Source organism: Homalodisca vitripennis, chromosome 4, assembly GCF_021130785.1.
Source record: "Homalodisca vitripennis isolate AUS2020 chromosome 4, UT_GWSS_2.1, whole genome shotgun sequence".
NCBI classification, from domain to species: Eukaryota; Metazoa; Arthropoda; class Insecta; order Hemiptera; family Cicadellidae; genus Homalodisca; species Homalodisca vitripennis.
In genome coordinates, this window is record NC_060210.1 from 66833751 (window position 1) to 66905839 (window position 72089).

Below are 72089 nucleotides of genomic sequence, written 5' to 3' on the forward strand. Positions count from 1 at the left end.
ACAGAATGCCATATTTTTCCACATACGGTTGTTATCTCATAGCTTCTCAGAAAGTACCTGTTTCACTCACCGACTAATATCTCCTGTTTCCGGATGCGAGAGCCGGTTCTTTCATGTTATAAGTACATGTATAGTAAATCGTGAAATTAATATAGGGTGTTCTCGTAGAAAGTGGTGCATTTTTGATGGGTGTCGCAATGTGCGGGCAATGAATGAATTAAAAATGTCAAATGATTTTTACATATAACATACGCGTATCATTACCACACTGTCATTATTTATTTATACGCCTGAAACAAACATGCATACTACTAAATAATAGTTATATCATACCGTCAGTATCAACCAACGTGACCAAGACATTAAAAGTATACAATTACATTTGTGTTTACGTCTCGTTGACTGGCCTTAATATAGCTATTTACCTGTCATATGTTTCTAGGTAGATTTATAGTATACTAACTGCTGTATAAAAATGTAAATTGTATATATGTATCATGACGATTATGGCTGAAATTATTTAATGCATATTTACAAAACTTGGTAGAGACGTTTGTTGCTGACGCCGATTGAATCGTTGTGAGAGTATCCCTAGTATCAAAACCTTTTCTTTGCAACTACTATTGACATCTCACAGTTGCATAGATTTTAACCAAAATTGAAATAGTCATACCATGTGATAAATGATAACCCAGTATGGGGTTTCAATGTACTTTTTATGCAGTCCTACAGTAACAAAAACTAAATGGTTATAAATATAGGCTATATTCTATTTGGATGAATTTGAACCTCAAATGGCATGAATATTTTACAGGAAAAATAATAACTAAGGATAGCTAATAACCGGCTTCGAAACTCTTAGGCCAAAACCGTTTCAAACACAAATACAATAGACGTCGTGTGGGTGGATGTATTTTACCTGTAATTGGCACGATCGCTCTGTATAATAAATTAGAAACAAAGATGGTATTTCTATAAGAGATTGGATTGCTAGGATCAAATCAATTTTATATCTAATAACTCTGAAAATCTTATGGTTAGAAGGATTTAAATCAAACGACATTGAGAGCCAAGGAGGCAGAGCGCCTGATCCAAAACCATAATATGCACAACTACTATAGACAGTTTTCGGATTGATGTATCAACCGGAATTGGGTATATGATACTCAGGCATGGTTTTACAGTGTCATTTGGCACAACGTAATGGAACGCCTAGAATCAAAACCATTATATATGTATATATATATATACAATTTTACTTTAAATGCTTAGTAAACATATTATGCCAGGTCATTTCTGTATTCGGGCTTTCCCGATGATCGGCCTTACCGGAGACCCGTAGCTCCCAAAGGCAAAAACTGCGAGATGTGGGTACGTCTCATAGTCCGGGTGGGTCCTGAAGGCGAGCAGGTCCATCCAGAGGCTGGGATCTACCAGAGACCAGAAACTGCCAAAGACCGGTACCTCCTAGTGGTTGAGAAGTGCCTCAGTTTAATACATTCCTAAGATCGGGGAATGCCAAAGGCCGAACTTGGCAGAGGTTGGTTTGCTTCTGAAGGCTTAGGGGACCTGTCAGAGACTGGTATCTGCTAGACGTCATAACCTGCAAAAGGTCGGAAAGTGTCAGTAGCCGGGTCTTATTGAATACGGGCACCTTCCAGACGCTCGGAAATATTAGAAGCCGGAAGCTTATGGAGGTCGGGAATTTCCAGACGTAGGGAGGCCTTAGAGACTGAGAACTCTCAGAGGCTTGGTACTATCAGAAGCTCTTACCAGAGGTTTAAAGCTGCCAGAGATCAAGAGATGCCAGAGATAAAAGAAGCTGCTAGAAACCACGAGTTCCCTTCCAGAAACAGCTCGCTGCCAGAGGCTAGGATAAGCCTAATGCAGGGATCTATCAGACCTGATCCGGTACCAGCCAGAAGCTGGGATCTTTTGAAACTGAGAGCTCCTGGAAATTAATCCGAGAGGCTCGAATCTGCGTGAGACCATGCACTGCTAGAGACCAAGAGGAAAGGTTGCAGAAAAACTTAAAAGGGTCAGGAAATGGGACAAGATAAGAGCTTCTAGAGGTTGAAAGCTCCCAAAGGCCTTGAGCTGGCATAACCCGATGTTGTTGGCAAAATCAGATAACTGCCGGGATATGTTAAAACAAGGATAATCGAAAGCGTCCCATGGCGAGAGGTTACAGAAGCGGGAAAATACCAAATCCTTCAGTTATCACATGGAAGAAACCCATAGAGACTGGGAGCTATCAGGACCCTAGAGCTTCCTAATGCCAAACTATCAAAAAAAGAGCTCTTTAAGATCGGGAGCTCCAATAGTTTGAATAACGTTAGAGGACGCTTTCCGCCAGAGGCCTGGAGCTCATAATGGCGAAAAGCTCGCAGGGTTTTGGGACTCCCAAGACAAGGAGCCCCAAAGCTCCAAAACCCCTTCTGAGGAGGCCGAAAGCTCTCAGAATCTAGGAGATCCTAGAGTTTTGCAGCTCCTAAGGGCGTGAATTCTCATAGTTTCGAATCCTTTTGGAGGAGATTGGTAGCTACCAGTGATCAAAGGCCAAGATTTCTTTGAACCTATTGTTTTCAAACTAACTCGTTTACTACACATTCTTTCTGGTTTTAAAAAACCAGTGCAAGGTTCGAGAGTCAATTTGCATTGTGTAAGCACACGACCTAGGTTTTCGTGAAATCGATAGAGGAACCAATCGCACTAGTTTTATGGATTTCGAAATGGGAGGGTATCAAAATTGTCATGAAAGTGAAATGGTAATTTTTCTCAGATCACACTGTAGAAGAAAATTTGAAAGCAACCGTCAGATACGTAAATAAATGTTAACTCAGTATCATGTAACCAAATACAAATCAGATTATGTGCTTATAAAGTGCCAATGGGTTATCGGCTCCTAAATTATAAACTTCGCCACAAGATATTTATCTCACAACCTCTATTGCTCATATATACACAACATTAGAACAAAGACGGATCATTACTTTCCTTTTCTGGGTGCAACAGGAGTTTAATAAGATTTTATTTCATATAATTATATGAAAATAGTAGTATTTTTATTTTTTCTACGCAACCGATACAGAATATTTACGTTAATTTTTTTTGCATTTTCTCTATCGTTATAAAAGCTTGTAAGGAAAATATTTTTACATGCAGAATAAAACAATGAAGATACGTGGCTGGAGTTATCTATCTGGAATTCTATTTGAGATTGTCCTTATTCGCCGTCAAGAGGAATGCAGTGCATGCATGTTCTACTCGAGTGGAATGTATCCTACTATACGAATAAGAATATGAGGAATGAATTTACAAGTAGGTTTAGTAAACAGAATATTTTTTTATTTTAAAATTTGTACATATAGTTCACAACACTCCTCGTACTTTCCTTATTACAGGACCACATACAAAATTACAATAAACAGTAATAAAATAATATTACACTATTGCATTCATCATATTAATGTTTTTCTGAAATACCTTAAGTGCAAATATTTTATTACGAAAATATTCACTCAGATTGTGTAAAACCAGTGTGAAATCCATTGTATACTAACAGTTTTATACGATTCATACATCGATATTTTAATGGATATGGTATTTTGTTGTATGTCCCATTTGAATGATCCGTAAGATAGAGTATTAAAGATACAATACAGATAGTGGCATTATAGAAACAAATAACATCATGTTAAAAATAAATTATTTATAACTATCAGATAAGTTTTTCCATTCGTCTTATATAACAATAAGTTTATAATTTTCTTTATTACGTTAATGGAAATAAATTATCACAAATCACAGCCTTTTTCTCCAAACAAACGAACGATATCTCAAATAAAATTATTGCATTAAACTACCATATTGCTTCCTTGCTGACTAAGTCCAAGACTAGATAATACCAATTACTCATATATATCAACAATTATTAGTATCTTAAAGTGATTTGTAATTAAAAATTAAGATAAAAATATTATTAGTTTTGGTACATAGATTTGTTAATGTTGATAAAAAAAAACGATAACACATATTTTCTTTCTTTATTTTACATCATTAATGAAAGGATTCATAGTATTGTGTAATATCTATAAATACCATAACGTATAAGAACACCCATAACATTATTACGGCAAGCACAGGAAACTGCAATTTTGAACGATGTATAAATAATATTTCGTGCATATTTTACAAAATCATTATTTTTAAATCTCAAAACTCATAGTATTTTGAAATAATATGTACATAGGTAAGTAGGCTATTTCAAAAGTTGTATACACTTATATCAGTTAGTTTTAAAACTACCACAGTTATTTAGGTAATAATTTTAGGGAAGCAACCAAAAAACTACTATAACATTTCACGCATATCCAAGATTGACCTAAAAATGCATAACTTATAATTTATACGTTTTTTGCACCCTCTTAATGAGATCCCTGCAGAATGAGATCTGTGAATATCAATGAGAATGATCATTTTTTAAATTAAGAATGATAAGATATTCATTTTAATAAGAATAGCAATTTCAACAAAAACAAGAGTAGTTAGTTTCTTTATGAAAGCCTTTATATTAGGTATAGACATACTTGGTAAAAAATTTAAAGTTTTGAAAAACATTAAATGGAAATATTAATTAATATTTCCCACTAACCAATTGTTTAACTAATTTTTTAACCGTTTAAAAGCTATAAATTTTAAACTTAATATATGTTAGGTATCTTCAAATCTATTTAATAAATTCATCTCCAATAAATAAACGTTCTAAATATTTATATATATATTTATATATAAATATATATATACATATATATATATATATATATATATATATATATATATATTTATTTATTTATTTATTATCTCTATTTTTGAAGAGAGTTTCTCTAATAATCTTTACGCATTATTCTGTTATAAACGACATACTTACTCACAACTACAAAAGTATATTAATGTTAAATTAAAGTTAAGTTATAATGTCTTTACTAATTTTGAAAACGTATTTGTTGTTTCTGAAACATATGACTATATATAGATTTTAAAATATTGAAAACCCGATTTTAATTGCAGTTAAGCTTCAGTGATTATAACAGTTTTTATTGGAGCTTACTGTTATTTAAGAGTAACAACTTTGGTTTGTTTAGAATAAAGCAATATTTTAGTTACGATTAGCTGATTCTTTTGAAAGAACAGATTTGTATTTGATTAGAATTAAATAAGCATTAGTGTAATACGTAGAAAACAAAGTTTGGTTGTTGATAATAACACCACTTTATCCTATGTGGCTTGAGGACCGAAGTATATCAACAAAGTTCTGTGGATAGATGACCACTAAATGATGCCCATTAGATAATTCATGAGGGTGGTGGTTTTAGAGCTGTGTTTAAAGTTTTTTTATAGCTCATATTTTGTTTCTATCTCAGGCCATATTACATATAAAACATTTTGCAGGTGTCTGTCTAAATTTGTCACGTAAAGTTTTGCTTTATATAATATTTAATTCAAAATTATCATTAGGTTTTCTCCAACGTTTTGAAAATAAATTGACATTGCAATAATAAAACACATATTTAACTCCTGTATGTATTAATATATTTTAAAATGATTTCAATTGTATATAAACTGTTATTTAAATCACCGCAAACACGTTCATTTTCCATTATGACTAACTATATACACTTAACGTACACAGACAGTATTCCTAAAATAAACTATATCACAGAAACACGTTTCTACATTGCATCATACTTTCTCACAACTTTTCTCTCCTTCGATAACACAACAAGTATTAATGTACAAAATAATTTGCTTGCAAAACTAAATATTATTAAACTTAAAACACATTTTCAAGCTTAACAATTACTGTGCATTGCTTGAAAGTTGGTGCAAGCAATGTAACTATTTACACAACAAAAACGTATGTATAGTTCATATACGGCGACTTCAATTCTGGCTTTATTCGAGGTTTGTTTGAGCCCCCTAACTGGTCGGCTGAAAACAACGTAAATAATGGAATAAGTGTACTTTTATTTTCTATATATTGTATAACCACCTTTACTTCCGATGAATTAGTTTAAAATAAGCAATTACAAAAGCTAAACGACATTTGATAACAATATCTCTATCTTATTTACTCTTTTTAGGAAGATGATTCATGATAATAATAAAACGAGGAGCCATTTCGACTTAATGAAAAGGGGGGTTGATGCAATAAAACAATTTTATAGCCGTTATGCTTCAACAAACTATAAGACACAGCCCGACGTGAATTATCAGTTAATTAATGTTTAATTTAAATAATCAACTATAGCATGTTCTCGTTGATTTTTGTAAGGAAATCCTAATTTAAATTTTCATGGGAAAATCAACAGTAGTGGTTATTGTTTCGCATTGATGAGCACTTAATACTTGTACAAGGTTCAAATTGAAGCATAGAGTTACTATGTAACATATACGATAATAAAGAGGGAGGTAGGATATCTTTCAATGAAACAGCATTAAACCTAATTCTTTGTTTAGTAGTTTAGGAAACATTGCGTTAATAATACACCATTCCAAACTGACTGACCATTTACTTTGTACTCATACAAATACAAGAGGTACAAATACAAGAGGTGGTGTACCTGATCAGGTAAAGTGTACCGTGTAATAAGACGACCTGTATAGATCGAATACATATTGAGAGTGTAAGTTATCAGATACCAAAAAAATATAGGCACTACAGCAACAATCTTAAGTCAAAATCTAATTAAATATCGCTTTTATAGTACATTCCAGCAAGGATTTGTACACATAAAATTCCCTTAACTGTCACGTTGTGAAAACCATTGATGGCTGCAATTGGGATGCTAAGTTGTGTGACTAAATTTATTTGTGTGAAAAAATACGTTAAGAAATGTAATATAAATTCATAAAACCTTTAACTAACTTTGTTAGTTGTAAAATAGTTTGTAGTTTAAAATACTACACAAGAATTACACAAAGCCTCAATATTTTAAATTTAATCAGCGAATAGAGTGCATCAGCCGTTACGTTTACAAATCATCATTATTTTTCTGTTATTTGTTGAGATAATTTTGACCAACACAAATAAATATGGACGGAATGTGCCGTCTATGTATTTTAAAATGATATTATCAGTTTTGAAATCATCAAAGTCTCTAAATGGGTATATTCTTGTACTTAATTGTGTTGTAAACAATACTATTTTATGGTAGGAATAGTTGACATAATATCCACTGAAATACATCCGCCTATCTTTGAGATGATACTTAGTGAGAACTCCCCAGTTTTGATAGTGAAAAAACAAAGTAAGTTAATAACGAAAAATGTTAGTACGATGTTGGGAACTGTATGTTTCCTTATCATTTTTTCATTGCATGGCTTTGAATGATTGCCGAATAGTTCATTCTAAATTTAATAACAGAGCCAGAACTAGTTGTGAGGTGAGACAAACCCCGATACGGTAATATTGCTTAGACCAGCTCCTCCTTAGTGAACATAGGCGGCGGCAGCCTTAGTTCCACTGCGGGGCCAGGTCAGATTGCGCAAGTCTCCTCCTCCAGAATCACTTTATCTGTGGAGTTTACCCTCGTCTGTCGCAGCGAGCCAATACTGCTGCGAGGGCTCGAACTGTTGAACTCCTTCCTACCGTTCTGTTTTGCCTGAAATGCAGAATATTTCTAAGTTAAGTTACCGTAATAATAAAAATTCTATAAATGTATTTTACAATTGAATTCAGCGATGACAGAGAAATATTATATTTATTTCATTATTACGTTATTATACGAGAAAAACATTACAAACACATTTTCATGAGTATATTCCTTACAATCTTTTCAACTAATTTGAATTTACGGTGTATTAATCTAGATATCAAATTGTTCAAAAAATCCACGTTGCATTCGTAAACATGTGTTACCCGATATTTGAAACGTATGCATTTTATAACAGCTTAGTAAATAAACATTCAGACTTCACTCAAAATAAATTATTTACAGGGTTCGTAAAATGCAATATATTTTAAATATACAGTTATTTGGTCAGTGTGGGGCCAGTAGTGTGGGACTTTCAGCATAGTATAATTTAAAGACTTTCGGATGCTTATTGATAAGATCTTTAAATAAGGGTTCTCCCAAAAGCGTTAAAGATTTAAAGGGTAGGAGAGTTTAAGGGTTTAAACTCAGGTTTGTTTGACAAAAGGTGGTCCCTAACTTTTGTGTGTGCTGATTGTGATGATCCTTGTACCTTGGTGTCGTGACTCTTAGTGCCGAGCGACACAGCGACGTTGCCATAGCGACGGCAGCAGCAGGGCGGCGAGTGAGCTGTCAGGATGCGCCGGAAGGCGTCCCGGAACTCAGTGTTGAAGATTGAGTATATAATCGGGTTGAAGGCGGAGTTTGAGTACCCCAGCCAAGTCAGCACCTTCAAGTCATACAGTGCAAGCATTAAACGTTAGTAACAATAATCATTTTATAGTGTATCATACCACCAAAACTGACTTTCTGCCATAACTATTAATCACTCCTAGTCTACAAGAAATCTTGAAGTGGCATTTACTCTTCAGGAAAATTTTTCAGAACTCTAAATCTATTTTATAAACCACATAAAACTATAATCACTAAGCCCTCCCCCCCTCCAGCTAAACAATATTCTTTCACATCCAAAAATTATTTGTTCTAACCAAAATCTCAAAAGTAAGTTATGGCCCTTACAAATGCTAACCGTACAAAACCCCAAAACTCGTAAACTTATTGGAGAATCTAAATCACTTTTTAGCAAATCAACTATAAGTATAAGTAGAATATATATCTGAAAGAAATACATAAAAAATAATAAAAGTCAATATCAAAATATTTTATGAAAATTTTGGTAATAAAAGAATCCTTTTTGAGATAAAGTAAACATCCAAAACAATGACAGTAGTTGTACAGCTAAACCGACGTATAATTATTTAAAGAATGACACTTTATTGTGGAATATCGCTTACTGTAACAGATCATTAATAAAATATTCTGAGCTAGTTGCAGAAGATACTTAGCAACATTTGGTCTGAATTCCTTAATTTCCTTTCTTGAATTGGTAATGTCAGTCTCATTTGAGGCCTGAGAGATGATTTAATATTCATGTAATCAATATTCTTGGCACTCGCAATTAGGAGCGTATAAATCAATCTTATACCAATTCGTTTCAACCAAATTTAAATAGTCAATTAATTATTCATCAAGATTTATTTTATTAAAATACAGATAATTTAAAAAATCGTAATAACACATTTCTGTAACAATACAAACATAATATTTTACCTTATTTGTTTCGTAAATAATGTAATGGTTTAACTCTTACATATTTTAAAACATATATTTTGAAATTATTATAACATGTAAAACGTGGCAATTTTAGCTTGGTTGGCATCATTTGAAATTAAATTAAACTGGTAATTCGTGAAAATAATCTGGCACATAATTCAAGAATTTTTAAACACTATAACATTATATGGTTGTTCATAGAAAGCCGAAAGTGAGCAAAAATATATTCACCTTGAAGGCCATGCCAGGAATGCAGGTCTTGCAGAAAGCGGCGATGATGTTGACGCAGAAAAAGGGAACCCAGCAGAGGAGGAAAGTTCCCATGATGATCCCTACAGTAATAGCCGCCTTGTGGTCGCTGACATGGTAGGGCGAGGAGGCGTGGTGTGTGACGGGTGCGAGGCCCTGGGATGCGGTCAAGGGCCGGGTGACCGCGCGGATGTTCTTGACGTGTTTCTGGGCGTAGCAGTACAGTCGACAGTAGATGCCCAGCATGACGACACAGGGGAAGTAGAAGCTGACGCAGGAGCTGACCACAGCGTACGTGGGAGTGAGATCTAGCGCGCAGGTCGGGTACTCGGTGTCACCAGAGGTGAAGACCAGCGGTTGTGGCGGCCTGTGGAGCCCCAGTGAGATGGGTACGAAAGAGATGAGACCCGCCAACAGCCAGACACAGGCGATGGACGCTACCGCTACTCTCCGTGTCACCCACCGGCTATACCTGCAATAATCCCCTTCTGAGTCTCAGCTTAAGTTTTAAAACAATTTACAGAAGGTAGATACATCATCCTGACTGTGGGTACTCTCAAATGAATGTGGCTCTCTGTGGCATATATATGTGACTATATAGGTGACTACATTTTATATTATTTAACGATATTTAAAGGGTGTTTATCAGAGGTTTTTGCTTAAATGGATATTTTTAAATATTTTCCTTAAACAACAAAAACTGACTTTGGAACTACTTAAATGGCTTAAATGTAAACTTGGAGTTGAAAATTATAATAAAATTACGACCGATAACTCTGTTTTTAGTTTTTAAACCTAAGTCTAATTATTTTCTATATATTTTTTATTTATATTTACCTATATGTACCTGATGATGGATTCATTAAAATGCACATAGTATAAATAAAAAATTACAAATGGATTAAGTTTATTTCTTTCTAACTTCAATTAATTTAGTGGTTAAAAAAAGATAAAGCAATCTAATAATATTATTATTTACAAAATACGCTTTTAAAATGTAATGTTATTAGTAATAAGTTATTAGGCTATGCAAAATAATAGGTATTTCTCACGATCCAACCTTACAATCATTGAGAGTATAAAACACTGGAACAACTTTTTACAACACGACCCGGCGTTTAGACCTAGTTCTACCATCAATAGTGCAAAGATCAACACATAAAATTAGGTTGACAAGTCCTACTTGTTAACATCGGAAAGACTCCTGTGTTTGGATTTTCTTTCCTCACTACGCATTATTAGTTGCAATAGTTTTTTCTAATTATTCTAAAAATTTTACAATTTCATGTTACTTGAAATTCGTTGATGCATTATTTAAAAGACTTACAGCTTTGAATTTGCAAATAATGCATTGTGTGGATTTCCATTTTAATACTTTAAAAAATGTAAGAGAAAGTAAGCATGACCCAATGATTCCAATAATCTATGATAAGCATCTAATTCCCTTAATTGTCCTTTCGCCAATACATAATCTATTTAACATCATAAAAACTTATATGAAAAGCCATATTTGAAATATTTTGTGTAGGATGAATTATTTTTTTCATATATATTTAAACATACATATTTATATATGGTATACTGGTAGCTCAGTAAATATAAAAAACTATAAATAACAGATTTTGGCTACATTTGAACCAACTTTCTTCACAATTTCTACAGTAAAGCAAGTATAAAAACGGCGCAGGATTATTTCGACGGGCCCAACCATTCAGAGTAAAACGTAATATATCTGAAGAAGTCTTGCCTTTATTCACCTGCACAATAGCTAGATGCCTCACAATCTTATTGCGTCTCACAAAAGCTTGTTTCTGATGTGCACTGAAATAGCTCGGCCATTGGCTAAGATCATTATCTTTTCAATGTATTACAAACTATATAAATACACAGGGTACCTATAAACTACTAACTAGTATATTTGATATTTTGTTATATTAAGTAAAACATTTGTTGGTTTGAATGGATACACTGATTTTCTTGATTTTCATGATGGACCAGAGTTGCTTACATTGTAGTACTAAGACACTCAACACTAACCTTTAAATCAATTAAAATCTGCGTTTAAATTATCCTATTCTATAAGATATACATAATACATACATATACATAAAGTTCCATTATAAAATCAAGAGGTCTAGATTTACTTAAAAACATGAAAAATGACGTTAATTTTTAAATCTTTGGTAATTGTTTCTGTCTCATTGTGACCTTCAAAATTACACAAACACACACACACACACACACACAAACACAGTTCAGCTTTATGTTAATTGAGGTTTTAACTGGATTTTTACTGTGTTGTCGACGACTCACATCAGCATTCATTAAGATGCCCATACTTCACTGTCAATAGTTTTGGCCCACAAATTAATTTTAAATTATTTCAAGCTTGGCAAACTACCTCAAAGAACTTTTACAAATTTGTGTTTGAGTCATATAATAAATATTGAAGAATTACACGTCAAGCAATTTTCTTGTACCATTTACTGAACTGATGATTTGGAATTGTTATTCACTTCCGTTGATGTATTTGTCTGAACATTAAACCCACACTGAATAAACATAGGGATACGTAATTATACCTCCAGATTTTTAGGTCAATAATCCATAATTTTAAATTTATGACAAGGTTTTTGGAGTTGGATGGGCTGAGGTATTCTTTTAATTCTTGTATTAACAAATGGGACGACTATCTGGACTAAATGATTACTCAAAGATTGCTGCGTAATCCTTTTTATCCAAAAAAAGGGTGAAAGGTGATTCCCCTTTACAACCGTTATGTGGCACCTAAGCATACAGGTATATATTGTATTCCATGACAATTAATAATTTATGACGAAAAGCTGTTTTTATTCACGTCTAAAATGTATGGTTTCTGAACAGAGTCAATCCCAACATCTGGTTATCACGATAATTAGCCACCTACTAACTGATCAGTGCAGGAACTCTAAATAGACAATAACACACGGATCTACCTCTTTTGCAGAACACATTGAGTTAACAATGGCGGGTGTTTCGCTTGTGATACCAGCTATCGTCGAACAACTGATCACTCGCTCAGTTCAACCAACACCATAAAGCCATTGTTTTGCATACAGTGTCACTTGGTACGTTGCAGCTTTGCAATAAATGGCAACCAGCATGGCTTAAGCTATAACCCCTTTTAGTAGAACTACAATTGGAAATATATATAGATATATACTAAATAAATATGGAGTTATCTGAGGCGTTAACATTCTCTTTATTAAAACCAACAATGAGATGAGACACTGCAGTAACACATACAAGTACAACCAAATGTAAGTTACGCCTTGTAATCTTATCAAAGTAAATTTAAATTTATTAATTATGTGTATTTCTAGTGTACGATAAGTATAGTCTATTTATTTTACTAATTATGATTCAGTTAAGTTTAAAACTAAATTTTACTTCCCTAATGCTAAACGTAAGAACATGCACTATTTTGTAGATCATAAATTAATGAATTAATCTCCATCGTCCCTGTTTTAGTACGATGTATTTGATTACAATGAAACTTGATTCTACAGTCATTTACTTTATTTTAATTGCTTGGACTAATACTATAGAAGTGAGTTATTAATAGTAGTCAATATTAAAATACTTAAATTCTAAATCTACTCTCTATATTTTTGTACACCCTTACACGCTTATATTTATGTATGCTTAAACATTTAGCATATCTATTATAAATTATGTATTTAATTTCCATATAAAAGTATTCACTATAGTATTGAGTATTGAGGTGACGATTTAAACATGAAAACGTCACCCGACACGTAGGTAGTAACGGTTTTCCGGTCACGTATTGAAGTGAGATCCAGAAAGCAACTCCCCACTCTACCCGTCATATTGTGGTTTATGTGCTAGATACCTCACGTAACCATTAATAACAGCCATTCCACTATCTGTCATTATGGAAAAATCAAACTCTTAAAATTTTATATTGCATAAAAAATAAATAATAAAATTACATAAATAAACACGTTGTGTTTGGTGATAGGTATGTGATTGCGCCTTTATACATTATACATTATATTATACGTTATATTCCAAGTATTTAGAGAAATTTTAAGAAATATTTCATCAACAGTTTTTAAAATTTGCGTGAAACTGCACTGCTTCATAAAAACTTGATAGATGATAGCGCTTGTCTATCCATAGACTTTGACAGTGAGCGTCGTTGCTTGCAGGTTGCACGTTTCTCTTCTGTCCGCCTGGAGACTGTAAAAATCTCTGTATTACCTAAAATCTCTCTGTAAAATATATCTAAACTGCATGACCTATAGATTGAGTGAAGCCTGTTACGCGACCCGTGGTGCCGCCTACATAATTACTTCACGCAACTATACTACCCTGTATATAAATAATTAATGGTTAGCGTGCTAATCCCTCGGCTCTCGATTTCGGTTTGAGATAAACTCAGAAATGCTGTAATCGGTACAGCACTGATGTAAATTTGCGAGAAGTGTAATATGGGCTGCTGCATCTAAGGTTTTAAAATAGTATATCTACTATCAGATGGTTAAAGAAAATGTATGACACTCCTTCACAAAAAACGCCGTTTACACATATCAGTTGGTTATTATATTTCACGCAACGATACTACCCTGTATATAAATAATTAATAGTATAGCTACTATCAGATGGTTAAAGAAAATGTATGACACTCCTTCACAAAAAACGCCGTTTACACATATCAGTTGGTTATTATATTTCACGCAACGATACTACCCTGTATATAAATAATTAATAGTATATCTACTATCAGATGGTTAAAGAAAATGTATGACACTCCTTCACAAAAAACGCCGTTTACACATATCAGTTGGTTATTATATTTCACGCAACTATACTACCCTGTATATAAATAATTAATAGTATAGCTACTATCAGATGGTTAAAGAAAATGTATGACACTCCTTCACAAAAAACGCCGTTTACACATATCAGTTGGTTATTATATTTCACGCAACTATACTACCCTGTATATAAATAATTAATAGTATAGCTACTATCAGATGGTTAAAGAAAATGTATGACACTCCTTCACAAAAAAACGCCGTTTACACATATCAGTTGGTTATTATATTTCACGCAACTATACTACCCTGTATATAAATAATTAATAGGCCTATACGAGAACATTTCTTTTAATTATTAATTTACATGAGGAATGAGAATAGTGATCAAAAACAAATTTAGGCTATTATACACATTGGTTAATACTACCTCTAGCGATAATGAAGAAATTTCGTAACTGAAAACGAATCGCTAAATGTGTACCTGAGAGCTAATCTACTTAACTAATTAGTTTTTATTTATATTCGTTTAAATCCGAAGGTTTATATGAAAAGAAAGATCTAAATATTACCTATATTATTGAGAAAATTGAAAGAATTGTAGAAAAAAATTGTAACATTTAAATATTAGAGTTAAAATTTAAGAGAGGCTAAACAGCTATTGACACTTTCAGTTGGAGTTTGTCAATTAGGTAAACATTTTACAGTTTAAAATGTAGTAACTGTGATTGATCAGTAGTGTTGCAAATAGCAAAGGCAAAGTTAATGTTCGTATTTACATTTCAATCCATATTGTGCCAGTTATGAATTTAAAACCATTTAATTGATTAGACATTTTTTAAGCGCCGTTATGAATTAAGTCCAATTTTCCGCATCGGTACACAAAGGCAAACACAACTAAGTGAATGTAATTATCGCAAACGGAAAGTAAATTATAAGACCAGGACGTAGACTTTAAAGAGCTATACACGTTTATAGCTTTTGATCGGGGCTATAAGCCAAACTCAACTGAAGCACTAAGGAAATTTAAACGACCGGAAATCCACACCTATATATATATAATATATATATATATATATATATATATATATATATATATATATATATATATATTATATATGTGTATAATATATATATATATATATATATATATATATATTATATATATTATATATATATATATATATATATTATATATGTGTCTATATATTCTTCATCGGGACTTCAGGACAAACCCATATATGGCATCAATATATTAGGCTTTTTACACTTAAATTAGTTATCCGAGACCTTTAGATTTGTATTAGTTTTATCGGGGCAACAAGTAAAACTCAGAAGTGGCGTCGGACATATAATTCGCTCAAACCATAAATGCTTAAATACGTACAAAACATGACATTGGGTTTAGGTTATACTCTGATTCTCTAAACCATGAACACTGCAATAATATGAACCCAATGTACGTCAGTATACATTTGAAAAATGTTATATAACCCTTTATTGAGCTTTTAATAAATAGTGTAAAGATCTTGTTTTGAAACTTGCACGTGAAGCCTCGTGTAACAGCTAGCCATATCATACAATTATGTTATTACGTCACACATTTACATATTTGATATTATATATGTTACGAGTCAAGTTACAAACAACTACAAACATGCTTGTGGGCGACATTTAGTTCTATACATACATGCGCACAAGCCCTAATTTAATTAATGGAAAAAGTTGTCTCAGTTATATTATTACCATACCAGTATATCAATAAGTAAATTTCCAATATCAACTAACATGTGAGTGGAATAAGGGACATGTGGTATCTAGCATGTTCTCTATTTTACTCGATATATTAACCTTTGATATCCGATCAAAATATAAATAACTGCGTGATACCTGAGAGGGTCCTTGATGTGGATGTATCGGTCAAGACTGATGGCACACAAGTTGAGGATGGAGGCGGTCGAGCACATAACATCGAAGGCGATCCAGGTGTCACAAAACTGGGCTCCAAAAATCCAGTATCCCAGGAGATCGTTGACGACCGCGAAGGTCATGACAAGAGCAGCTACGAAGAGATCGGCTATGGCGAGGGATGCCAGGAAGAGATTCCCGATCCTCCGAAGGCCTCTGTCCGTATAGATCGCCACACACACCAGGATGTTGCCAAATATCGAGATGAAGATTAGGATGGAAAGGAAGACCCCTAGAACAACCGGGCGAAGATAGTGTAGAAATACTGTAAAATAGTTAGAGATTCCAGTCAATTTACAATACTATTATGTATGCTGAGAAATTCAGATTTGAGTAGTTATGATAAAGTATTGAAAGGCAATCGATTTTGGGTTTGGAAATGTTTTTTATGTAAATTTCACATCTGTTTATAATAACTTCCATGAATACAGAAAATAAGAAAATATAGAAACATAATTTTATAAATGCTCGTAAAAATAACCATTGTTTAAATTAAATAATCTAGACAATTTCAGTAAATATCCAAACAAAAAAGGGTGAAGAAGAAATGAGAAATGTTAACATGTTTGCATGGGTTTTGTTAGTTTGCATGGTATTTTTGTTTGCATGGATGTTTGCATGGTATTTTTAATTAAAAATATATTTTCTTTAAGTCATAAATAAATACCATGTCACTCACCAAAGCTACAACTCATGTACTTGCTTTAAAGAATTTCACATTTTTATCTTTTAACGTTTTTATTTGGGTGATTACAAATTGGCTAACATTATTCAATTTTTATATCAGTAATTTCATTACTAGCGACAAAAACCTTGTTCTATATTTCTATGTGTTCAGGGAATTTATCTATAAAAGCTATAAATATAACAAAAATAATATATTTTCCATACCTAAAATTGATTGCACCACTTTAAGCGATGTAATACAGGATATTCAACGTTTATACGTAAACAGAAGTTAAGTAGAAAATATTTTAATTCTTAGAAAACCAGTTTTAAAGGATACAAAACGTACTCCAATAATTGTATTCATTACATTGTACTCTCATAACCTGCTTATTTTTAAAATTATGTACATTGTTACTAATAACTTACTTCACTAATTTAATTAATACTTAAACTAATTCACTAACACTTTCTCAGGGTGGTTAAAAGGAGGGTAACATTGCAAAAAATAAGATATTAAAAGACACCCCTGAGCATGATTGACAAAATCAGATACAGTGATATACCATGTTTATGTTATACTCTTTAATAAACTTGCGAAGTCTGCTCGATTTACGAGGCTAGTTTTAAATCTACTTTTGTAATTGGCGAACTCTGAATCCTTCCTATATTAATATTGGGGAGATCCCTACGAGCATTCAACGTACATAAGATATCCAATGCTTCTATTGTAGTTATATGCGTTTTGTTTGTTTAGATTACTTACTGGGTTGAGTAACTATCTTTAGCAAACTGTTGAACTCGTAGTCATAAATAACTACATATATGTATTTACTTTATTATGACCCTGTCTGTTTCGGCTATGTTTGATCAATGACAATAAATAGTTTTATCAAAGACCTGACTGCTGTTTCTCGAACTCGTGTCGATGTTCGTCAGCTCCTCAGCCCGAATTTACTAAAACCTTTAACAGAGAGGTGCTAAACCGTTAACAGGTAACTTAGTACGTGGTCCTTCTTGGTCCCAGGAAACTCTCTCTTGATTTTAGGTCAACATTTAAAAGGACAGAATACTAGGAAATACGAAAGTATTGTAATATAGGGCTCATAATAATAATAAAACATTTGAAAAGCAACATTACATAACCGTTCATGATGCAATTTCAACATCACAACATTGTAAGGTTTTTCAAATTATAATTCATTGCAGCATTTTTAATTATCCTAACAATAATGTTGGTCACAATGATTTTAAATAGAGCTCTCTCGCCCTTACGCGCAGATATTTTTCTGAGTCGAATAATAGAAAATAAATACGTGAGATATAGAGATGTACATCATTTGTAGAATCAGAAAATTTCTTTTGTCGGTCTGTTTATTTGTTTTTCTACATTTCTGTACGATATTTTTAAAAGGAGAATACCTGGAGATTTGTGCATGAAGTTTCATTATTATAAAGGCAACACTGAATTCGATGACAGGTCATGTCACTCCATGGAGTCTGCTGAGCGTCAGCGAATATTTTTACGTCAGTCGTATGAGTACCAATGAAGGCAACGAGAAAAACTAAAATAAATAATTATTTCAAAAAATTCATTACAATCATATAAGATTTTAGCATATTTTTATTCATGGAGGTAAACTAAAATTATTAGAGTGAAAAATGTTGAAAGTTGTTGACAGAATTTTATTTTAGCATACTTCAACGTTTTAGTATCCTCCTTAGCACACCGGAACTTTTATTATTTGAACTACGGTAAAAAACATAATTCAATGAACAAATATATGAATGTATTTTAGGTCAGATATCCAGTGAAAGGTTTATCCGTAGAATATAAAGTGTACATGAAATTTTATTTTTACATAGACAAGCAGGTGTTCTAGAAAAATGGCTGTCCAACCAAACAATTTTAATAAGTGTAATTTTTGTTTCAATTTCTGTTTTGTATGATTATATGTTAGTATGTATGTTTACCTGTCTTTCCGCAGGATATTAAATGAGTTATAGATTTGTAATTTGCCCTGGAACCTAAGCGAACTTTATTACGTGACAAGTGGTAAAGCATACAATTACGTACATTATATTCGTATGGATATAAAACCTTTTCTAGTTTGAGGCTGGTTACTATTATTGAGTTTCTCTCTTTTAGAATATTAAAAAAGTTATAAAATTGCACCTTGAAAATATGTTATTAAGTCATTATCATAGATCCTCAGTTATACACTTTCCGTTTAAATTTAATTGTATATGTACAATTGTTACACTGTAAAGATAATACAAGTTGATGTTATTCGCTTATAACAATTATTTTAGTGCCATACATACGTCGTGTCGTGCAAAACTGATCATAATCGTTCTATAAAACATATACTGTATAAGTACTCTATCAATTTGTTCTTACTTTAAAATAAGTAAAAGATTGTATAAAGTTTTAATTTTTATGCACATACTCAAATTTTACATTCCTACCAATTCTCATTCATTCCGAATTTTTCCCACTCTTACTCCAATGTCAGTCAGCCAATCATGTTGTCTCCCAATCGTGAGTCATACACTCTTCTATACTGTAGAATGCTTTTGATATCAACGCGGTTTTTAGACGCGTCATCATAGCATTTTAAATTAAATTAGGCAGTTGGTTGCAGATTGGAGTCCAATCCAGGCGTTGTCTCAAACACAAGTCACGAGTACCAGGATTCAAGAGCACAATGACACGCCACACCAACATTAGCAAACGTAGGAGAGGCAGGACGTCAAATAACACGATGCGGTACCGAAGAAACAGCCAACATGTGCTGGTATGACATGTGATTGTGCTCTTCAACTATCGTACTCGTGACTTGTGCTTGAGACAACGCCTCAACTGGACTCCAAACTGCTTACTGATATATTTGAATCCTTTAGTTTTAATACAACCCTCCCCCCACTACTTACAGAGGGGATAGTTTAAGGGGGTTCGGTAGGCCCTATCCTTACAATGCCTATATTCCTATATTTTATGTACCTTCTTCTCAGGAAACAAACTGGTTCGATTACAGTAAAATTTTTATGTGTTAATTTTAGGTCCTTATCATGAAATAGAGCGCAAAACATTTTGGTTTTTTAAGAAAATTTCATTAAAAAAGAATTTTTTTAAAAAATACATGTTTTTTTTTTTTGAAAAAATTTTACGTTATTTATTTTTTTGCGTAATTATAAAAGATTTTTTTTACAATGTTACGCGCTTAAAATGTGTATATTGCTGGCATGTACAAGTGGTTTTTTTTTTTTTTTCATAATGATCCATCTAATACTTCCTGAGATAAAGGTACATAAGTAAGAAAAAAAATTAAAATTCCGGGAAATCAACGTTAAAGTTAAAATATACATTTGGTCTTACTTGGTAATATGTAACTGAAGTTAATGGCATCCTGCTCCATAACTGGGATCATCAGGATCCTCCAAATCTTCCCATTCATCTTCCAACTTCCTTTTAGCACTTTCACGGGATTGTCTGTTCTTTTTGCAACTTCCGAGATCATGCGCTGAGCCTTTTTTAGCCGGGGATATATCTTTATTTTTCATAGCATCACAAAAATTCTGCCCAACAATCAATCCCTGTTTCTTAAATACCATACACCTTGCTATGTTTCCTTTTATTAAAAGTATTGATGGCATCATATACACCTAAGTGCAGTGTGTGAATGCTTACAAACACGGTTTTCGGTAGGCGAGTCCAAATTTTTTGGTTCACAGACTCATTGGGATTCTGTGATTTACCATGTAAGCACTTTTTTAGAAGGTCAGGAGCACTAAGATATTTTGAAAATAGGTTTTAGCCTCTCCATTATGGCAAGTGGTAGGTGAAAATGTTTTTTCATGATCATAATTTTTTCATTTTGGACCAATGATTTTTGATATTTACACCAAACTATCACTTCCTTTCGGGCAAAATCCATGTTGAGGATTAGAGTTACTTGATAGTAAATGGTAGTATTCTGCCCATTATAGCTTGCTTCATGTCATTCAAATTACCTATATTTCTGCGTATGAGCCTTAATCCGTAGTATTTCTGAATGATAATATAGCAGCATCTGTTAGTCGGTTGCGACCGCCTAAGCGTTTTTCCATCAATTTGTTTTGCTTACCTTCTTTTAGTTTTAATGTCCTTAGGCGTGTGCCCATACGCTTTTGGACATGTCCAATGCACTCTAATTTTTGTAACTGGACAGTCATTACCATAAGGCATGCTTTCTAATACACTAGCAAACCCTTTAGAGTCGCCGTCTCCAAGATATTCAATATAGCGAACATCATAAGTTGGAACGGACCGTTGAAATATTTTACAGGCTCCTACCACTTCCATACCCCCACTTACTCCTTGGTAATTAGCACTGCAATTATCATCATGATGGCCAGTAAACTTGCCTCTACAACGACAGTACTTAGACAGTATGACGGCATCTACAACTTTACCAGTATCAACACTTTTGTAGCAGTTACAACGCCATTTTGAGATGTATGTCCACGCTTTTGCCAAGTGCCGTCGATGGCAACACACAAATCCCTATTTCCATCAATTATTTTCACTGCTTCTTCTACAGCCTCTCTTTCATAAATGAAAAAACAAATATCCTCAGCTGTAGACCCTAGAACTCTAATGTATTCACTAAACTTTGTAGGAGGTTTAGGCAAGTTTAGCACGCCGCAAAGAGTTTCACAAGCGACCTGGCCCCTTCCAATAGTACGCATACCGTACACTAACCTAACATTTAGGTCATACATTTTATTGTGTGATGGGTTATCAGGTAAAGTACAGCAATTTTCATATGAAGCTAATGTCTTTGTACTACACACCTGAAAACATGTAAAATCACCTGAAAAGAAAAGTCCAACACGCCTACCGACTTTGAAATCAATTGCTTCATGGCAATGTTTACAAACTGCTATATTAGAAATTATTTTCAACAAACTATTCAAATCAACTATTTCATAGGCTAGACTAGGCTCACCATCAACAATAGATTGGGTAGTTATTGGAAATATTTCCTAGTTTTGCTTTTGAAGCACTAACTGGTTCATCTAGACTAGTCATATCTTCCAAAACATCAGCATTAGGACTATGCCTAATTTCAGTTTCTACTGTCTTCTTACAAAAATACTCGTTTTCCTTTTTCTTGAAAACACTAGTACTCCTAGGCATTTGGAATAATATATTCTTCTAAAACACTAGACACAACACTTTAGAAAAATAATTGTAATGTGTATTTACTTTTGAGTTTTCACAATAAAGAAATAAACTCATGAATGTAAACAAACAATGTTTTCTTACTTCTCGTGTCTGCTGTTTATTGGCACAATACTTCAGGTTAGCCAACCATTGAAAGAAAAACAACTTTCTGGATGCTAGTTATTATAACAAATAAATAATATTTTTGTCGTTACCATAGATACAATTCTGGTAAAAATTGCAGCTGTGCAGACAATATGTTGTATATTTTTTTTAAAATACTTCCCATTGTCAGAATTAAATAATTTTTTATGTCAAAAATGTTCAGAAAACAACACAGAAAAATAAATTGAAATAAAAAAAAATGTATAATTTTTTAATTTTTAACCTACCGAATCCCCTTAACAAATCTTCGAAACGTTGTTTTGTATATTTTGTAACATATAACGGTGATAAATAAATAGGTTCAATCAGAATTGCGTATTTATATTTACATGACTCAGTGATATATTTAAATGATACCTATCGCGCTTGAATCAATGAAAATAAATTAACCTTTCAGAGATCAACTTTAACGAAATTTTATTTGTAGCCTTTCGCTATAAAAATCCCATTTTCTTCCTATTAAATTCATTACTCAAGTACAATTGCTTCTGCAAATACAGTCACCCGTGTAGATAAGTAAATCTCACAAATCCTACTACCTGTTTGTATTTGCAATATATTCCTTTGATGTTGCCTAAGCAGGACAAGTATTCTATTTAAAACAAAAGTTAAGAACTTAACGACCTTTAGGTTACTAGGAAGGAACACTCAAGAGGAGAATATTAATGTTAGTAGTATCCTTTTTATTTTGGTAAACTGTGAAGACATACACCGAAAATGAACTAATGAGCCCAATGTCCTGCATAGAACGAAGAAATAATGTTTGTATATGTTGTTCACAATAATTTTCAGAAAGTTCAGAAACTGGTAATTATATTGCCTGAATAAGGTCTAAAGTTTTGTACATTTAGTGTTTTTCGCAGAAAGAAATTCAATATAATAATAAGTAGAGCCAAAAAGGATGAACAGGGGAAGGATGTTCATTTTATTTCTTATCATTATATTGCATTCGGTAAGAGAGCCGTCTCGTACTTCATAATTAAGTACAATTTTATATTAAAGGAAACCTCTCCGTCTCTTTTCATAAAAATTTCCCAGAAGAAATATAAATCACTTTCTCTATTTCTCACTCCCTTGGCTTAATAATTTAATGTAATTCTTGTTATCCTACTCTTACCATTATTCTTATACTTTGTACCTATAATTTAATAAAACTAAAAATATTTATTTATAGTCAAATATAATATGCCATACCTAATAAAGTAGAAAAATATAAACATGCTACATTATCGCTTGTTGGAATATCGGTTAATTTTAATCAACGCTCATTTCAAAACGGTTTTCAGCTGTTTGAAATTTGGAAAGGGAACATTACTAAAGAAAATTAACCTTATCCACCGTAAAGAAAATCTTAAAGGAATTTAAAATTCTCATGTTATTAATAATTTATTATAAATTAATACATTCGTTTACCATATGTTTACCATATTATATAACTGTTGAGTTTTTTATATGCCACGGATGAACTTTGTGTTTCAGTCCCATAACTTCTTTTGCTAATTTTTGGTGTATTTTTATCCATATTAATAATATTGAACATAAGTCTAATTTTTGACACCGTCCTTCATTTCAGCGATTAAGTAAGTACTTATCTACCTTACAAAATGCCCTAAAACATAAGATGGTCAGAACTTGACACCCAAAACTCCCTTTGAAGTAGTCGGCACTAACTATGCTAGATGAAAGTTCGTGTTTTTGACAGTATATCTTTGTTTCTTAAGCAAACTGAGGGGTTTGCAGTTCTAGGATCTGGTTTAATCAACTGTTCAAGTTATCATTATTCATATGAAACGATCAAATGTTTGTCTTAGTTACCGTTTTAACGTTTTCAGTCCGGTTTTATTTAATCCTTGGAGTGAAAATCTAGCAAAATCTTTCGTTACCCTTATCGACTCGAAGCATTTCCACACATGTGTTAACATAAATTTGTTGTATAGATTTAGATATATAATCACCTGCTTAAATGTTTTCGTTTCCTCCCGGACCACCCTGTATATCTGTTTTAGTAATCAGTTGTTTGAAGACAAAATAAGTCTTTTATATATGACTGTATTTCAAATACACAAAAACAAACCTTAAGTGTTTACGATCGGTACCAAATACGTATCTAAAACAATAATTTTATATTATTAAAATCACCGAATAAAAATAAAGAAACTATTTTAAATTTGTATCGACTACGTAGGTTTGCAATGTAGGTTTGCCATGGAAATTAAACTTTCATTTATCGTAACAATATCCCGCTGTCTGCACTAATCGTAAAATATTGCTATATACTGCTATGTGCAATCGTAATAGCATAATAGCATTGAAGAGATAAGTGTCTGAATAGCCAATCTTCTAAACAACGGGACGTGGGATTCTAGTAATGGGAGTTTTGTTGTTACAGTTCAAAGAGAAAACAACAAGAGGGAGGACATTTTACAAAGTATTTCAAAATATAACCTTCATAATCCCCTTCCCTCAGCTATAATCCTTACTTAATCCTGGATGAAAGGTTAAAATAATATTGTTTACTGAAAATCAGCTATTTATCTATCAAGTAACAATTAATCTTGGATACAGATTTAATAATGCTCAAGATTCGAGTTAATAGAACACTTTTAAACTCTAATAATTGTTTATTTGATCCTTTCAGCTATGTGAAATTTTTATTTACTCTGACGAATGCTATCGTATTCACTAGGTAATATTTCTATGAAGTATACACTATTACACATGTTTCAGAAATTCCTTTGAGGTAAAATGTGTACGTGTTGATCAGTGGTTATTTTTTGCACAAAACTAATAAATCTAGCAATAGTTATATTTTGTACAAATAATCAACTGAAGTATTCATTAGCCATAACACTAATACATTTCTAAATCAGAGTTAAATTAGTATATTTATAAATCTTAAAATACATAATTTAAAACATAATACTATAAACTATTTACTTTTGTCATTAAATTTACCGTAATATTATTGTATCAACCAATAATGGTATACTAATTTCAGAGTAATAGAAAACACGATCACAAATCACAATCTTCAACTGTTAATGTGGTTCTAGCTGAGTGGCTGTTAACTAATTAAATCTGTTCCTTCTCCATGTCTATAAATGTCCTCCCCCTATAAAAGTGATCCGAAGAGTGTACACTTACGCCCTCCTGTTTTCCATGAACGCTCTTATTTCCAGATTAACTCAGTCTACAATCTTCAAGAAACTATTTCAGATTGTTACCTTAACCCTCGTAGGGTTACACACTTATGTGATTTTAAAAGCCGTGTCATCTTATCTCCTACCACTATTCCATTCCATGACCTAAATTTAACTATGTACCATTCGCTGCACACTTCGCGTGTTGGGACCATATATAAGACAGGCCACATGTGTACACATTTGTTACACTGTTAAAATTGAATATTCATGGCATTATACTGAAGCGATCGGTTCATTCGATTGATCCAAACGTGTTCCACTATCACTGCATGCAAATCCAAATGTAGCATTGTCCATGTAGCATCCATATGCATCGAATCGCTCCCTCGAGAAGCAGGCTCATCTCCTAACGACAGAGAGGCCAGTGAAATGCATAAACAAAAGGTGCCACTTTCACTATTTATATTGACATCTATTTTGGACTCTATGCTCAAAATATTGCCTTATAATAATTAAAGTTATTCACATATAACAAGAAGATGAGGAAACTCCCTCGTTGCACTTAGTTTTAAAATGACCTTTTACTTCCGAGGTGATAGGATTTTTATGATGAGTAAGGTTGATGGGAGGAGCCCCTCCTGTCGGGAACTCACGGGGTGAATAGCGGGCTCAGTATCTCAGTCAGTCACCTTGGAAGCGGCCTCTTCCAGTCAAAGCGCGTAGGGGAAAGTACTCTCTTTTGTGTGGCTTGCAACAGCATAAGGCAGTAAACAAGATCTATCAATAAAATATTTTACCCCAGTATCTATGGGGCTGTTCTCATTTAAGTGACACGTCGGGATTTTATGTACCCAGTGTGGGTTCAACTGAAAAAAACAGCCCAGACAGAAGTGAATCCCCGAGGAGTAAAAATCCTTACGTACCATCATTTGGTAAATTAGAAGGTACAAAAGAAGAGAAAAACTTTAATTTCAATGTAAAAGTAGCAGGTTTAAATAAATACTCTCCGAGAAAAGATAATCCTATTCTTACTATAAGATTGAATTTTAAATTTTATACATAAGGAGAACCTTATTGAACCGTGATGCCATTGTTGATTAAATAATATACATGAAATATATTTAAATTTTATATATGGTACAGTTCCTAATCATTCCTTAAAATTTCTTCTAATTTGTGTGTATACGTAATTCGATTGTATCCATGGTGTTTTTAATTACATATAGACGACCATTGTCACACATTTCTATGTAAATAAAGCCACATTCACCACAGCATGGCTAGGACAATGCAAATACAACAAGGCACTATGATGGACAAATTGGGTTATGTCATGTGTAGGACAAAATGTTGTTTATGAGAGTGCACGGAGCATAATGCAATTTTGACACTCATTGGTGTCACAACTTAATTTAATATATAGGGTGTTTTCTGTCGAACCCAATGTACAATACGCCACAAATGAAAATGTGATTGTAATGTTAAACACGCCAATGTTTGCTAAAGCGTTCATCGAAGTTTACATTATATGAAGTATTATTACCTTTTAGACCCTAATATTACATAATTAGTGTTATTCAAACAAAACATTAAATCAACAGTCATAGGTTTTCCATAAAATTTAACTTTTAATATTGCTTTGAAAAATATTTTACTATTTATGATTGAGGATTAGAGTAATGCAATGAAAGTTAAATAAACAGCTCCATTCAAAACCTATACATTCGGTAGCTGTCCCCATATATTGCAATAAGAACCAATTAAGATTGTGGTTCAATTTTGAGGAATCATAAAATTAAAGCAAATATTCAAAACCCAATATCAGAACACTTGTTTTACATAGTTCATCATAAAATTATTGACCAGTGATTCGCAAATTAAATTACGTTTATGTTACAGAAATTTAATACTAAAATACTTATAAACTTAGGTTAGCGGTTGCACAGTAGGTAATTTGTTATTTAAAACATAAACTTCACTAAATGTCATCTGAGGAAAATGTTTTGAGAAATTCAAAAATTGATTTGAAGTTTTAAATGTGAATCCTACAAAACCGACTAAAAGGTTGCTATAGCATACTTACAGATTTTGTTGTAATCGTATTAGCGCGAAGTAGATGAAGAGATTAACTATAAGAATAAATATAGGGCGGTGGCCTGGCGAGGAAGAGTAAAAACTGAACGTGCCTGGTCACTAACCAAAAATCATGCCCAATACAATATATTTTGATCTGTTGTAGTGTTTGCGTGTAATATTGTGCCGTAGATAAAAAGATCCTCTAGTGTAACAAATACATCCAATTTTTAAATTCTCTGGATTCTCAATTACATTCAAAGTATCCTATAATCCAAGATATGTATCCACCAGGAGTTTGTTTTGATAACTGTAATAAATTTCAGTCTTTGCCAATCTTACAAAATGTGCGCCGCATTGCGGGTCATGTACCAGCCTCGCTGAGGTTGTATACCAAATTTCAAGTCTACAGCTCTTTACATTCAAGATACGTTATGGGAACAGAAAGACAGACAGACAATCGTACAGAAAATAATTGTTTACATTTTCGATCTAAAGAGAAATTGTGCATCCTACTGACAAATAGGCTCAATAACGCTCAGCCAATTCCTATTGGTGCACCATCATAGAATTCATTCTTATCTATGTAAGAATGAAGGTTCCTGCTAAATTTAAATTTATAGATGATATCATTCCAGAGATATGTTTAGAATATTTTAACTATATGTGTTACTATGACACATGCTAAAATTTCATATGACATTTATTTATCCTGTGATGTTCTGGTTACCCATGAGACCAATGTAAATATGTTAGCTGACGCTCAGCCAAATCTTCCGGAGTGACATATAACTCCTCGTACTGAGAACAGGACAGAAGTTTCCTCCTGAAGAGATTCTCTTAACTGCAAGTATGTAATATATTCACGCATGGTGCAAAGTTCAAGAATATTAACTTTATTATACCATCCATTCGGGATAGAAATACTTCAACCGGTTTCCCCACATGTTCACAATATTAAAATATTGCTCATGACGCCACAGTGCAGACAATCGAAGTAAATTTGCATTAGACTTCCGCCCTTCTTCAGTTTTAAACACAACAGCTAACTGTGACATGGTTAGCTCATTGTGGCGGTGTAGGCTCTGGTGATATGCTTTACAATATGTCATGACCTTATTTCATTTAAGTACGATTTTCTTTTAAATTTCCATTACTTCTTTAACGTTTTGTAAGATTATATAACTTAAATAAGAACTACACAGAAAATGTACTAACAAATTAAGTACTTGTTCTCTTAAATCTAAATTAGAGGCTACTTATAATTCTTCGCCTCCTAAAACTATACAATGTATAGCTGGCCATTTAATTTTATTGTTTAAATTTAGGAGTGAAATCATTTAAGAAACTACAAAAGTAAAAATAGATAAGAAACAGTAAACCTTTTAAATGAGGAATTAAAAAAAACAGGATGCTCCCTTCAGTTGCTTGACTTTATACAATTACAAAAGATTTTCAGCTTAAAACTAAGCTCAATAATAATTAAAAGCATATATTCAAATTATGTCTTCAACCATCTTGAGTGTATATCTACATAAAATTAACTTTAATTAAAAAATGCAATTCTATTATAAAATATAAAATGTCTAATTCTAAAAAAATTGCTACAGAACCTCAGTGAACAAGCGTCTATGTTAAATATATGTTGTGTTAATTTAAATTGTACATACATTATACAATAATGTAGAGATATTACAGACTTTAATCTAGGAGAAAAGTTACTAAAAGAGAGTGTGCCCTAGAAGACATCTTTAAAATTTTAAAGAATATGTATAAAGTCTCCAGATATAAAAAAAATATTTATTGAAATCTTTCTTGTAACAAATTCGTTATTTTAAATTATGTAAAGTTTTTACGTCATCTTTTGAATATCATGTATTTCTAATTAGTTAATTCATAGAGTAAAAACTGTTATAAAATGAACAGCTTATTAGTTTTTAATATTAAACACCCTACATGTCAACCTTTTAATCGGGATTTCCAAAAAAGCATTGTTTGCCTTAGTAGGGCCCTTAAAGTTAACTGGAACCTTAGTCATGAATAAATTTAACATTTTCCACCGACCTATCGCTGAAGTGTTCCCTGAGAAAGTGAAAACTTAACGGCGGCAGAAAACAGTAACCGCTGATTTCCTATCTCAGTGTGGAGAGTTCCACTTTTATAACTTAACCCATCAGTCTTCGTTGATGCTGAGTTTATTAATAACATATGATCATGTAGCTATAGAGTACCAGGTTAAATCACCATTAGCGGAACCACACTTTTTATAAAAAGCGACGACTCGTAGATATATTCCTAAGTTAAATATTTGGAACACCCTTCTATAAAAAAACAATACAGGTTCCTGATTGTTAATGTTGTTAGTGATGTAAATACTCAGTATTGCTACACGTATCTACCGTTACTTTATCATGTTTTTTGATTGATTAACCCTCCCACACCTATTTGTGATTCGTTGAGAACAATCTACGAAAATTTTGGATTTCACAATAGGCTACTGTATATAGCATAAAAAGGAAAAGCGCAGCTGTTAAAACTACGGGTGGTTGAATAAATTCCTAGATTTTTTCGATACAAGGTGCCCAAAGCCCTAAGGTATTAGGTGGTCATTGTAAAAAATCCCACGTAAAATGCCAGCATATAAGTAAACATATTCCGTTATAATCAGAGGCAACGCTGCATTCACACTAATATAGAAGAAAGAACGGAAAAAACTTTTAATCGACAGGCGCCACGTCCTGTCTCTACATGAATGTGTGACGTATTTCACTTAACGTAAACACCCATTCTTTAAACCATGACGAACTCTCGTCGAGTGCTCAGCAGGGTTGGATGAAAGGTCTGTTTAAATTCCGACCATTTAATGGTCTCTCCTGGAGGTGAACAGTTTTTTGACGTGACAACGTCTTAAATTAGGTTGCGGCTCGGAGTCACTCATGAAAAAGTGTAACGCACGGTAACGTTACGATGCCCGTCCAGTGGGTCCGCCGCACGGGATCCGCACGGGATAAAGCAGATAACTGTGGGTCCGCCGCACGGGATAAAGCAGATAACTATGTTTATTCGTGAAAATGTGGAGTGCTTAGATTCGTCATTTACAACAACTACAACAATAAAGGTAAATAATTGTACACTGATATTTCATTATCGTAAACTATGATTGATTGATTAATTGTTAGATTGACACAAAAGTTGAGAAACTGAGTTTATAGGTTATGTCATACTATTGACAAATGTTGATAGTTTTAAGTAAATTATTAGTTTAAATCACTCTGCAATCAATCGTAATTCAGTCGAAGAACCAGCGCGTATTGCTAGTCAAACATTTAAAATAACAAATTATAATCTCTAACCTGTCATAACAGTGCGACCAAACAAACGAACTAAACCGACCAATCACCTCGCGCGGTGTTAGAATTTAACTGTGTTTAGCAAGAATTTCAAATTCCAATTTTAGTAAATGTTTTATTCAACTTTACCATTTACAATAACAAATTTTAATTAATTTCAAATTATGTACAATGTTTTAGTAAACAAAATATATTTCTATAGTTAAAATTTGTGCAATTCTTATTTTCATTCAATTCCTTGTTCCTATTGTGCAATTTAATAATATTCATATCAATAAATATTCTACCGAGAAAAAGACGTTGTCACGTAAAATCTTCGCCCGTAAAACCGACTTTACAGGCAACCATAATTTTTTTTTTCTTACAAACCAGTAGTTTGAGTTGGGATCGAACCTTAATTAGTATGATAATGATAAAATAGAAATCTCACCCACAAATATGAGCGATAGAGTGGTGAGAGTGTCTGTGGGCAGGTCGCCTCCCTCCACCACCAGAGAACGGTTCACTCCGGTTCCGCCTCCGTCCTGGAACAACGGTGAGACAATCACAGGTTTATAGGTCGTTTACATAATATTTAGTGGAAAGTGCGATCATTTTGGGAATGAATAATTATAAACTTAGATGGATTCAAATTGAACATTGTGTTGAGTATTAAATGAAGTTTTATTTTAATTAATAAATTATCATGTGTAATGGAAATATTGATAAACTCAATCTCAGACTGGCATATGGTTTAAAGTCTGAATTGAACTAAGATAAATCCCTTTGAGAGTACAGTTAACCTTTAACCTTAATAAGTATTTATGTTTATGAACAAGAAAAGTGCCTTTTGTTTTACATTCAAATGGTATTTAATATTTGAATTGAAAAGTACTGATTTAATGAAAAACGTATGTGCTATGCTACTTCCTACTACCCATAACTACCCCCGCAGAACTTTTGAAAACCAATAATTCGATACTTCAAGCACAATTTAATAATGTGTAAAATTCATAAATATATTTATGGTCTTACATTCTAATACAACAGGTCATTTTAAAAGCTCTTCATCCAAATAATTACATTTTGAGTGCTCTATTTGTTTGACATATTTTAAACGATTTCATTGCGTACTATAGATGATAAACAAATTCCTTAATTATAAAATGCGCTGACACAAACACAGTAAAAAAAGGAAGAAATGTGTATTTTAAATGCTCTTACAAAACAATTAAATCACACAAGATGTGTGCAATACCGACTCATATTTAAATGGTCGTTTTAAGCGGTTTATGAGAATGTTTTTAATCTTCAATAAGAGAATATGCGCCTTATTTAAAGATATTAAAATTCAGATATACATTACGTAAATTAAATTTTTATTAAGCTTTGTTAAGCCCATATGCATGCATTTTCAAAAAAGTATCAAAAATATAAGGCGTAAACAAGATTCATAGGAAATAACCACGTGTTTTTGTTCAAAAACTTACAAAAATAAATGATAAACTATGAATATCACCATATTTTTATGTATGATGTACAGATTATAAGTAAACAAAGCTAGCACTAAATACAAGGGAGTGGTTTGTTCAGCTGATAGCAACATGAAAGCGCTTTTAGCTGTAACCCTTACGTGCAATGTCACCATGATCAGCGGCCCTATATAACCCATTGTATCGTCTTCCTCCGGAAATTGTTGGAATATTTCTTTCCGGAATTCTTACATTCTTAAAAAGAAACTTTGGAAGTTTTTTCTAATGTTTGAACATAAAGTAAGAGTTTTAAAAATACGATTTATAATAAATAAACCAATTTTTAGCCTTAAAACTGAGACGTATTCTCTTAACTACTTTACACTTCTGGTACTGTTAATTAATTTCAGTTAAATTTACATTTAATACAAAGTTTAGAAAATAAATAGACTATGTTGATTAATCAAGGCAATATACTAAAATATTTTAAATAACGCCATTTTAAATTAGGGAAATGCACTCGTTGGTGGTCTAAAATAGCACTTTTATTTTAACGATTTTAGTTGGCAAAGTACGCAAACATCATCTATTTATCTTCAGTTTAGTCCAAGTCGTTTACTGAATTTTATCTATATCATATAATTGGCTGAGATTTAGCGAAGCCTACCATTCGAGGTACAGGAAAAATTGCATTTCTTTCTGTCTATCTATATAACCGCACGATATATCGAAAAAGTGCTGACATGTAGACTTTTTTATTTTTATCATCAAAAAACTTCAGAATGTATTTACAAGGAACTTTGTACACATGTTTTTCCTCTTGGGTGCTCGCTAAGAAACGGGTTTGAAAATGGTGCTGCATGATTTTAGATATCTATGATAATCCACAAAAATACATTTAATAAAATACAATTCAAAATTATGGTCCCTCATACGTTTTATATTACAGCTCAAGACGAGTTTTCGCGTTTTCATAACCAATGAGGGGAACTCGTAGGACATCACTCACGTGAAATCAACAGATTTCGAAAATAAAAATTGCTTCTTATACCTAGGCTGGAAATACAGATAGAAAATTTTAAACTTTATTTACAATTATGAATGTAATAGTGTTAATGAGTAGTACAGATGTTAGTGATATTTGGGAACTGGTTAACAGCAACTTAAAGATTCTTGCCACCTCTATATACAGTTGGAACCGCAACGAATGAAGCCGCAAAATATTGGGCTTTTAGTATTGTTTAAAGGTGGTTGTGAATTTTAAAATCATTAGTTTATAAATATGAATTTAAAATTGCCTTAAAATGTGTGAATTATGATTACAATGCCCTACTTACTTACAACGATAAAACTATATTTGTTACTAGTTTTAATTTTAGCATACTGTGAACGAAATGTTCAAAAATAGTGTTAAATTATCTTTGAAATCCATCAAGTACTAGTCTTTCCAATTATTATCCTTCTAATTAAATCTAATTATTATTTGTTAAGTAAATCATAAGTATGCTTTTCTTTAATATGTCCAAATGATAGTATTTTAGTGCTGTCTGATGGATTATATTCATATTTATTTGGCTATCTTAATAATTAGACTGAATATAATTTTGTTGGTGTATTTACTTGAGAACAATGATGAGACAGGTGGGCAGGTTCTCTTACTTAATGCGTTGAATTGAATTAGGCAGGTCTCTTTGTCTTTCCGTCAAGGTCGATTAAGACACCTTTGTCATGGCGTGGCTTAGTGTGGGTAGTTAGAATAACAGGGTAAGGTAATGTCAACCAACCCGTTCTTAGATGTAGATGGGGTGGAACTGAAAGATCCTGTAATGGTAGACTTGCCATTAGGTCTTGCATGAATCTTTATAGCAATATCAGATGTAGCAGATACTCCTTGTTTGAGCCTATACAGTTATTTTCCACTATTATCAGACTGTGAGTAAGAAAATGTTTATTTTTATAGGATTGAAAAACGTTTTATTACACATGGTTTATTATTCAATGCATGAGATTTTGGGAAGTAAAAAAGTTTCAAAACAATAATAAACTAGCTTCAAAAGCTATTATTTTTATCCTTCAAGCATTGGTCAACCTCACGAGAATTTTATCAAACTAACGTCATATTCCATCTGTGAACTATATAACAGGAACACTCAACAAGTTTCACAATCATGGCCGATAAATCACATTCTGTCAAGTCTTCTTTGTACCTCTGTATGCAACAAATCCATTGTAGGCATTTCATTGTAGGCAATAGGAATGGTTGCACAATAATATGATAGTTATGAGGCTCAGAAAATGATGGCGTAGTAGAACATCGTATACTGCTCTAATAGTGTCCATGGCATCGAAGTGTTTTTGTTTTCTTTCGAGTCCCTGAAATTCCTATAGTATTAGAACAATTTACGTCCAAATAAATCTAAAATATTTGAGGCGGTTATCTTTGTAATTAAGATTGCCATCTTATCTCTTCACACAGGTAAGTATTAATAATAGATCGCTTGAAAACTTAGTAATTTGTGGTCTTACGGTTCCATTTATCTTTATATACATCAAAAAATGAAAGCCAACCTGTTTTTCAAGAAACCTGCAAATTCTTTGATTTTATTCGTTGGATGAAATTCTACCATTTGGAAAGTGTAATTAGTACCTATTTTAGATATTTTTAAGTGTATTCTGTCGGTTCATGAATACCTCAATAAAAGCTTCAGTTATGTGACCTCTCTTTTTTTAATCAATAACCATTGAATAAAATTCTGCAAAATATATTTTTTTATTTTGCTGATAAAAGATTTTTCTATCCATAATTTGAATGGTAGACTATCTGGCATTTAATCACGGATTGATTATGTTATTAGATGAGTTATTTCGTTATGAGTAAATTTATTCGGTATTGTGAGCAACAGGTATGCACAAATATCCTTTGAACGTATTCCTAGTAAGCTGCGTACATTAGAAGGATAGGAGTAGCTTAGGGATTTTAATGTAACTGTACTTATTTTTTAAATATCGAGGATTCGTGTCTGATACTTTTGAAATTATCTGGTCCCAGGCAATAATAAGTATACCAAAAGTATTGGATGAATGTTAGTCACCAGAGGGACAGGAAAAATTTAATTTCTGAATTTCTATCTGTATATCTATCTACACGATGCTTCAAGAATGCACTGACCTATAAACATGAAACTTTTACACGAAGCCTCATTTAAATACAGGCAAAATAGAGTTTTATGATGGTTCATGGAACTCGATGGGATTTGAATACGCATAATTGAACATTTTTCCATTGGTCTTACGAGTAACTATGAAGGCAACAAGGAAATCGCAGAATAAATAAATTTGTAAACGAACTCAGTATAATATATGACATTTTAACATGTCACTCAGAAAGAACTCTCGCTATGACGACAGTTTACGTACAACCTTAGAAAACTGAACCCGAAATTTGTATTGCATATTTATATCGTTCCTATTATAGGGATATAATCCGCAGAGATATTGAAATATAGGGTTCGAAGAGGACTTTTTTGGGTATAGTATTAAAATTCTTAAATCGTTTACTGATTTGTATGAAAGGATGTTCATTCCAACCAAGTTTACGATATGTCAGATCAAATTAAATGTCTCTCCGAGTATAATTTTCCTATAAAAGCATCCTTCGGATTTCCCTATTTTTGAGTATGTAAACCTATTTCTTTAGATCTACTTTCATTTAGACTGCCTCAACGATTTATTAAGAGTTTTAGGTAAGTGCTCATTTAAAAACAGAAGGCAACCACATTATTATTTAAACGAATATAAAATAAAATTGCATATTTTTAAATACACGCGTTTTTGTAATACATGTTTACATCCCCTGGGAAACAAAAGAAAAAATTGTATCAGCCTCCTGAGTGATGAACCTTAGCGAAGGTCTGCCAAATTCCATGGTTAGATATTCACCGTCAGTTCATTCCTATCTATGAACAAATTAAGTTTTGTGCACAATTTCAAGACTACGTGTGAAATATTTTTCGAGACATCTTAAAATTCCACATTTATTTTATTAAATTGTGTTTAATATCACTATGTAAATAATAAAAGGCTCCACACCAAGTAACCATAACGGCTGGTGTTGGGATAGCCAGGCTATATTTTTAATACGACACATTAAAATATGTTATAAGTTTATTTAAAAGTTTACTTATTTTGATATTTTCTCACTGCCATCATGTTTACACGTAAGACGAATGTAAATAAATTCACTAAAGCTCAGTCAAATCCAATAGAGTGATATGCACCATAGTTGACATCAGTGTTTGTCACGTAGACCAATTTTTAAGTACCTGTGATCAAAGTAAGTGTTCAAAATGTTCCCCTACCATCGTCTAAAAATTGGTGTTTACATGTAATACTTAATAATTTACATTGTTAAATTCTTTTAAAATTCAAATAGCTATAACTACCAAATGAATCCACCTTTTTAAGTCCGGTTTGCGGCCTTGTACTCTGCTACGTAAGACCTTTAATTTGATACCAAACTTGACCTATGCTGCTATTTAAGAATTTTGTCTGACTCCTTGTGGACCGTCCCCCAAAGGGATTATCCGGTCGGTAATTGGGCAGATGTGTGCGTTACTATCACCAGTAAGCATGTGTGAACTTTGGTATTTCTTTCTATTATGGTTCAAAAATTAAAAAAGAGGTTCCAGACTTAATTGACACCCTGTATATACATTACGTATACCAAAATAATTATATGTCTTATTCTATACTAATCTTATATTAGTTATAATGGTATTTAAATTTGAACTTATTTACAACAGATTCTGCATTCGAACTTCAAAATTTAAGCAGTAAAATTACATATGATGGCATACAGATAACGTAACCTAAATTAAATACCCCATTTAATTTTTGTATAGCTTATATTCTATCTCTAAGAATGTGAAAGAAAGCTTCCGCCGTTAGTCAATGACTTGGACACAGGTGTTTTATATCGCAAGTACTTATGTGAGATTTATGTTACATCATTACATGTGTTGAAACAAAGTTACTGAAAGTCAAATCGGACCTTGGTCGGTTTTTACACGAAGAATTTAACTGAGTTGTCAAGATATTTGTTCATTTTATTTATCTGAAATACAATTTTGAGATAAATAAAAACAAGTTTCATTTTGACCTAACTAAAACAAGTTTTATAACATAGCGTCTTAGTGTTACCTTAGATGCTTCAATAATTTGTATTGGTGAATATTTCTGCACGTTTCAAAATAAGAACCAATGTTGACTATCACAAAGACGAAAACAACTACGTTAGCGAACTTTGTGACAGCCGGAGCTCGCTAATTAAGGCTGTCGCTTGAACCAGTATTTACCATAATTGTTAGTAATTGGACAGAGGATGGAAATAAATAACATTTAAACATATTCTGATAGGTTTAATGTACTATATCCGGTTTCGTACATGAGCCGACCCAAATCACAATGTAAAGAACTAAAATTAATTTGACATTCAAAATTTGATTTAATCCAGAAAACGCGCAATCATACTGTTATTTTATAAATATACAAACTAATAACATTGGGTAAAAAAGTTACGATTAAGCCTATGGGGTTTCAAAAGGTTTGGTAACGTAATAATGCCAGCAATTTAATCTCTGAATATAAATTTAAGAAAACTTAAGTCCAGAGAAGAATATAATCGATATTGAAAGTAAAACATTTTAAATATTGAAGTAATGGCTTGAATAAGACATGGTTGTAGGATAAAATACATACAATGCCATTTTAAAATAAGAAATTGATTCTTGAAGTTAATGGTAGGAGGTAGATTAATAATTGATGAGTGTTGATAAAACACAAATAAAATTGAATCTTAAGAGTCTGAGGTACTACACTCCCTAGTATGGCTTGCTCACATTTACACAACAGCTGATTTTATATCTTCAAAGTGTCTTGAGTGCAGTAACTCACTTGCCCATATTTTCAGTTTTGTGCCCGTGTAGAGCCACCTTCACTCGCATTTCCAGTTTATGGATGCACGTGTGCCAGCGTGACATAGAATGAAGTTGATATAGAATATCACAGATTATAAGTTTACATAATATGTAGTTTCTTATTTTAAGTAATAAAACTGGATTCAATGAATTTACATTTAAAGGAGCTTCTTTTCACCTGAATTTACTAAACTATCTAATATTTTACACAGTTTTATTATAAATATTCAATTGGACACTTATATGACGTATAGGACATTTCTGGGTTTATGCAGAGAAGAATTTTACAGTGGTCTTTGGATGAATTAAGTTCAACATTAAACAGTTACAGTAATTAATTCATTATTATCAACATAGATTTGTAGTAGAATCGTGTGATAGTATATATATATATATATATATATATATATATAGATATATATTCAAGTACATTATTCTTTACTTATCTTGTATTTGTTTTAAAAACTGTTATTTCTTTACTAATACAAAACTGCGACCTTTTTGATCCTTTTTACTAAATTAAATTTTAAAATGCGCTGATATTGTATGCCTACTTGATCCTACATTACGGTCATTAAGGAAATATGTGGTACAGTTTGTACATCTTCGTTGAAGTTCTGCACAAAGATTTAGTTGTATAAAATTAAACTACGGAGAAATCATATATACTTCATTTTGGAGTGAACGTGTCTTTTAAGACGTGTTTTTCTGAAGATAATTTATTGTTCCGCAATATGCAGTAAATCGCTCAGACCGTGACTACGCGTGCTGAGCACAGGTTATAATCCAGACATCCGGCCTCTGACCTTGGCGTGATCATAATTACATTCAATCTTTTTAAGAGAGCGTACGTTTATTCGCAAGCCTTCACGTAGATTTACTTTGGATATTTAAATGTAAACTTATGCTTTAAAGGGTTTATGGAGACATTGCAATTAGTAAAAGAAGCGAAACATTAACAAAAGAAATCTGTATAGTTATCAATTTATCAGACATGAAATAAATTACAATTCATTTTATTATAATGTGCATAAAATCATATTTTATAAATAAGACCCTCAATTTTAATACATAGAAGAAGCAATCAATATAGTATAGTATGTTAGTTACAGTCTTCTTCATTTGCTTCATTAAACTTTTCACTTCGGACAAGAAGTTGAGAAATCCAATTATTGCAAAGATTAAATAAATAAACACTTGTGCTGATTCCAGAGAGGATATTCAGGATGGATGAGGTTTGGGGTAGGGACTGTGTCCTTGTCAAGATCCATGTTACATCCACCATGAGATACTATACTGCTGTGACACCTTTGAAGAAAAAGATACAGCACTAATAAAACCTCTTACAAATGTTTTTGTAAAAATTTTGATTTTAATAATACTAACTTTTTTGTAAAATCATAGAGGGCTGGGTACTCCATTATGCTTAAAAAAATATTTAACAATAGGAGAGCACCCCACCCCCACTCACGCAGAAAACTGAACCTATCGATCTACCTCTTTACTTTGGTATTAGTGACCGTTATTTTTTTAATTATAATGGACTCTTGAGTTTTTTCTGTGTGATAGAATGGAATATATATGAAAATTAAAAAAATAAATTAGTCTTAGCGTCAAAATTAGATTTTAATTACGTCTGTACAAATGTTAAGGTATTTAAATCCCTTCTTTGTGCGGCTTCCTAAGGCGTCTCTTTCACTGCGTTTACAGGATAATTAATATGGAGGGTGGATACAATCTTTGCTGGATAATGGTGTAAAAAAGAGTCTCGGTGCGTAAGGATAACAACAATAATAATTGTGAAAAATTCCTACGTTTGTATTTTCGTATTGTGCAAAGAGCATAAAGTATTAAAAGAGTAAAAAATACATTAAAATAAAAATTATAAAAGTTAAATGGTATTGTTATATCTGTAAGCTAACAATTTAATTTTGACCAATCAAAATCAGGACCAGTTAAACAGAATTGAAAAAGATTCATTGTACATGAAAATGGTTCATGGTATATAATTTACACAATGATTCCTTTTTAACGTATATTTTAGGGATAGTTTGCCATTATTTTAATGTAGTACTCAAGAATATTTCAAATTTAGTAATAATTCCATCTTTGAAGATATAATTTAAGACCTGAGAGCTAATTTGCACTATAAGCTAGTTACCTAGGTTTTCGTAAAATCGTTAGGATGATTTTCTATCATAAAGAAATGGATTGACCGTTGCAATAGTTTTGATAGATATTGAAATTGGAGTATATGAAACAGTTTAATAATATCAAACAATATTTTTCTCTAATCTGTTTTTATCTTTATGTACTAAAACTAACCGTGGGATACGCAACGAATTGGGAACTTTCAGTCTGAGTATCTCGTAATCCGATGGTATATATATATATATATATATATATATATATATATATATATATATACAGGGTGTCAATTAAGTCTGGAACCTCTTTTTTAATTTTTGAACCATAATAGAAAGAAATACCAAAGTTCACACGTGCTTAGTGGTGATAGTAATGCACACATCTGCCCAATTACCGACCGGATAATCCCTTTGGGGGACGGTCCACAAGGAGTCAGACAAAATTCTTAAATAGGTCAAATTTGGTATCAAATTAAAGGTCTTACGTAGCAGAGTACAAGGCCGCAAACCGGACTTAAAAGGTGGATTCATTTGGTAGTTATAGCTATTTGAATTTTAAAAGAATTTAACAATGTAAATTATTAAGTATTACATGTAAACACCAATTTTTAGACGATGGTAGGGGAACATTTTGAACACTTGCTTTGATCACAGGTACTTAATATATATATATGCAACTATGACGCTGTGTTTGCCTCGTGCACCCGGTGACCCCGAAGGAGGTGGTCTCTGCTGTGAAGAGGTTGAAAAACAAAAACATCCTCTGGTATGACTGCATACCAAGTAAAGTAGTAAACTCTTGCATTTAAACCATAAGCCAACCTTTGTCTAACATTGTTTCAGCTTCTTTCGGATATTGCCAGTTCCCTCGGGCACTGAAGAGCACAGTTGCGATTCCAATACACAAGGGGGGGGGGATTGTAGTACTCTGGATTCTTATCGTCCTACTTCTCAAATTTCTACCTTTAGTAAAGTCTTCGAGCTAATTTTTCTTGGCCGATTAAATTTTTTCTTGAGTTTAAATGTACTTATACATAATAAACAATTTGGATTCACGACGGGTAAAAGTACCGGAGAGGTAATAAGTTTTTTTCGTGTCGGATATTGGGACCGAGCTGGATCAAAATCGGCAGACTGTGAGGGGTGATGATGGATTTGACAAAAGCGTTCGACTGTGTCGGTCACCCACAGCTTCTGGAGTGTCTAAGGTGTCTCGGTCTGGGGCGCTTGGCTCTACAGTGGCTGAGCTCTTACCTAACAGAGAGAGCAGTGTGTGCAGGTCGTGGGTAGTCGTTCATCGTGGGCTCCAGTCAATTTTGGTGTCCCTCAGGGTTCGATCTTGTAACCAGTACTCTACAACCTATATGTAAACAACTTACACCAGGCGATCCCACATAACCAGCTAGTTATGTACGCTGACGACATAGCCCTTGGGTTTTCTAGCGGGACAGTCGAGGACTTAGAAATTAATAGTCGTATAGTTTTGACACAGTTGTATCAATTTTTAAATAATTTAAATTTGCATTTGAACTTCAAAAAGACAATTTGTTTGGAATTTTCAAAACGTATAAAAGATAATTCACCTTTTATTCTAATTAATAATTCAGTAGTAGGCTTACAACAAAGTAGATGTTTCAAATATTTGGGTGTACAAATAGATGATGACCTCAGCTGGCGTACTCATATCAACTGTGTATGCCAGTCGCTATCTTCGACTGTATTCCTAATGTCCCAACTTGCTAAATACCGTAACAAGTTTCTTCTTAAACTTGTACACTGCTTTATCGTTGAGTCTCGCCTGAGATATGGCCTGCTGGTCTGGGGCTCACCTACACTAGCACAAATTAATAGAGTGTTTGTGTTGCAAAAGCGTGCTGTTCGTGTACTCGCTGGACTGAAAAAACGAGAATCATGTAAAATTGCTTTTAAATAATTGAACCTCTTAACGCTACCGTTACTGTATATATTTGAAACAATAATGTTTGCAAAATTTAACGGTGTAGCAGTTACTGATGGATCCGCAGTACACGAGCACAACACCCGGGCTCGAGTAAACCTCCGCCAAACTACACACCAGACCGTTTGGGCAGCGAGTTTTAGAGCACAATTTCAGTGCCAGGTTCTTTTGGAGACTTCCTGAACCGCTGAAGTGCATCCAAAGTAAGAAATATTTAACAGAAAACTAAAGGAGCATTTAGTGGCGGGTTGTTTTTACACGGTGGGAGAGTTTCTGGTATAATAATGTTTTTGTTTTTTTGTTTTGTTTTTCTTGCATTATTAGTTGGAATTGTAAACTTTTTTTAATCGGGCATAAACTAATAATTGTAAAGTTGTGACTCGTTTAACCTTTTTAGTTTTTTTTTACAATAATTATGTAGACTAATTATAAAAAATATTTAGTATAATATTTACTGTTGCATAACCATTGTATTCTTATTGTTTTACTTTATAAGCTATGTATATACAGCATGTACTTGACTCTGCCATACAAGAAAAGTTGTGTTACGACATTAAACGAATTTGAATTTGAATTTGTTCCTCATTTATTCCAACGAGAAGTACTCTTAAACGAGCATTAAGTGATGTTAACGCCAGCCTCAGAACTTCTGTTGCAGGAATAATGATAGAGGACATTTTCATTTATATATATTACGGTTTCGATTCCTTATTAGCAATCGGTTTATACTAAACACAATTATATATATATATATATATTTTATAAAAAAAAATTGGATAAAAATTTTGAAATTTATAACTAGATAAGGAAAGTAATGGAGTCGTAAAACTATTTGGACGCCTGTTTTCTTAATTAACCATGCATAAATGAATGTATAAATATGGATTAGTCGATTAAGGGGTTTCTAGTTTCTTTGCCTTCAATTAAGAAACAAATAATAATATATTGATTTATTCAAAGAGCAATTACTTTTGTTTTGTTAAGAATACTAAGAGACTCAGATTGATTTATCGAAGTAACACTTAGTATTTTAAAACTATGAAGTTGTCAAAGAAATGTTTCGACATTTTTTATTCAGAAACGATGCACGTGAGTTTCGCTACAATATAAAACGTAGGAATAAGTTAAATCTCAAAGTAGGCACCCGTGTTGTTAACTAACCTCATCAAACGGCTAGGTATACAATTTACACTTTTCCAAACGAAGTTTATTGGGATCTTGGTGATATCCTCTTGAATTCCGTTTTTCAACTCCTCCAGTGTACGAAGTTTGGACTTCCATTACTCCTAATTTACGTACCCACAAATAACGTCACATTCAAAAAGATCTCGACTTCCTTCAGGCATCTTCGTGTGATCCACGCCGTCCCAGCCAACGCCCAGGGAATTTTTTTCTAACAACTCGCGAAAGAATATTGCAAAGCGGGGAGGCGCACCATCTTGCATAACAATTAGGTCATCAATGTTTGATCATTGATATATTGTAATTTCCCGAACTGATACTACATTTTCCTCCGATCTTCATGTGCATGGGCTTCTTATACCTTTCACAGAGCCTATGTCATGGTCATGAGCTTTGTATGACGGTTCTTCATTGTCTCTAAACGTATTGCATCATTTACTCCATCCTCTCCACGCCACCATCTTCGCCCTAAAATAATCGATTTCCACACTTCATACCTCGAAGCAATCTGAGCTGCTCATACACAAACAATTTCTCAGCTATATTTGCTTAAAATGTTTCTAAAGTACAACAATGAACTAGGTTAAGTAGGCAGTCTAAAATCGTAATCCATACTCTGTATTATGCCACTAATACCAAAAACATCAGTAATATAACAGATTTTAAAATAGTTTTATAAAATCTAGTTAGTTTTGACCCATGCAGTATATTTGTAATATATGTACTGTTTTAATAAAAGAATATGTCGTATAGGATATCGGTTTTAGTTCAAAAACGAACAACTTAAAAGTTCTGGGAGATATTACTGGGCCAGTGCCTTTTTCAAAATACCGGTATGACCTACACTCCCTTCAAAAGGAGATATCATTATGCTGACACAAATTTTAAATCTTTGAGATTCCAAGGTGCAGACTTAAAGGCGATGTGCGGTGTGAGGGATGACGTTAAGATCAGGGAAACCCCTAGACGTTCTCCTTTCAAGGCCAGCATTATCAGTTATGGAATTTATAGACTTAAACTTAGACAAAAATCCATTTACATTTACATTTTTAATTCCGATGCCAGTTAATTAATACAAGTAGTTGTTTCAAGCCATTCCCCTATTTAAGGCTACGAGTTTGCCGGGTCTGTGGAAGATTCTGAATGGAGTAAGGTGGTACGGATTACGACTAGGGATTACCGCAAGATTCAAGATTCAAGAGTTTTATTTTTGTACACTGTAAAGCATAACAATGGTCAAAGATCACTAAGGCTAGAATATTTTCCAGTTAAAGTTAGATTTAACTACGTCAAAATACTCACAGACCTCATATAAACAGTTTTCGACTAGGAAGCTCTTAACTGCTGATTTACATTTATTGTACGGCAATTTCTTGATATTATTTGGTAAAACATTGTACATTTTTATACCCATATATTCACAACTATTTTGTGTAATAGTATACGTACATCTTTTCGTGTTTAAATTATTTTTATATCTTGTGTTAAATCCTTGAATACTAGTTTAGTTATTAAATTTATTAAGTTTATCTGAGTATATCTCTTCCAATAAGTGGGAAGTCTGTGATTAAATTACTAATTTCCGTATCTGATGTTCAATAAAATACATTGATATACTCGTAGAGCCCAATGTTTATTCAATATAATTCATAATAGTAATAACCATCACACACATATAATACTGTGTTAACAAATCTGTTGTCTCTCAAAGATAATTAGAATGTTCAGTAAAGTATTCCCTTACAAGCCTTAATTATAGGTTATGTTACCTCCCCCCACCATACATAACTGAGAAGGTTTAAAATTGCATAATAGCTGGTTGTTCTCTTCAAGATAATATTGTAATAAGGTTTTTAATAGTAATACATTTATAATTGCATTAAGTAACCGACAATTATGACAGATTTCCCAACGATTAGTATAACAAAATATGACTTGCGAGAGAACACGTATGAAACATTCGTAACGGATGATCCTAGCGTCTCGGCTGTATTTGTATGAGAATGGCTCCAAGCATTGAGGTTGTTGAATATACGTGCCTTATCCCCGCTGTGGCTGCTTGCTGAGAATAATCATTACCTTTGAAACGCTCAACGCCAGATGTAAACAAATTCAAATGCGAGAGAGGTCAAATATGGTTTTTTGGTGCCGATGGTTTTTGTTTATGTGAGGAAGCTTCCCCTTCTGTTTGCCTGAACATATTTGCACTTGTCTTGCGTAACATAAACTTGTATTACTTTAAAAACCACGAACAACGTTGAACTTATGATCAAAATACGTTTCAGTTGCGAACATTTCTAAAACTGTCAGGATATAAATATTTCAAACAGTATGTGAAACAGAAAGAATGCCCTTATTTTTTAATTTATTCCTAAATTAATACGATATAAAATAAAATCCATAAGAGTCGAGATGCCTTGTTAATCACATTTTCTATTTGTTGTAAACCGCCTGATGTTATTTTTCAATCTTTTATCATAATGTACTCTTTATACACTACTTACGGACAGGAAATGCGCGTAGTTTCAATTCATTTTAAAGCTAATATGTTCCTATTGCAAAGCTAAATATTACAACAAAACGCAATGAATTTTAAATAGGATAGCTAGAATAATATTTATATTTACGTTGAGAATCAATTAACTAGCACAGCTAAATGCATTTTTATTTTCATTTCTTTAATTACACAACGTTTCGACATCTGCAAATCTGATCTCTTCTACGCGTGTATAACGAATCCTGCAAATAACTAAAATCTATAATAAATAACAGCAAAATTGTGACAGCTCCATACGCACTCTGTAAAATAGCCTATGGACTTTTTATCTCTTTTAGGCCTCAGCTCTTGGCTATGCTGGCTTGTCTGGGTCACTTTGGCTGTTATTTCTGTCTGATGTGACCTCCCTGGGATTTGAACCCGTTATCTCCCAATTAGAGAGCCGTGACTATGTCCACTGGTCTAGGGAGGAGAACAAAACATGGACTTAATCAGTAAAACAAACAGTTAATTCAACTGAACTAAAGAATACAGGGCTGCACTGAATAACCTACCGTATATGTAGAACATGAGACTGACGTATAACACTGTGACATTCGCACCACAACAACCACCATTCATCATTAGACTAACGGTGGCGTAAATCTATTATCCTTCCCAAAAAACCAAGACAACCGATATGTCATGAGCTGCCATGCTAGTCGAGTAAAGAAATCGGATGAGATCGTTAGGCAGCCACCAGACTCAAGAACGAGATTTATTAAAAAAGAATAGGTGACGATATACAGCAAAGGTGTAGGAAAAAGATATATTAGTGAAAAGAATATCCTTCGAGGTCACTTTAGATTATAAAAAGGATACAAACCATACCTACGAACATTGTGCTATGCCATAATTTCTACTGGAGGTTTTCTAAACTCACGCTGAGGTTTTTGCATTGCCCCATATTTTGTTCATGAAATTCAAAATAGGACATCGTACTGGAGGATTACATTATCTGTCATGCTTCCTGTTCATTAATAATAATTTAGGAAATTATCTATTGAACTCAAAAGATCAGTGTGCCAGTAGAAAATAGCTCAATACAAAGCGGTATAACTTCTCATATAAGCTGCGGTTAATGTTTCTTACACACTATACCAGTACACCAAGGGTAAATTATGGCTTAAGTTTAGAGAACTAGCTGGAGCGCAACCTCATTTCAGTCTAATCTGTAAACTATTACATCATCCGAAATCAGCAGTAAGGCTACTTCTATACATCTGCCCCAAATTCATATTTGGTTCTTCATTCGCATTTATGAATACGTAAATAAAATTTATATGATAGTAAAATTGTTTTACTTATTTTGAATTATTTAGGGAAAGTATTTGATAAAAATCCAAATTTGCACTGTGTAAATACACCCTTTTTTAACAGATTTCAATAAATCACTATTAATCAAATTAGCTTCAAAATTTATATATTTTTTTTAAATTTGATGGCTTGCATTTTTTATAGCACTACGTAAATTCAGTGTTTTGGCATTTGGAACCTCTTGATTATAAAATTATCTTATTTACTAATCTTATATTTTAAAATATCTTTGAATTGATGAAACAGGTGTAGCCTTGAATATTTAAAAAAATCATTCCATCACACTAAACAGTTCTTTTTCCATAAGATGGAACATAATAAGTACTCGGAAAAATAGCTCCTATATATTATAAGCCTACTGGATTACTATAGTTTGTGAGATAAACTGTTCATAAATAAACTTCGATCAGTTAATATTATTTCAGTCTAAAGCTCTATACACTTTTATTTATAACTTTACACACCAGAAAGGGTAGTTCCAGATCTCAATCACTTTTCCTCAGTCTAGTAAAGCGTAGGAGTGAGGTTTAAGAGATAAACCGTTTCTTAGTAATCAGGTATAAGGCAAAGTTACATTTTACCTGTGTAAAGTTTCATATTATTCAATTTGATAGGTGTCGTAATGTGATGATCATTTAATTAGTGCAGCGCTTACGATTTAATATAGTTTTTATTTACAAGTTACTAAAATATACAAGTTTATGTCCTGTTTGAAGTTAGTAAATTATTTAAAACTACTACGGTGTTTTTTTTAAACTAAGTATTTCATTAGTTAAATGAAACTAATTTTTTCCACAATACTGGAGTAAGTTTTGGTATATTCTTACAATGAACTTGAGCATCAACAAGTATAAAGTTCCGCTGTCTTATTTTAAGTTTTTGTTGCCTTTACTAAGTAAAGATCAGCCACGGCTTACATGGATATGGTATGTATTAAACTAGCCATGTTATTATAATACTAATATTATTTGTGTCCTTGCAAAGAATACACTAAAAGAAAGATTTTGTGTTTAAACCTTATTCTTCTTAATTATTTGAAATATTAACAGATATTTACAATTTTAGAGAGCTTTAAAACCATGGTTATATACATTAATCAAAATCTATATACAAACGTACAGACAGGATTCTTTATTATAAACAGGATTTATTTTATTTCACGGGAAGTGAAAGAATTTATCATGATTTATTGAGCCTTTGCGTTTTTATACGTATGACACCTGGAAAATCTATCTCGTGGTGGAATGTCCCTATGTATTCCTAAGTTAGTATTGGAAACTATTACGATATGCCATCCCTACATACTTCTTTTGATATTGTAAATATTTATTAATTCAAACAAACTCTCCAATAATGTAGTTTTTATTTTTGTGAGGCCTTTCATACTCACCGTTACTTTATTTGATTTAACTAAATATAAACTTTATTTTTAATATATACATATAACATACTGTGCTGTCATAGAATATTACCCCTTTGTATTTTTAATGACATATGTTTTTATTTAGTACAAAATTGTTTATGTTCCTATTGTTATTATTACTTTTATTCAGTTGTGTGAGTCTGAAGATGTACTCAATGAGTATGAAAGGCCTCACAAAAATAAAAACTACATTATTGGAGAGTTTGTTTGAATTAATAGATAATTTCCAATAAGAGAAGAGCTTCAAGAATGTATTGTAAATATTGCTAAAAAAACATTTTCTACCTTTAAGCTCTTTAGTGAAATGCTTAAGATATTTATTTTTTAAGCAAACTTCAAATTTGCATTTCAAAATAGCCTTTCCAGGTGCAGTATTCAAAATATTATTGTTGCACGACAAAAGTTATGATTTTAAATATTAATTATGTCTAGTGTTATGAACTACAATCGTCAATTTTACTACTTTAAAACTAGTTATGACTAAATATAAGTTGGTTATTCCATAACCTATGTCAAGACATTAAACTGTAATCAAATCCTTATCGAATTAACAAATTAAGTAACATTACTGTAGTTTGGTTTTCTTTTCTTTCTGTGAAAAAATTCAAGAAACGCTGGTATTTTTTTAGTTTGGTTACAGTCATTTAATGTTTGGAATAAAACTAGGGCTCAACTGAGCCATTTTTTCCTTCCTGAGGGAAAAGGACAATTTGTCCCCGCGCTTAGTCCTACTAGGACCTTTGTGGCTCCCTTACTTTAATTTTGTATCCTCAAAGTCCGAGGCTTTTGCAAAAACCGATCAGATTTGAGGGCTCCTGTTCTCTGATATCTTTGGGGCTGAGGAGATATGCTCCCAGGAATCATTTCTAAGTTTCTAAGATGGCAGGACAATCTAACCAGATATTCTATGCTGATTTTTCCTCAACTCCACGGAGTCTGCATACGTCAGGCTGGCTAAGACCTACCCTCATAAGATGTTTCATTAGAGGGCCATGTCCTGTCAACATTCCTAATATTAGTCTTATATCCTCCTTATTCTGATCTAACAGAGCTGTCCACTCTTTAACGTAAGGAGGTATAAACATTTTGGATAGTCTTAATCCTAAGGCTCTACTCCAATTAATGTTTCTTATCCTCTTTTCCCAGTCTTTGACCAGAGAAAGAGCTATCAACTGAGCCATATACGAGTACAGTTTAAGCCGTTTGTTACGGTATAAATGTATTCAACAACTAAATGTCTTTAATAATAGAAATATTTCTTTCAAACTGAACGTAACTCACTTTTAAGTGTTATGTGGAGCACGTCCACTTTGATAAGAAATCACGTTCACACACGTTTAGGGGAACAATGGGCGAACCCGTAATATTTACAGTCTTTAGTTGATAGCATTTACTTACAACAGACTTATTTAATTGCCAGACATTGGTGGTTGCACTAGTACATAGAAAATCAAGCTAAAACGTTATCTAATAAAACAAATATTTCATAATTTAGACAGTTTTTATAATTTATGTACATTGTGTAATGTTTTGTAGGCATATAAAGTTACTTGTTGTCACATTTAAAAGGATTCTGTGCCTTCACGTGTGACCAGTGTAGTGCCAACTGTTTGCGGATGAAATTGACAACTAACAATTAACTAGCAGTAAATGAACTTTTACCAAAAACATTATATCATGAACGTTTATTAGTTAAAAACTTGCTTCAGTATGATCCATTATCTCTTAGCAAGACACGTTTATCAATCCTACGCAACTTTCCAATCAACACTTATTCACCAACTATTGGAATTTTGATATTAAATAATTTCAAATTCACCTTTAAATATTTGTAATGATTTTTCACATTCTATTTTGTTAAGCAGTTAGTTAATATTTACTTAACATAATTAGAACTAACCAGAATTAATTAAATTTTCTTTTTATAACTTGATATTTGTTAAAGTCTTATGTTTTATATCAAATTTTATACAAATATTATGTTAAAAAAACCTATCTATCTTTCTCCCGTTAGTCTACTTATTTATTTATTTTTTCGATATCCCCACAGCGAAAGTTCTTGATACTCGTAACTCTAGATACTGATACACTCACGACCAATCCAAACAATAACACGTTTCCTGTTTTATAGATTTCTTTAAATTTAAAATACCAAGTATAAAAATATATATTTAATGTATACTTATGATGCAATCTTTGAGCATAAGTAAATATTCATTTCAAATGCTTTGTAAACCAGTATAGCAAATTCACAGTATAAGAATGATGTATATTTACAATGAGCAAATAAATATTATTGTGTGTTAGAGCTAGGGTTGAAGTTATTTAATTATTTAGACATTTATGAACAACTACTGCGTAGTTTTGGTTAACCCGCGTATATCGTACTACGATGCTGAAAACTCTGGAGATGGTTGAACTTTTTATTGGCTGAGCTTTGGTGAAGTCTGTCAGTTGTGGGGCTAATCATTTCATTTCTGTCTGTTTGTCCACACGATATATATTAAACAAAATGACCTATAAACTTAAAATTTTAACTAAGCTTCATTTACATAAGTGCAACAATGAGTTGGATGATAATGCATGCCACTCCATAGGATTTGACTTAACGTTAGTGAATATGTTTATATTGGTCATGTTTATATTGATGACTACAACAAAAATAGCAGAATAAATAAGTTTGTAAGTAGGCTCAAATCATTTTAGATGTCAATAATGAGATTACAAAGGAAAAGAGTGGAAAGTCAATGTTAAAACTCTGTGACAAGATTTGATCTCAGTGCACTCTTGTGTGTAGGGAAGGTCGGTTGGTCACCGGAACTTTTATTATTTGAAAACTCCTAATTTAATACGTTAACTGCCGCGTACATATATTTGAGACTAAAACTTTCTTCCTAGGCCACATATATCAGTTTGATAGAAAGAGAAATTTCCTTCGTGTTATCGAAAATTTAAGTAAAAAACACAATTATGGTTTTCATAAATATCTAATGAAAACACTGCTCTTTTCATAAACACATTAAAATCCACTAAAACTCCATGAATAAGTATAATATACATCTTGTATCACATTTATGTACATGGCTCTTGGCGTTAAGATATTTTGCAAGGAAATTTATTGAACCTCATGGAACGCAACTTGTTGTTCACGTAAATTAATATAATTTCATAAATAAATTTATAAAATTAATATTGGGTAATTAGCTACTGTTCAAATAACATTTCCTCACTATTTACTTCCAAATCAGACACAGAATCACAATGTAACAGATGCTATAAATAAAAATGTAAACGTCATATGAGTTGCAGTGTCAATTTATTGTATTTTTATGCAAACTCTATTTTCATCTTTTAGCAAACTAGGTATGTATGCATTGAGAATGCAGAAATTTTGTATGAAATGTAAAATATTAAACCACACAAGGCAAGAAACAATGCAGAGCTGTCTGCATCAGAATGATATACACATCGCCGGAAGTTGTATGAGACATTTATCATACTAACACAAAAGGCTTAGAAAAAATACTTAATGAAAACCATATTTTGCCATAATATAACAATATTTTTAAAAGTTATTGGCAGTTTAAGTCTTAAGGAACTAAAAACGGAATGCAGTATCTGGTAGAATATTTCGAGAACGATCACATCTGTTTACTTGAAAGTTTTCTTAAACTTTATTTCTACGTAGACAAGAATGAGTCTTTGTATAAGACATTAATTCACTATGTCTGTGCATGTTCAACTATAAAATTTTGCAGAGCGTTAATGGAGGCCTTAACTCATTAGGCTGATAAAGTTTCTCTTTTGCTTGCTGGAGGAGATGAAAATACTTTTTCATAACTTTCCGTCTTTCTGTCTGGTCTTCCCAACTCTCCACCTCCGATCGATGAGTCGGTAGATAATTTTAAATGTAAGCTTAGGTTTTAATATAATCATTTTAAAGCTTCTGATTCGTGTGTAACAATTTGAAAAATTAATTACTACAAATGTTACAGGAGGTGTTAAAACTGTTTGAAAGGCAACAGAATTATTAAATATATTCCTGACATAGGTTAAACCTTAATGTATAAGAGATGGTTAGCTAATGAACAAAGTTATACTGATATGGAAAATAAACAATCACTGAGAATATTTTAATGTGTAAGTTGGAATTCCAAAATTAGATAGCAATAACAAAATTTTAATAATTTGGGTCACTTGATCTAAATGACCCCTTTATGATAAGGAATTGTTTATTTCCTTGTTGTAATAACTCCAATGTAAACTCAAAGAGAAGAAAACCTTTAAAATGTTTGTCTTAATAAACTTTCCGTATTAGTAAATTAACTATACATTAGCTTTAGTTACAAAAAGTTTGTTTATCAACACCGTTTCGGCTCAAAAGTCGTTGAATAGTAATCACATTTAAACGAATGATCCTTTTGAAATTAGGTTTACGGCGTTCTTTTTTGCTTTACCAGCCCTTTACATTTAAAACCTATGCTTACATTCAAAATTATCTATTGATCCATTGTAGGCCTTCTCTGTAGGAGTTATAGAGTGGCTATGAACATAAAACTTTAGGTCTAGTTCTAACTTGAAATTGCCTTGAAGTTTTAATTCTGCAGCCCAAATAATAATACAAATATATAACCGTCCGTCCCCATACCTTACCACTATACAAATTTAAATATTGATAGAGATAAACTTATTACATCTATAAGCCCATTTACGAGTATGTTTAAGAGTGTTGTTAGTATATTATACGAGATAAATGTCAGGTAGCAAGGTGTCTCATTAAATAAAATAAACTCCAAACTATCCATTTTATTCTTTTTTCTGTGAACATTTTTTAAGTTTACTCTCAATATTCATTAGAGAGAAGTTCGTAATTTAATCAGTCACGAATTTAAATGTAAAACATTGTTTCATATTTCCTACAATGTTATAACGGGTAAAACTTATTTGATTTTCTGATGCAATAACTACAATTAAAAAGAGTGGTCCTTCAAAAGAGTTGTTTATTTTTCGGAAAAGTTTAATAGAACATAAGAAGAATGATTTGTGGTCGGTTTACCTTGTAAGGCAGGTGGAGCGGGTACTTTCCATTAATAACTCCCCCGAGACAATGGTGGCAGGCAAGCTATCTCCAAGAAATGGAAAACTCTTTCTTCCATCGGTTTTTAAATAAGTTACTGTCAACTTCTACAGGATAATGTTGCTAAGAATTGTGTTGCTAAAATCATTAAATGTTAGATTTTGATTTTGTTCTAGGGACAAGTACTTTTTTATTTAGTTATATGAAAAATTTGTGGTTCAGAGAAATCTAATCCCAGTAAGGTAACTTGTTAATATTGATATACCTTACAAAAATTTCAAAGTAACGTGTACATTTCTTGCCATCAAGAACACCTGTTTACTCTCAATGTTATAGTAAATATTCTTGAATCTTTCTTAACTCTTTATTAACAAAAAGTTAATCAAATTTGTCTCCATTTTAAGTAAAACAACACCAAAATATTTAATTCCTTGTTAAATTATGTTATATAAAATAGTACATGCTATGTGTTAATGTTCATGCTATAATACATTTCTGTGCATTTATTTTCAATATAAAGTTTAGATATCTGAATTTAATAATTACTGTATAATTATTATTGCTTCCAGTTATTTCAGCAATAAGTGATATTTTTCTGTGCATTAGCACATTCTTATTTACATATGTAGGTAGGAATGAAAAATACCAATATTTATTGAATGACCCGTAGATTACTAGATATCAAATTACGTATATCATTTAACATGTGTTTAAAAATAGACAATCCAGCAGTAGTAGAAGTAAAAGTTGTTGAACCACTCATAATATTAAACACTTTGCTACTTGTGAACCAAAGTGCCAAGATAGCCCTTCTTTATGGTATACGATATACATGTATATATACCATGTATATATATATATATATATATATATATATATATATATATATATGCTGTAACACTTATTATACGTGAATATTTGTTGCTTTAATATGTAATTTTAAGTCTCTAGAGTTAGCTCCCACTAAACTGCACTTTCTTTTGATTATGTAAAATGTCCAAAAATATGTGACACTTTAGGTTTAGATATTGATAACCGCTAAAACATTTAATTATAACTATTCATATTTAAACTAAATATTAATGTTTCAAATATTATTATTATTATTACTACACAAAAATTACCCAATACTAAATTTTGGAATAATTTCAAAATTAACTGTTTACTCGCTATATTTCTTCTGCATAAGACAGCCAGCATTGGTAAATATTTTACAAGTTGTTTTATAGATTATAATTAACAAACATAGCTTTAGTATTTTGAAACAAACTATTTTTTTAAGAATTTTATGATCTTCAGCTTTATTATTTGCCTTTCAAATGTATTTTCAATCATTTATATAACTAAAAAATAAGACAACGCCGTATAAATATAAGAAGTACAACAATCTTAAACGTTATACATTCATTTATTAAATTTAAATTTTAACGTTTTCTTTTCAATGCAAGCAGTATGTGTCTAATAAAGTTTAAAATTTCTGTATGTAGTGTAAATGTTTGTTAAGAAGTAGATAAAGGTTTATTTGAACTTGATATCTATTAGTTTAGATTAATTTATAATGGTTTGAAATATCTAATAATGTTTATAAACAGCCATTTTGTATCTTTTTTTCTTAATATTCATACAGTTTATTCAAATGATTATAATGTTTTAAACAGTTATGTTTTATAATTATTTCTGTTAAAATACTTTATTATTCACAACTATTTTAAAAAATAATAATAATAATACATTAACATTAATTTTGTTATTAAAAACGTTCCAAAATTAAGTAAAAAAATGCATTCAATAGTAATGCCAAATCCTTTAAAGACAGTATTTTTAGTCCTTTAAAGACAGTTGAACTAAAAAACCTTGTTTCATAAAATAATTAAAAAGGTGTAATTCTCCAACTAAATGGTATTGATTATTGTGTAGTTGTTATTATTATATCAATTTTTATAAGAAAGTAAAAATATTGATTTTCTTTGAAAATTCTACTTGTATACTTAAATGTATATATACTACTTGTTGGCACACAAAGTTAGATTTTTAGTAAGGTTAATAATTTTGAATACACACCTCGTATGCCAGAGCCAGCTCCATTCTGCAAGGTTCTACAGCATGTTGTCCTTGCTGCCACTGACCCTGACACTAACACAGTCACTAACACTACACAGACACTGGCACGGGGGTGACGTTACCTCAGGCGGCGCCGCGTGACTGAAGCGCTACCCTCCGCGTCGCTCACCGACAACCCCCGCACATCCGCCCCGCTTGCGCACTACCCTTGGTAATACGTTAGTTACATGGTAAAAATATCATGAATGTTAATAATTTATAAAAGTTATCCAATAGTGTAGTGATTTTTTGTCTCACGGCTAGTGAAAGACTCGGGTTCGAGTTTCATCGGAGCAAGTATTTTTTGTGATTCAATGGATATTGAAACTAAATTAGGCTATTGCCACTCATACAAATTTTATGTGTGTGTATTTGAAAATAAAAACAATATAATCAAACTTTCTCAATATTTCTTCTAAAATACGAATTTTCTAGAGACATAAAGAAGTAAACATACTACATAATATACACAAAATAATAATATATATTTCTGTGTTCGTCATACCAAAAACTGTCCATCTGAGACGATGGAAATATAATTCATTCGAACCAGAAGTGTTCCTACACGCACACAACCTGAAAGAACCCCCCCCCCCCCACTTTGCAAATTTACTTGCCTTCTGATCCTGAATTTGGGAATAACATGCCCATTAGCATTTTAAAATCATTATAGGATCCATTATATTGTATCATGAAGACTTTCACTAAAATTACTTCAGTCTTAAATTGATTGTTCATCCAACTAACAATAAATATTTTAAGTGGTATTGAAATCATTGGAGCTGCCCTATCAAAAATCAAGAAATTTTGCATAATAATTTCATTAGTTTTAAAAGAAACCCATAGCTATAGCTCTTCAGGGCCTAAAAATACAGTTCTTTAAACTTAAGTCCTTTTATAGGGACCACCACTGGATATCATTGCATATGCCATGATATGTTAAAGAATATGCCAATCATATCCCAATTGATCATCAGAAAATTGCATTCAAAGCCTCTAGTAGCTAGTTGGTACTAATTATAATAATATTAAGTATTTCAAATATGCTTACTTATTAATATAAATATATTTTTTGAAGGCAGCCACTTTGAAACCACAAAATAAACTATGATACTTAAGATATTTACTTGCATAAAAAGAAAATTACAAAGGTTTTTAATAAAGCTCCGTCCAAATATCTCAATCGAAAGCATATTTTTCCAAAAACAAATACAAAGATAAATAAATTCTAATATAACCGTGTTTAAATTGAATTTTAAATTTCAATTTCAACCTCTCTGACAATGTGGGGGGTTAGACTTAGGAATTTATAAATAGACATTACATACATCGGTAATCTATTGCGCTTGTTTGCTATCGTAAGTTTAATTCTGATACACATAGAGTTATTATTTTTTTTATATTAACACCGAATCCTCGTATCTTTTATGTATTGAATATTTCATAGTGGGCCAACCAACCTATTCTCGGCAGCATATACTAAAGAACGATATTTTTATGAAAAGAATCGAATAAAATTATTGCTTTAAAAACATGTTTCTAATACGTTTTACAACGGAATATATGGATCATTAATTAATATTCATCCTAAATAAAGGAAATATTTTCAGTTGGAAGGAGAAAGGAAATTGGTTAGGAACTTTAAGCAATAAAAGCCAACGTCATTGAGTAGAAAGATAAAATGTTTGCTACTGTATATTGAGGATCGACGCCTAACACCAACTTAATCAAATCAAGCTGAAGTAAAGATCTTTCTTTCAGCATCTCCTGATAGGTAACATTTAAATCTGATACTATAAAGAATAAATTATTTTTTAAATAGTTTAATAATCGTAAAGTATTTCGTAATATGCATTCACTTGATAAGTTTCTTATCTTGAATTTGTTTTTAAAATATACTTAACAGTATAATACAGCGTGTTTGATCCTGTATATCACAGTTACTTGAAGAGACATGAGTAGCAGGAAATTTGTCAAATATTAGGTACGTGAGGTGAAAATTGGATAAATTTAGGCTTTACAATGCCTTGAACCATCGTGCGGGTACGGAAATGATAGATTTATACTAACCATTGAGGTAGCCTATACTAGACTTTGTTTAATATAAGAACTCTATTCTAATATATTTAATATACTAACCGTCAGCGAAGGCTGTCACTCGAGTGGTTAAAACTTCACTCTTGTGTATCTATCTGTCTGTCTCTTTGTCACTCTATCAAAAAAGAACTAACTACACGTTTATTTAAAATCTGTTCTAACTTTTCCATAAAGGCAGCATCAGCATCGGATTCGATGATGCTGCATTATTAGTCCAGGGTATTTAGCTGAGCCAGTTTAAAATTGATCTTATTGATAATGATGGCAAAAAGAAAATGACAAATAAATAAACTTGTAAAGAAACTAATAGCAATTTTTATTATTTATAAACTCTTTGATAAAACACAACTCTCTTTTTCCTGCTGGAGAGGTGAAATTTCTTTTTTTTTTAATTTCTGCCTGCCTTTACAAAGAACATGTCAATAATTAAATTATTTATAGTCTTGAAACTGTGCATGCAATCAATTAATCATTGTTACGCTTTGCCTTGTACGCGACACATGGTGTATCGTACGCTTGCATTGTAATTATTATTGTACACAGCAAATGTTACAATTTTTATATGTTAGAAAGGCATACTATTTTTCAATATCATGTTTAAAATTGGGAAGCACTGTGGTTAAATAGTAAAAACAACATAATCTTATTGTTACCACAAAATGCAATTGGTCCCAGCCTCAAGCCAACTCTATAAATTAATATTATCCATTTTATAATAATTATTGAAGTTTTATTTTGAAGTTTTAAATTTAACTGATGGATGTAAGAGAAAATAAACTTCTTTGTTCATTCTTCTGAAAATTATTATCACTCCTCGAAAGGAGTTTGGGAAAAACCCCAGGTAAAGAGATAGTCATGTTGATTTTCCCATAGGAAAATTCTAAACCTCAAACAATTCCACTGTTTTAATTCCGTTGAAAATTTATAGGTCACATTTTATAGATGTAATTGATATAATTTCTATCATGAATGATAGTTTCATTACATCCGCCCCATTATGTCTAGACACTAATGAATTTCTTTCGCCTTTATCAGTTAACATTTTCATAAACTCCTCAACAAAATAACTTTAATACCAGGATGTAAGGTAGTTTAGATTTGAATTTTTGGAGTCATTAGTTTGTCTGCTTTCTTCAAGGAACTTATCATTGAGCTTTACCCACCCCCAATCATCGTTCTATGCTGTTAAACTCCGAGTCAACCATGGTTCTAATATATTTTTAGAACACATAAATAATAAACAAACATCACGTCAATGCAATCCTTATAGCAGCATCAATACTGAATAAGGTTCAGCAATCCTATCTGTTCAAGAACATTTTATTTAAATCTTTGGATACACATTAAGAGATTTTTCACTGTAATACAGATTTTTTACAGTAAATTAGACATATGGAAGAAGTTATACCGTTAACAGGGATCTCATCATTTGTGGTTAGTGATGGGCCACTTATGAATATAAAATTAGCTGCCTAGAAGATGTGAATGAAAAAATATATCCTTTCTTTACCCATAGTAGGTTGTAATGGTATTACAACAGGTTAATCAATGGAATTCTATAATTATGCCTCAACCCAGACAATACTTATTGGTGATTGGATTGTGACATATCATAGGCATCATAGGTTAATTATAAACATCTAGTGTATCCTTGAGTTGCATTTAAACATATTACTTGATTTACAGAGCGTATACCAAGTATTAAAATCTGTTTCATAACGTAAAATAATAACTCAAATGCTTACATGTTGATAGGCTGCGTATACAAATATATTGCAGATCAAACATAATGTGATCACCCTAAAGCCCTCATTGCATCAACATGCATTGCAACATTTGGAGGTTTTAGTGTCTTTCTGGATATCTTTCATTACCACAACAGAGGGTGACAATCATTCTCTCGCTGGCATACAATGAAACTAATTATCGTGGATTCAATTATATATATATATATATATATATATATATGTGTGTGTGTGTGTGTGTGTGTGTGTGTGTGTGTGTGTGTGTGTGTGTGTGTGTGTGTGTGTGTGTGTGTGTGTGTGTGTGTGTGTGTGTGTGTGTGTGTGTGTGTGTGTGTGTGTGTGTGTGTGTGTGTGTGTGTGTGTGTGTGTGTGTGTGTGTGTGTGTGTGTGTGTGTGTGTGTGTGTGTGTGTGTGTGTGTGTGTGTGTGTGTGTGTGTGTGTGTGTGTGTGTGTGTGTGTGTGTGTGTGTGTGTGTGTGTGTGTGTGTGGTGTGTGTGTGTGTGTGTGTGTGTGTGTGTGTGTGTGTGTGTGTGTGTGTGTGTGTGTGTGTGTGTGTGTGTGTGTGTGTGTAGTTCAAGAAGAGCACTGATTTAAAGATATTGTTGGTTCCTTTTCAATTTATTTTCCACTATAAGGTAACTGACCCTCCTTAGTATTTGACCAGTTCTTTTCTCAATATTATAATTCTGCTTTAGATGTATTGTGAGATTTTCAATAATAGATTAAATAGTAATGAACATGGTTTTAGTTTATTTTATAAACTTATTTTAAGATAATTATTTCTCTACGAATATTTCCAAAGTTGGTTGAGCTAGGAATCTCCAAGTAAAGTAAGTCAGAAGAGCCACAGTTGAAAATACTAGGCGACTCCCTGCGATGTTGAGGTGTTTTGGTACAGATATGAACTTAATATTGGTGAAGAAAGAAAAGGCTGTGACCGTGAGCGGGTTTACGCTCTAACAATAACTGAGGATTGTTACTGGCATTACCAGAGGATTTAACATGTCACAAGTTACGGTAACAAAGTTGAAGACTGAGGATAGCAGAACTTTTCACGTGTCTGTAGCTGGATACGACATTCAAAATTAAAGAGGCAGGGTTTTAGTTGAAGTTTTAATCCTTCTGTTCAGATATACACTTATAAATTATAAATATGGATAAGGATAAACATAATAAAACAGTGATGTTTTTTCTGCTGTTCTGTATCAGAAAGCTTATTATATACTTGTCAAACTAAAGAGATACTTCCAATTCCGACAGGTGCTAGATCCAAAATTATAGCTACCATCTCTTTATTTATGTCCTCCTCATAAAACATTATTAATTTATAATTTATTTTAAGAAATGTAAACTGGTGAAATAATATTATTAGATATCTTACAGAGTGTAAGGCTGTAAAACTTTAAAACGATTTTAAATTAGTCAGTTCGGTAACTTCATAGAGATAAACTTTACATTGTCTAGCACCCTCTTTTAAGGTAAGGTGGAAATTTCATATTAAATTGTATATTTTAATTAACTAAACTTGTTTTAAATTTTATATCCTAAAAGTACTTTAAATAAGAAATAAAAAAAAACTTTTTTCAGAAGAAATATTTAATATTTGATAATAAACCGGCATCCAATGCTTGGACAGACATAAATATCATACGAGTAATTCAAATATTAGGAACCCGCAGTTACCTGAGAATACCTATAATCACGCATAACGTAATTCCACGTAATTCCTGTTCATATAAAACATGAAGTGATATAACTCTCTATAACTATAGAATCCTTCCCCTCGCCATTATAATTTGCGATAGTATATTAACATAACACTTAAAAACTGATAGATGAATAAAGCTTAATAAATAGGTTATTTTTTATTTTATGCCTGTATGCCGTATTTGATAATATTTTCAATCAATATTTGGGTAGTAAAAATACATGATTTTTGTGTCACTTATGCTCAAAGATATGAATGGTATGTTTTGCTGCTTTTATTTTTATTGCAGGGTTAGAATAGGTTCTTTTTAATATTTATGGAATATATCAGCTCTATTGATATCTCAAAAGCCTTCGATGTCATCCTTAAACACACCGCACATCAACTTCGACCTCTGATCTGGGAGTTGTTAGTAATACATATTCTCACACAGCCGGATGTTAAAAATCAGTGCAAATCTATGTAATTTATAAACAGTTATAAACAATTCGTAAAACATTAAAACGATAAGAAATCCCAAATATAACCTTGAGAATGTCCTTTAAATAGTGCACCGATTAAAGAAATATGCTATTTATAAAAGATTTTTAATCATCAGAAAAGATCAGATGGTAATTTAAAAGCCAATACGTTTTAAAACATATGGAACGAGAAATTTGTTTAAGGTAAGTTAAAATAAATAAACCCTACTTTCACTTCAGGAGAATTGATTGCTAAAAAACAACTTAGTGATAGTAAACGATATCTCTCAAAGTTAGGCGAAATTTCTCCGTGTTGGAGAAATCAGACAAAAAATAATATTGGGAAGAAAATTTTCTAAAGACCTGTTTTTTTAGATATAAGAGAAAAATTTCTCTCTTCAAATTTAAAGAAAATTCTTTTTCCAATAAATTTTACCTAAACAATAGCAAACTTCTTGTTTGTTTGAAGTAAACGTTATTGAACATTAGCTCAAAGTCAACAGTACAATATATGTATATCTTTAGAAAACTATTGCTTAGCCATCATCAGTGCTACAAGTTGAGCGATAATTTAGGTTCTTGAAAGCAGACTGGACATTAGGATTCGAAAGTGACGAGTAAAAGGGATTAAAAATATACTATAGTTGAGCATAATACAATGCAGTTAGTTGATCCAGCCGTATCTATACGAGTATGAACAATAATCTAGTTCTTCTTTAAGTCATGGCATGCACAATTTCTGACCGGTTGAATCGGCCTTACCGCATGCAGAGGTATAGAGTCGGTAATAAAGTAAAACATAGGTTTTTTAGTTCAATAGAGTTCGAAAAGTTTCAATCTAGTAGCTTAATTAATAATAAAAAATACTAAACCGTCTTCAGACTTATCGGCATCCCTGTATATGACACTTATTGAAATAAATTAACAACGATTTAATTGTGCTTCTATAGTTTACGGAATTTATACCCAGATAACAGTATAAATGTATAAAATAAACAATAAAAAATAAGACACAGAATACTTTCTCAGCGTAGCAATGAGAATGAAAGTGAATTTATCGCATATTCCAGAACATTATATCCTACGTAGAAGTATAGATATAAAGGGTGAGATATGTATGAAACATATAAACTTGGGTAAAAGATAGATAGAAACTTTTTTGAAAACGAACGTTTTTAGAGACGGTAAGTTTTGATGGCTGCAATAAATAGTATTTATTTATTTGGTTTATACTTATTCGTTACTTATCATTATACATTTCATATAAGCGCCCAAAGTTAAAATTTTTAATATACTTTAGATTATCTGATGATAAGCTATTATGACGTGGTAAGTAGATAACATACTGTTGAATTAACAAACCTGATTAGTCGCGTCCATCACACCACGCACGCCTCCTCTTCCACACTAACGAAATTATACCCTGCCCTGTCAAGCCTCAGATAATTATTGACTCGTACCCTCGTTCCTGAAATGCGGACATGTTTTAAACTAAATGATTCTATTTGATTGCTCAAGGTTCCACTGGTCAGGTTTGGTGAAGTAGTATGTACCAAAATATTTCCCGATTGTTCAACGAAATATTTCATCATCAGGATCCGTCACTCAGTCGCGAAAACCGATCTTCTTTTTCTAAGAACAAGAGAAAATATTGGTCGGTAGGTATTGTAATAAGTAAACCTACCTTAGATCAATATTTTTAAAATAAATAAAACTTAAGAAGCGTTTTCAGATAAGTAGGAAAGAACACAAATCGCTTTTTTAGAGTTGTCCAAATTTTAACAATAAGAATTCAACTCTAGCTTTTTAGCGACTTTATTGGTCCGTGGCCAAATTTAGTCTCTTAATATTTGGATAGTAACCGGGGTTTCAAAGATGTACCAGTAGAGTTTGTGCAGTTTAATGTTATATTGTATGTTTGGTGGCATTTTTAAATCTAGGTGGTCTAGAAGAATTTACCAGTATTTAGACATATGTACTACATCGTAAGAGTGTCTGGCAACTTAAAAGAAATCAACAAATTTTAAGTTTCTAAAACTGCTGCTGTAGTAGATTACAAAAATAATATGAGAGCTATAACAAAATTATTCTCGTCACATAACTTTTTGTTAGATCTTTTGCTCTAAGGCCCCTTTTAGAAACTTTACACTAAGGTGGTCGAGAGATATTTGCAATGGAAGTGTTATATTAAGATATCAGTACATTATTAAAAAAAGTAGGAATAATTATCTTCCAACATCACAAAATTACGCAAATATGTGCAGAAGGTATAATTTTATCAATGTATTTATATTTTAATTTAGCCTACGCACATACTGATAAGAATAACGAGTAGAAGAATAAAGTTTCTAAATGCCCCAACACATTAATAATACGGCAGACGCCGTATGGTGCAGTGTTAAAAATATATTGATGTCGCTCAGTATGGACCAGAATTATTAAAAGTTTCAAGTACATGTTTTTGTGCAGACATATATCAAAAACTTCTTTAATATTACCTACCAATGAGTATTGAATATATATATAAATTCTATTTGTTCTGAAATTAAGTTAGATACATAAAATGTAAATGTATGGTTATGCCATTATTTTGTGATTTTCTATGTTAAAACTTTATTTTCAAGCTTTTTATATAGATTTAACACAAATAGGTCAGATAAATAAGTGCTGTCGTAAAAATGCCATCTCTTTGTGCTACTTTTTAGAATTGCATTCCACATAGTGTTAGCTTTGTAGCTTCCGAACAGCTCAACAACACTCAAGTGAACATTTTTGTTGGAAAACTGATCAGAGTTTTCCTTCTCAGATCACTCTTTATTTCAACCCACTTATCTTCTGATATTTGTGATATGAGTGTGAAGAAGATATCCTTGCTTTTGAAAAGCCTCACAAAATAAAATTTTAGAAGTATTGGTTGGTGTTTTTTTTTTCTTTTTTTAATTTAGTGATTGAAAACATACAAAACGTTTCAAATGTTTTAAATACAAAACTATCTATTATCTTCATTTTCTTTGTATAAAATTTAAGCATTCAATAATTATTTCATCACGGTTTAAAACCAATGCAGTTTAAATTTAACACATTAAGACGTTCTTTGGACTGATATTATAAATACTCAAAATAAAATGTATAAAAACTAATTTTAATAATTATGAAACACTTATCCAACGTCTTAAAGACTTAAAAGGGGGAGTGTCCCAAAAAAGTTGACTTTTTTAGTTTTTAGGAGTTTTTACTTTTTAACCTTTAAACCTATTAGGTTAGTTGAGGGGAAAATCACTGTTAAAAACTTCCACTTTCATCCACTCAAAAAGGGGGGAGGGTGAATTTTTTTTATGCGTAGACACAAGAAACGTTCTAGCTCTTAAAAATGTTACCGATATTTTTATTTTCTTATTTTTATGGGTTCTTAGTAAGTATTATCAGTATCATTAAAAAAAATGTTTCATTACAAGATTATAAATCTTGTTTTCTATTCACTATTTCAAATATTTGTTGTTGCTCAAATAATCAACCTATACTTGTTATCATAGACAGTTTTATTCTAAATAAAACAAAAGAAAAAGTTTGTATATAGCTTTTATAATCGAAGGTACAGAGTTTTCCGAGTGGGGAAATAAAACTTTAAGGAAACGCTAAGGAAAAACGCTAAAAAACTAAAAGAATCATGGTATATTCTGTAAAAACTTACTTTTTTGTTAAAATTCCCCAGCTTCATATATTACACCTCCCTATGGTGTTTTCTTTGTTCTTTTGGATTTTTTTAATTTTTAGATAGTAAATTATATTGTTTTTTTTGTAGAACACATTTGCAGAATAAAAACTAGCAATAAGACAGCTGATACTTGAAAATTCGTAAATAAAAATGGTTTTGAGCAAAGAACACTAACATAGCTATTCTATTAGCTAATTACTACAATCTATAATATGTGTCGTAATGTAATAATTCTAAAACAGAACCAAAAAAAGTACATTAGTTAAGATATCGCATAGGTAACTGGCGTCTCATCATCAGGCTTCTACTGGAATGATATTACTTTTACAGATTATGTGTAGCGCTTACTTTGAAAATTATTTTGAGCAGGATAAAACATGTTTCTTCTATACTTAGGTTTCTAAAATATTTAGAATAATAAGAAAAGTTGATTGAATATTGAGTTTTTTGTTATCGTTTTTCATACACTCCACCTTGAGTCCGGCTGTGAAAATTATGATACAAAAGATATTTTTTCTAAAATATACAACTACCATAGTTTTCTAATTTACAATACGAAAATTGCAGATAAAATTATAGGTTTTATGAGATATATGATTACACACAAATTATATTCTCAAAAACGTTTATACCAAAACAAATATTCATTGATGAGAGTTTTCTTTCACGATGTCTGTTTAGAATTGAATACTGAAATTAATACACTACAGTCCACTCTAATATCCTGAATAGATTAAACATGATTTTTTACACTTTTTGTCGGTTTAATAAAAGAAATCATCGTGATAGTAGTACTATATTGGAAGGATTATAGTACTAATATCAACCAAACCTCGAGTGTCGTGACAGGCCTAGCTAAAGGCTACATCCAAAATATCAAAATGAGGGACGTACACCATAATCTTACTCAATCTTTAACTAAAATTAACTAAAAATGTATCTGATCAGTACCAATAATACCTAGTCCTTGTACGTTTAGCTTAGATTCGTTCTCTATACTTGCTCTTATTTCTAAAAAGCTCTAACACAATGTATAATAGCATGGTAGAAACTACTGTTAAAGGTTGTGTTACACCTAGGAGGCAAGAAGACATCAGGCCAGGTAAGAAACTGTAGTAAGAAAATCAAAGGCATGTGGATTAAATATCGAAAGAAAAAAATAAGCGCAGTAAGGCATTTAAAAGCATACAAGACTAATGCGACTTTGGTTGAGGGAGAATCATTCATAAGGTATAAAAATTAAAATGAAAATATATTGTCCCTACAAATAATGTAGGAATCCTATCAGACACTGTATCATAAAAATGAACCAATCATATCAAAAAAAGATAAAAATTTGGTGGTAAAAGAGAGGTTCGGTTAAAATTACTACTGTTTTATCAATCGCCTATAACACACAAAGAGTTTATTTAAATGAGACCAATAATTATTGTCAGTTTTATTGGTTCACAAACGTAATTATATTTTCAAGTTGTCATCTGATTCCATAAGAAAGACTGGTTCTTTTATTTAAGAGGTTTAAGGCATTCCATCAACATCATAAGAAGTATATAAAATGGGTTGGACATGATACAAATGTCTGTTTTTACGTTGAACTGCTTTGAACCCAAGTGTCAATTCCGGAAACAGTTTAAATAATTATGGGAATACAATTTAAAGAAACAGCACAACTAGCTGGAACAGCCTAATGATCATGATTAAATATATTCATCATTGACATACAGCACAAACTTGTATTATAAAAGCATTCGGAAAATTTTATTTCAATGAACACAGAAGAAGCTATCATCACGTCGCTTCATTGTTAGTTAGTTCATTCATTAAGACAGAGAAAACATTTTATAATATATCAATGCCGCTCATCCGAAAATAAATTTAACATATAAATTTAAAGCATTAGGAGTAAGTAAAAAATGTAAAGCTATTTTTTACGTAATGTAAACCTGAAATAAGGCCGTATTAAGGAGACAAATACTTACCAAAATATAAATCTTAAACCCCAAAGTCACCATCATCCAGCACATGATACATGTTACATAATACAACATTTATTCGGGGGTCAGATAGAGACAAATGCAATGCCAGGGAAGGACATTATGGAGGATATTACAGAATAATGAGCAAAATGCAACAGAGACTAAAAAAAGCCTTTGAAAAACTATTAACGAATGTTAGTGTTAAATTGGGATTAACACATTTGGATCCAAAAATAAAATTAAGATTCTTCAGTTGGTCTATCTTCCTAACATCTAAAGAAATAAGGCATACAAAAATTTCGTGTAATACAAATGGAGCATATGCTTCTACTGTGTACGCATAAAGTGTCGAAAATTACATGCAGTTTTATGGCTCAGTTTACATTTGAAAAATTAAGTTTTTGGTATACGAGGCGAGGCAGATAGAAACATTGGCTACTCGGGAACATTCAAATCAAAAAGTTTAGTAGAATCTGACTTTAATAAATGGCATACAAATATTATTCAAAGGTAGTAAGAGAAACCTTTACTTGAAATAATCAATTATTGAAAATAACTTTAGCAAGACGTGATAATTTTAACTTTAAAAAGCACAAAAGTATTCAAAATCTAGAATACTGTGATGAAGAATACACATTGAAAATACTCGTACTATCTTTTGAAAGCTATTTGTTTTGTTTCAATGTGTATTATTAGTTTGGAATATAATTAATTTACTACGAGGAAGTAAAAAAATCAACGATTCTTTATATTAGATGAGAAATAAAACTTTGTTTATACGTCATAACCACGTATGAATCTATTCGGCTTGTTTTAGTTAAAATAAAATGTGACATATAGCTCTTTTTCATTATGTAAGAAATTTCTCAACAGTAAATGTAGTACGTTACATGTTAACTCAACATAGTAGTACCGTCAAGTACTATTTAAAAATTCCTATTAAAGAAATTTCATTTATTTGTACTAAAACAAGGTTTGAGGGTATTTAACACAAAAAACTTTAATTGTGCACCAACTGATTTTGTGATCCCTTTTATGGGGTAAGGAAAAACAATTACACAAACTGAGCAACTTAACTATCAAAAACAGCTGTTATATCTTCATTGTGCTGAACCATAACATACAGTATGTTCTGCAATTTTATTTTTGAATGAGGCATATTTATAAATACAAATACGAGGATACTTGGAGAAACTACACTAATTACGTTAGCAATCAAAAAGTTCATTATACATTCTAAGTACCCTTAATCAAAGATAATACTAAAAAGGTTTGGTTTTGTGTGAAAAGAATATAACATCAGTAAGAACATGAGTTTGATATATGTTCCAGAGTTCTGTAATAAATATCCAGAAATACTTTTATGGGTCGTAAAACGAGGAAACTCAATAACTTTTGAGATAATACAGTGTCAGGTGAACGCAGCAAATGCCCAACCTTTGCTGCGGTGCGGGGATCAGCCACTCCATGATTCTTATTACTGGATAACATAGCTAATAACTATTTTATTGGTGTGTCAAACGCTGGAATATAGCCCAATATTTGCTTTTATTATAGCAGTCAACACGTAAGCCCAAGATATTTCATTTTGAAGTGGTAGAATATAGTTTATTACTCAGCTAGAGAGATGGAAACGCGCTCATTTCTAGTCATATTTTAAATAAAATTTATATTTCTATTCATTTTATGTCTTTTCTTTCAATATTTTTGAAAAATTCTTTTCCAAAAATTCTTTCTTTTTTTGGACCTACCAAGAAAATTCAATACACTTTACCCCACACTCGAATGACAGAATATTAAGATTTAGAATGTTTTAAAATAAATACTGTTTCACTGTATCATAAATTTGTTGTACTGTATATACACTGGGAAAAGATTATTAAATACGGAAATAATTGTTTACAATGGCAAAATAATGTTTGGGGGAGAAACAAATCAGTTTACTTAGTTTAATCGTTACCACGGAACGATGCTTTTGAGCTGTATTGAGAAGTAGACATTTACCATACAGAATGATGAAAATCACAGAATAATTGTTAATTAATATTTATAGAAAATCTTTATATTTTGCTTTTACTATGAAAACTCAACACGCGTTGCACTAGAAATAAAATATTAAAAATTATAAGGTTAAAAAATAGAATTCCATGCTATTAATAATTTTTTGTTTTGTTTCTAGCCTTTTTGACTACCATTAAAAGTTTTAGTTATCATTTAATAAATAGTCTATTTAAAACACTTAGACTTATAACTCAAAGGTAATAGTTTCAATAAAAATATTTACAAAAATACTGTTTTTTGTTTTAAAATAAACGTATATTTAATTAATAGCTCATTTCATTGTTGATGTTTTGTTAACAAATGAAAACTCACCCAACTTGGAGAAAGGTGCGCAGTCCAAAAAAAGTTTTAAATCCCCTCCAGCAGGGAAAATACTAAGCGTGTCAGCCTACGGAGTCATAGCCTTCAATGACGTTCAGAAAAATTGCCTGGTTGGGCATACACCATCGAAGAAAACGTTAAACTTCTTGCCTATATAGAAATTTAATTTCACAACAAAATGTATATTCATAATATATTACCAATTTTTTCATTGAATTAAGTTTTATAGCAGTGTTAAATTAATTAAAGTTCCGGTAAGCTAAGGAGGTGTAGTCCTCTCCTACAACGCAAGAGACCGCTAAAATCAAATCTTGTACGAGTTTTAATATTGACTAAATTAAATTAAAATCACAAATTTAAATCTAATATGAGGGAATTCATTGCATTTATATTTATATATTCTGGTATTTCTCGTTACCGTCATGGTAAGCTATTAAGGTAATGTAAAACGATTCACAAACAGTTACATTCCATGGCTTGACATGGACTATCATCTAACTCAGTGTTTCTAATATATAAATGAAGCTTCATGCACGATTTAAAGCTCAGTTAATTATAAAAATATAAATGAAAATAGATATTGTCCCAATAACAAATTAATTTGTAACAATAAATAGAAGTAATATATTATTGAAACTTAATAATTCAAATACACAACTTTTGCTAAAATAGCTGGTAGGGAAGAGGACGTCAACTAGGCAGGGATTGTAAAACAAATTCTTGTACTTTGGGAGCTTATACTAATCCAAAAACCTAGTCGTGCTTTCCTCGCATTATAACAGACGTAATACGTAGTTTACACCAAACAGGTATTCGTAAATAAAGAAAGGCAATTACGTGTAGTTTACACTAAAATATTTGAAAACACCTACAAAAATATCTATATTAGGCAGCCCCTATGTTAAGTACCATATATGACAAACAAAATTAGTAATGTTTGATAAATAATAAAACGAATAATTTACAACGATATTATAATTTTTGTTATAAAAATATATAGAATGCGATTGTTAAATATCGATATTTACGTAGGCAATTATTGTGAACTTCATATAATTCATGTTTATGTATATAAGAGATATACAAAAGTAAGACATATGCAGTTATTTAATTTTTCGTGACAGCAAAATTATTCAGTGGCAACAGTGAATACGCAAGACCGTGTTTTAAGCACATCATATTCTATTATATGCGTTGTATATAACAAGGTTCTAATTTCAAATTTCATACATGCTTTTTATTTTTGCATAATTCACATTTAGCATATATTATTCATTCAATACAAATACTCCATGGCCTATTCCGTACTGTTTTATGAGTTAGTTATTCCCATTTTTAACCAACTCTCTCGTGGGTGGTTACCTAAACCTATGACTGAAAACTAAAAATTACCTTCCATGTTTTAAGTTTGCAGCCCCAATGCTTTAAATAACTACTAAAAAATGTTTATATGAGTATTAAAACTGTTTCAAAGTAGCCATAAAAGAGCATAATCGGGAACCCTCATGTACATAGAGAAATTTTCAATAGTATTTTTCAAGTAAAAAAATCTAAGTCTCTACGCTCTAACCTGCTCGCTGCTCTGTAATAAATCTCAAATTAGCTATAATTAGAATATAATTTTGGAATTTTGGCACGAATAGCAAAGTTTCTCTACCGTCCGTGAAATAAGTTATGGTAATTGAAAGAAAAATACTTCTCGGTATCATACTCTGTACGGCTTCATGTGGTATTTAAAAATACTCTCAAATCAGTAACCCTGATGACGAGAAACTTCTATCTCTGAGGTAAGTTAAGGTTAATGTTCAGTATCTCTGAAACGGAATGATCATGTGTCACAGTATCGTGATACTGTTAACATGCTTCTGGAAGTTGTTGAAAAACTGCAT

General features: G+C 31.8%; 1 protein-coding gene across 1 annotated transcript; it reads right to left on the reverse strand.

Annotated features, from left to right (window-relative positions):
* Positions 1 to 4874: 4874 nt before the first annotated feature.
* LOC124359437 (dopamine receptor 1-like) lies at positions 4875 to 56204 on the reverse strand. The gene is made up of 6 exons (XM_046812176.1): positions 56078 to 56204; positions 31382 to 31475; positions 16268 to 16577; positions 9540 to 10029; positions 8248 to 8424; positions 4875 to 7664 (listed from the first exon to the last, which is right to left on the reverse strand). The coding sequence occupies exons 1-6, from the start codon at positions 56099 to 56101 to the stop codon at positions 7539 to 7541; spliced, it is 1221 nt and encodes a 406-aa protein (XP_046668132.1). The 5' UTR covers positions 56102 to 56204; the 3' UTR covers positions 4875 to 7538.
* Positions 56205 to 72089: the final 15885 nt, after the last annotated feature.

Bases quoted from the DNA above. Each gene is read 5' to 3' on its own strand.
- LOC124359437 (XM_046812176.1), bottom strand. From the start codon at position 56,101: ATGGAGCTGGCTCTGGCATACGAG. The intron at 10,030-16,267 runs GTATCACGCAGT...GGATTATTGCAG, and splicing joins CACATCAAGGACCCTCTCAG to GTATAGCCGGTGGGTGACAC. The intron at 8,425-9,539 runs GTGAATATATTT...TATGACTTGAAG, and splicing joins TTCCTGGCATGGCCTTCAAG to GTGCTGACTTGGCTGGGGTA.